At 51.8% G+C, this 67849-nt stretch overlaps 5 protein-coding genes across 5 annotated transcripts in view; 3 read left to right on the plus strand and 2 right to left on the minus strand.

Annotated features, from left to right (window-relative positions):
- The first annotated feature begins 20295 nt into the window (after window positions 1-20295).
- LGALS1 (galectin 1) lies at window positions 20296-23873 on the plus strand. Its single transcript, XM_008931554.2, has 4 exons — window positions 20296-20398; window positions 21997-22076; window positions 23074-23245; window positions 23665-23873. Exons 1-4 carry the CDS (start codon window positions 20390-20392, stop codon window positions 23806-23808), a joined length of 405 nt encoding a protein of 134 aa, XP_008929802.2. The 5' UTR covers window positions 20296-20389; the 3' UTR covers window positions 23809-23873.
- A 2337-nt stretch (window positions 23874-26210) lies between these two features.
- Window positions 26211-27605, minus strand: LOC103764718 (urotensin-2 receptor-like). Its single transcript, XM_018080270.1, is given in 2 exon segments — window positions 26211-27346; window positions 27349-27605. Coding segments are annotated over 2 exon segments (1215 nt in total). The 5' UTR covers window positions 27430-27605; the 3' UTR covers window positions 26211-26212.
- Window positions 27606-29911: 2306 nt separating this feature from the next.
- LOC103764629 (arf-GAP with dual PH domain-containing protein 1) lies at window positions 29912-39162 on the minus strand. Its single transcript, XM_008931552.3, has 11 exons — window positions 38881-39162; window positions 37782-37912; window positions 36786-36877; window positions 36615-36697; window positions 35791-35903; window positions 34079-34225; window positions 32333-32416; window positions 31928-31990; window positions 31345-31416; window positions 30625-30856; window positions 29912-30536 (listed from the first exon to the last, which is right to left on the minus strand). The coding sequence occupies exons 1-11, from the start codon at window positions 38969-38971 to the stop codon at window positions 30508-30510; spliced, it is 1137 nt and encodes a 378-aa protein (XP_008929800.3). The 5' UTR covers window positions 38972-39162; the 3' UTR covers window positions 29912-30507.
- Window positions 39163-40177: 1015 nt separating this feature from the next.
- NOL12 (nucleolar protein 12) lies at window positions 40178-43602 on the plus strand. Its single transcript, XM_018080886.2, has 6 exons — window positions 40178-40301; window positions 40396-40501; window positions 40587-40635; window positions 41041-41183; window positions 42120-42226; window positions 42848-43602. The coding sequence occupies exons 1-6, from the start codon at window positions 40225-40227 to the stop codon at window positions 43017-43019; spliced, it is 654 nt and encodes a 217-aa protein (XP_017936375.1). The 5' UTR covers window positions 40178-40224; the 3' UTR covers window positions 43020-43602.
- A 4990-nt stretch (window positions 43603-48592) lies between these two features.
- TRIOBP (TRIO and F-actin binding protein) overlaps window positions 48593-67849 on the plus strand; it is a 21950-nt gene continuing 2693 nt past the window's right edge. The window contains exons 1-17 of the mRNA XM_018080100.2: window positions 48593-48706; window positions 50027-50160; window positions 50556-50667; window positions 51192-51310; window positions 51709-52149; window positions 52931-53063; window positions 54680-54772; window positions 60108-60164; window positions 60514-60582; window positions 61028-61117; window positions 61951-62060; window positions 62508-63072; window positions 63669-63779; window positions 65753-65900; window positions 66405-66516; window positions 66991-67150; window positions 67496-67609. Coding sequence (XP_017935589.2) covers window positions 48593-48706; window positions 50027-50160; window positions 50556-50667; window positions 51192-51310; window positions 51709-52149; window positions 52931-53063; window positions 54680-54772; window positions 60108-60164; window positions 60514-60582; window positions 61028-61117; window positions 61951-62060; window positions 62508-63072; window positions 63669-63779; window positions 65753-65900; window positions 66405-66516; window positions 66991-67150; window positions 67496-67609 — 2682 coding nt within the window. The remainder of the gene's footprint in view (window positions 48707-50026; window positions 50161-50555; window positions 50668-51191; window positions 51311-51708; window positions 52150-52930; window positions 53064-54679; window positions 54773-60107; window positions 60165-60513; window positions 60583-61027; window positions 61118-61950; window positions 62061-62507; window positions 63073-63668; window positions 63780-65752; window positions 65901-66404; window positions 66517-66990; window positions 67151-67495; window positions 67610-67849) is intronic.

Here is a 67849-nt window from a genome sequence, read left to right on the forward strand (position 1 = left end):
GTGACTTCTTGTGCTGTGCCTGAAGGCTGCCCACTGCTAGCCAGGGGGATCCCAGGTGGATGATCTGTGTGGTCCTGCCCAACAGTGTCTGGCTCTGCTAGGGTAGACGTGAGGTGCCATCTCTGTCACTTGCATATAGCTTGCAGGGGGATGAGAGCTGCCCAGGGAAGGTTTTGCTGTGACCTCTCCCAACTACACTCAGCTTTAAGTGAGACCCTAGCCCTGGAGTGACCTTCACCAGACTATAACTTGCCATGCCCTGCATCCTCTCCCTGGGTTTGGCTGTGGTCCCAGCCTGGAGGGGCAAAACAGATTGGGTAAGAAGAGCTGGAAATCACTCAAATGTATTTTGCCTCCCTTCCTCATAAGGGAGCCAAATCCTCCCCTTTGTCAGACCCCTTTAACTGCTGTTAATGGTAACCAAGCACCACATCTCTCACTGGAGAGATCAGCTGTTCAGCTCAATAACCCTTCTCAGTGTAAGTTAGTGTGGTGTCAGCTCACGTGATAGAACTGGTTGCAACTTATTGTCTCTAGGATAATTCCAGGTGCTGAGTACCTTTTTTGCTTTTTTTCCTGCCTCCAAAATAACTTAGGAAACAGCCTTCCAAAATAAAAGAAAATCCAAAGAGCTTTCTGAAGACTGCCTGTCTTAATCAGTCCCCTTTGTATATGCCCAACTCTCTCTTTTGTCCCGTGTCCAATTAGACTGCCAGAGAACTGGAACTCCGTTAATGAGCACTTGACCAACATTCACATCATCAAGCAGAGCGAGATCGAGACCTAATGTGTCTGCTAACTTGGGCTGCCAATCTAGAGATACTCATTTATTTTTCAGAGCTCTCATTATTGTATCAGGCTGAAATTTGAAGTGCTGTTGTGACGTGGGACCACAGCTGGGAATGCTCAGCACACTGGTAAACTGAGGGAATTCAGTAGCTAGTCAGAGTTTGGGCCCTCTCCAAAGAAACTTTGGAGTTCATCCTTTGGATCCCAAAAGCCGAGACTGCAGTGTAGGGTTTTTTTCTCCTGTGACTGAAAACAGAGCTCACCAGAGGTGATGGCTGATCCTTATCTCTTGTGACCACATAGCTTCTTTTCATCTGGTGCAGCTCTCCATGAGGACTTTGCTATGAAGCAGAGGTGGACTTGGAGCAGAAGGGAAATAGGTTTACCTGTCCTTCCCTTGCTTCTTCACATAGGTGAGGGCACCAGGCAGGGGTGACCTCTGTCCTGTAAATGTCCACAGGGTTGTTCCTGCTTTGGATGGGAACGGAGCAGCTCTGTAGGGGTCCATCAGGTCTGCTAGGCTTTTTATTGCTCCTGCATGTAATGAACGTGAGTGTGAGCAGATCTTATTAGAAAACTAGACTGGAAGGGCCCCTGAGGTACGATGAGTTCTCCATCCAAACCTGTCAGACATCCATTCAACCACTGTCAATAAGGGGTCTGTGATCTTCATCGGAGGTCAGGCCTTGGTTCTCTCTGGGTTAGGCCTGGTGGGTCTGCAGAGAACATCTGCTGTTGAAACTGGAAAAAGTGATGGCTCCTGCCTGGGTAGCCTGATTGCTTCTTGTCTAATGCAGTCTTTTTTCTTGGGTCGTGTGTTTAAGGAAGCAGTGTAGTTGCCAGGGAGCACAGGGCTATGAAGAGTAGAGCTGTGGCAGCACGTGGGAGGGTGGAGCAGATGGGAAGGCCAGCTTGGTGTAGTGTAGGGAAGGGTATTTATTTTCTCATCTTCAGAAAACTGCATAGTCCTTTCCTGCCGTGCAACAGGGACAACACCCAGGCAGGTGGCAGTCATTCCATTACCCCAGGAATCTCCTATCCTTCATCCATAAGTGCAGTTACTGTGGCAACCGCTGGCTGGATGATGTAAGCAGCAACCTGCTGAGCATCGCCTGCTCTGGGAAAGGCTTCAGTCTCTTAGTCATCTTCATGCCCCTTCCCTGGACTCTCTCTCCAGTATGTCCATGACTCTCTTGTACTGGGGAGCCCAGAATTGGACCCAGCACTCCAGGTGTGGCCTCACCAGTGCTGAGTAGAGGGGAAGGATCACCTCCCTTCATCTGCTGGGAACATTCCTCCTAATGCAGTCCAGGATACTGCTAATGTTCTTTGCTGCAAGGGCACATTGCTGGTTCGTGTTCAACCTGGTGTCCAACAGGACCCCAGGTCCTTTTCTGTCATGCTGCTTTCCAGCCAGGTGGTCCCCAGTATTTACTGGTGCCTGGAGTTATTCCTTCCTGGGTGCAGGACTTTGTACTTCTCCTCACTGAACTTCATGAGGTTCCTGCCAGACCATTTCTCCAGCCTGTCAAGGTCCCTCTAGATGGGAGCACAATCCTCTGGTGTATCAGCTGCTCCTCCCAGTTTTGTGTCACTAGCAAACTTGCTGAGGGTACACTCTGCCTCATCATCCAATTCATTAATGAAGATGCTAAATAGACTCAGACCCAGTATTGACCCCTGGGAGACACCCCTAATTACTGGCCTCCAGCTAGACTTTATGCCACTGGTCAGCATCCTCTGGGCCCAGCTGTTCACACAGTTTTCAGTCCACTTCACTGTTTCATCACCCAGCCCATACTTCCATTTTCTTCTCTGGGAGGATTATACAGGAGACAATACCAAAGGCCTTACTGAAGTCAGCGTAGATGTCCACTGCTCTCCTCTCATCAACCAAGCCAGCCATTTCATCACAGGAGGTTATCAAGTTGGTCAAACGACTGGCACTTCAGGAAGTCAACAAATGGGCCCAAAGATATTAATTGATGAGTAGGTGCCTTTAATATGAGGAAATAGTGATCATCCTGATGGGGAAGCTGGAAGTAATAGAACTGGGAGGTGTTGGGACTGGCAGGACAGAGAAGGATTTTTTTGCATGGGAAAGTGCCTCCAGAGCCAAGAAAGGATCATGATCCTAGGAACTCACTCGATACTTGCCCAACCTGATGTGAGAGTCCCCGTTTGCCAAGGCAGGCAGCCCTGGCGCCACCCTGTCCCGCAGCAGCTGGAGCAGGGAGGAGGAGGAGAAGACGAGGAACACCAGCCTGTTACTACCTGCCCAGGGGAAGCAGCCAGCATTTGCTCTTCCTCCAGCAGCAGCGTGGGTAGAAGTCCCTCCTCTGCAGCACAGTTTCCCACTCCTTACTCCCGTCCACCCCATAACATGGGCTTTGCCATCCCTCTATCCTTTTCTGTTTTTTATCTTCCTTACTGCTGCCTCATTTGCTCTATGAACTCTGACCCCAGCAAACTCACCAGGCAGCCCAGGAGAGTTACATGGCTATGCACATCTAGGAACTGCTGCTGTGTGGTTGGACTCTGCCTGGGAATTGTGTGTGGATAATGTATTGAAAGTGCCCCTGGCAGACAGCTGTTTTGGTGCTCCTTATAATCCCTGGGAGATACTGAACAGCTGAACTTGCTGAGAGCAATTTAATAATTGGTGGAGTTCTTAATGGTTTTTGAGTAATACTGGGTTTTGTAGCCTCAGTATACCATCACTGGGCTGATGCAAAGCACTGTCAGCTCTGTAAGCCTCCAGCATGGAGACAAGGGCGATGTGATGCCAGGAACATTCCCAGATCACAGAGCAGCTGCCTGTGATGATCCAGGTTGTTCTGCCCCGTGATTTAGCCTGCTAGATGTGCAGCTCCAGCAACTAGCAGTTTCCAGTCTGTATAGGATATTGCTGAGCACTGAGATGCTCTCTTCACGCGTTAGGGTTGAAAGAAACCTGTCTTTTAAATGGACATGGTTGTCTATCAGGTCACCCAAAGCCCTTTGCCAGCCCTTCTGTTCGCCAGCCCTTGCTGAACCTCTAGCCTGGTTCCCACAGAGGCTGCACAGAAAGTGGTACCTGGATAAAATTCAGAGCATGAATTGCTTCCACCTGTTTCAAGCAACCTGAAACAACTCAGATACAGTTTTCTGTTTCCTCCAGGTGTACTTTGCTGTTGTACTACAGCTGCCTGTAATTTATTCCTGTGGCGTGGCAGCCAGAGGAAATTGAGACTGTGGGCTCCCACCTGCCAGGACAGCTTGATTGTGGCCCTGGCAAGGTGCCCTTTCTTCATGAAACAGAGGTGTTCCTGACTTGCTGTCCTTCTCTGGCCTAATGCTTGGAGACTGCTGATTGAGCTAACTTTGGGCAGAGCCTAGGAGTGTAGGAGTGGCACAGAGCGGTGGCAGTCCCTATTTGTGCACTTGCCAAGTTTGGGGGTGGAGGTGTGAAGGCTGGCAGTATGGTGCTGTTCAGCACTTCAATATGACTAGAGGACCATGTGCCTGCCACAGCCTTGGTAACCTGGAGATTGACATGTCTTGTGAGACACGGTGGCCATACTCCTTCAGTGGAGAGTGTAGGCTGTGCTTATGTTGAACTTCACGATGCTCACTGCCTTGCAATCCACCACAGTTTCATTAGTTACCTTCCCACAACAATTTCAGGGGTGAAACAGCCTATGTCATTGAGCAATCCACAATGTATTTTGACTCCTGTTTGGCCACAAGCAGCTCTGAATGCCCTTGAGCCAATGTTGCTGGAAATCTACCTGTTGGTGCACGTTTTTGAACAGCTTTCTTGTTATGTGTTTGAGCAGCATGATATTAAGGATTCTTACGAGAACTCTCTACAGGCATAGTCTTCCTCTTGGTCACTTGTCACTTGCTGATGACCCAGCAGCAGCAGAACAGTCATTCCTAGTGGAGCATACCTGATCTTCAGGTCAACCCAGGGATGGATATGGCTGGTCATTTCAAGTAGCACATGGTCCTGGCAGGCACATCTTTTAAGTGGCAGGATCTGAGGCAGACCCCATGGTACTGCCTGCTGATGCAATACAAACGTCTGCCATTACTCCTTTGTGTGTGTTGTAAGCTCTCCAGAACAACATCTCCAGCAGTGGGATACAAACAGCAGCAGGAAAATCTGTCTGATCCCTATAGTGACTTAGGAAGAGATACAACTACCTGGAAAAGGATTATGTGAGTTACCGTAGGACTTCTAGCAGCAAACCTACAGGCTCAAAACAGGGAGGCATCCTGTCTCATATGTCCTCATATTTCCTCATCTTACCCAGGCAATGTTCTGCAATGCAGAAGAGTAAGACACCTGCAAAGGATCATCCTTATCTGCTCCTTGTCTCTTGAACTTGGATGCTCTGCCAGGTCCAATAAGAAAATTAGACAACTCCAGTAAGGCATCTGTCTAGGGATCTCATTCTCCCATCCCCTGGACTATTGTTCTTTAGGCTGAAAATAAATCTAGAAGTAGGAGGCTCCTGTATTGTGTTCCCATTATGCTGGCTGTAGTGAACTGACACCAGATTTTTCTTTCATTTCATAATATTCATGTCAAATATTCTCTTTCCTTTTTTCCTTTCTATTACAACCACCAGGCTCCACTGCCTGTCTGTTCCTTGTATAACAGAGTGTGAATTGTGCATCCCTGCTACCATCCAACCCACAAGGACCAGTTGTTACCCTGTCCTTTAACACACAGGTGGGTGATACCAAGAGAGAGAAAAATACAACTGGATAGAAAGAGGTGCAGGTGAAATTGCTTTCCAGCAAGACCTCTCTTTCGCTGTTGCCTGAGCCTCCTGTCTGTCTGTGTGTCTTAGTAGGAGGGAAGGAGTGGGAGGTTCCACATCAGAGTTTCTCCATAGATCTGTAAACCCAATGCAAGCTGGTGCTGCAAACCCCACAGTTATTTTCACATCAGTCTGATGCTCAGCAACAGGAATGTTTTCACGACAAGAGAGGAGGCTGTGCCAGGCAGGGGCAAACAGCTGAAGGTTGGAGAGTGGAATGGGATGGTGTGGAGTGTCATCCTGGCTGATGTGAGCTCACTCACAGAAATATGAGGTGATAAATGGCAACTGGTTGGGGAAAGAGTGTGAAATCCTGTCCCTTTGCACATTTGAAACCTACATTCCTCCAAGCTGTTAAACAAGCCCCCTTCCCGAGAGTCGAACAGCTGGATTTACAAGCACAATTTTGGCTGTATTTTGAGTGTCAGCTTCTTTTGCTAGATGTTGTTGACACTGCAAGGCCCCTAACTACTGCTGGCCCCCTCAGTGCATCCAGCAACCCTGCAGCTGCAGCTCTCTGCTTCAGAGCTGTTTCTCATCACTGCTCATCCTCACTTTGCCCCACAGCCCCAGCTGGCAGTGGCTTGGTCACGCAAGCGTCTCTGCTCAGGAGGGCCTGGTTGCTGGCAAGCACAAGGCTGTGTACTGGAAAGCAAATGGCACACAATGTGTCCAACAGCCCTGCAGTCTGCATCCAAGTCACGGCTCTCCTTTGTGCATGCTTAATCAGCTCCTTCTGGGACGGGCATCTTCTGTCATGCTTCCAGCTCCCCTTAGCGGGACCATGCCCTCCACCTACGCTCTATAGTTTCCATGCTATAGATGTATGTTTTCCAGTCTGCACATCATTCTCTCTTCAATAGTTGTCTTACACAGTTCTTCATCATCTGATGAACGCCAGATACCCTGCTTTGCTGCTTTACTTGCTGCTTCATCAGCTGCACCACTACAAGAATCTCATTTTCTGTTTTCCAGAACATAGCATGTTCTTTTTGCCTTTCCAAGTCAAAGTGAAGGAGAACCTAATCTGTCAGGCACTGCTGTAAAGCCCTTAGCAGCAGCTTCAGGTGGCTAAATCTCTATGAATCAGATGCAAAGTCTGGAGCAGCAGGATGGGGAAAACAGCCACCCACAGTGTGCTACCTGCAATCCCCTCTGAGGGGTGCAGCAATCCCCAATCCATGTGCAATGCCCATTTTCAGAGTCACATGGAAGGCAGTTTTTGATCTCCAGGCTGGGTGAGCAGCCAGATTGCACAGAACGGCCAGGTAGTGCCTCTTGTCTTCTGCACCGACGCAGGGCTGACCAGGCAGGGGCAAGAAGAGCACCTGGGACAGGATACTGGGAACCTGCATGAATGCAATCTTGGCATTGCAATGGCAACTTTCACCTTCATCCCAGCTCATTCACCAGTGCCTGGTTGGTTTGCCCTCAAGGGATGATGTTTCAACAAGAGGAGGCCACAGATGCTCAGCCAGAGCAGGGCAGCTGCCATGCCAGTGAGGTTGCCTCCACGGTGTGCCCAGCCATTCCAGCCCTGGGAAAGCCAGAGCTGCGGTTAGAAGTCCCACAGGCACAGCTTGCAGTGAAGCTGGGCTTGGCATTCTGGTGCAACATGGAGAGGGAGCTCACTGCTCTTCTTTACACAGAGCTGGAACACACCAGCTGGGCAAAGGCTTGCTGAAGGGCTGGGGCCTGTCAGCGCTTGTCCTGGTTGCAGACAGAGTAGGACAGGGACTGGGTGGTGTTGAGATGCTACCAGCAGTGGGAGCCAGGGGAGCCACCTGCAGAGGTGTGAGTGAGAGGCAGGTTTTCCCTCAGGCACCCAGTTTTTCTGTGATAAAACTCAACGTGCTAGCACTCTGCAAAACGTCCAGTCAAAATTGCTTTGGGGGCTGATGGGGAGGACCCAGAGCTGGGGAGAGTGCTATGGCTACTGAAAAGGAGTGGTATTGCCATGCCCTTAGCATCCTCCTCCATTGTTGGTGGAGGCAGGAACAGTGGAATATGGTAATCCCCCAGGGAGGAGTTGCCTTGAGAGGTCCCAGGTTCCCTCTTCTCATCTCAAGGCACTGTTCACCCACTGTCCTCTCTCCCCCTGACCAGGCCTTGTCTGACTCTGCCTCTTGTGCTACACACCTAAGCCTGTGCTCCCATCAGCTCTAATGGTGCTACTGAGACCTGGTCTATGATACTACAGTGTTGGGCGAACCTCCTTAGTGGGTCATGGTGTTTCCAGAATTGTGCACACACAACCCAGAAGCCTGAACAATGCTGCATTAAAAAACAAAGTAAGAAACAAAAGCAGTGCATTTCAAGTTTCAGCCTCTTGGAGGGACCAAAGAGTATCCTGTCTTTAGAAATACCACAGAAAGTTAAAAAAAAAAAAAAAAGCTCGTCTGTGAAACTAATACATGTCCTGCTTTCTGCCTTCCCCTGGGATTCATCCCTCTCTGCCCACTGCAGGTACCTGCACCCTGGCACAGTTCTGCATGGCTGGGCTGAGCCACCCTTCCTTGGGCACTCAACAGAGAAAGGCCCTACAAACATACAGGGGTGTCATTCTGCCTTTGGCAGACCTGTGCCAGGCCAAAAAAAAAAAAAAAGGAAGCAAATTTTTCTGAGCCATGTGTGAGTCTCCCCTGAAAAAGGGAGAGCACATGCCCAGCAAATTAGGACATCCCATCAGCAGCAGCTCTCACCCCTTGCCCAGAGGGTGCTCCTGGCGCACTGTTTGCCAAGAGCCTACTTTTCTGGGAACATGTCCTGTTTTCCCATGGAGAGAATCACTCTGAGCCAATGGTCACCCTCCTGCCTGAAAGAGGGATGGTCAGCTCCCAACATGGCCAGGCATCCTCACCCACTTCTGTTCGGGAATAGCAGCGCAGAGCCCAGCATCTCAGTTTCACTCTGAGGGGTTAAACCAACGGTCCCCCAACTGAGCTAAGATGCAGCCATGTGCTGGGCACAGCCTAACCTTTCTCCAGTTGGAAAGCGAGTTTTACAAAGGGGAAATGGCAACTCGATGGGGAGCTGGTCAGCATCCAGGGCCAGTCCTTGAGTGTTCCCAGGCAGCTGCAGCACACCAGCTTCGGTCAGTCATGCTCTTCACTTAGGTTGCATGCTTTCAAGAGGTTGAGCCCTGCAGTTTTGAGGCTGGCTTGACCCAAATCGCAGCAACCCTGTGATCCCAAAGGGTGGGTGTGTATGTGGAGGGGTTAGTTTTCCTCCAGCAGGGCTGCTCCAGCTGGCCCAGTGCCCTGGGCTTTACCACAGAGCTGTACAGACAGAGTTTGGGAGTACCCTTGCTCAACTAGGGACTTATCATTAGATAAGGAGGCCCTTATCATTAGGAGGAAGCCCTGTCTCTGGGGACTAGATTTCATCCCCATCTTTCTCTGACCTTTTTTTCCTGGGCTACTTGACACTTCCCTTTGTCCCCCATTCCTGTGTCTCAAAACATGGGGTGTGATGGCTTCTCAGAATTAGTTATTGTTCTTTGGAGAGATAAAGTCTTCCTGCAAGCCATCTCCTTCACAATATAAGGCTTCACAAACCTTATAGGCATGGCAGCCCACCCTCTAACCCTTATTCCAAATCCCTTTATGTGCCCAAGAGGCCAGAGGAGCTTTGGGATCAGATGGTCAGAGACATCTGCTAGCCACTCCTCCAGCCTCCCATGGCCCCATGCAGCTGCATCTAGCCTAACCAAGCAGTTGCAGGAATCTGGCCTGTCTCTCCCACCAGCCAAGAGTTTGACAACCCAAAGCCACCCTTTCCCAAAGCCCCAACCCAAAGCCCCATTGCCTGGAGTGAACCAGTCCCAGCACAGATCCTGACCTTGCGCAGACGACATTACATGCAGGGCCCAGGAACAGCAGGTTTGTTGTTCCCAAAGGACAGAGTTGCCCCAAATCAAGAATGGCTACTATTGGTTCCTATCCTCTTGTCCTCTTGCACTTTTGGAAGAGGACAGGCTATTGGAAGCTCACAGGACTTCCCTCACTGGTCTTGGGAACACGAAGAGGTGTTTTTCAGGAAGTGTCAGCCTGATGGACATTGCACAATGCAAGAAGAGATGAAAGCTGGTGTTCAGTGAGACTGGATCCCTCTAGCACAGTTCTCTGGCCTTCCAGGGGGCTGCCATTGGACACAAACTGCAGATATCTGGAAGTGAACATCAGTCCTGGGCTCTCTGCTCTTTTCTTTCTCATTCAGGTCCAGGGCTGTGCTTGGAGGGTCTGAGCAGCAAGGACAGATGCTGGGTCCTGCCTTGGAGGGTCCTTACCTGGTGGTCAACCCACTGCCTTGCCCTGGGGGGTCCCTGCAGGTAGGCAGTAAACCCGAGGCAGAGGTACCGGGAACAGGTAGCCCAGAACATGTGGCTGGGCAGCCTGGCACCAGGGTGAGAGGCTCAGCCCCAATGCCAATCAAGAGATAGTGTTGGCACTGGTGTGACAGGCTCCCAGCACAGCCAGGGAGCAGGAGGAAAAGGGAGTGCAGCAGCAGCAGAAGTCCTGCATGAGCCCCCATCTCCTCCCCAAGCCACCAGCTACATCACCGGGATGCTGCATGGCTCTGTATCAAGGCTCAGCAGTGGGTGTTTTGGCCAGAGAGATTTCTGGAAGGTGCAAGGTGGTGTCTGTGGTGTCTCTGCCGTGCGTGGGGTCTGTGCAGGACTGGTGGAAGGAAAAAAGTAGATAGTGATGAAGCAATGGTGAACTTGAAGGAAGGCCAACTGAGACACCTGAGAAAAAAAGCAAGTAATAAAATCCTGGAGAAAAACAGCTCTCCGCGCCCAGCCGAGCCCACTCCTGGAGCTGCCAAAAAGGCATCCTTGGCTCAGAGGTAAGAAGTCATAAAATGCAGGGAGATACTTCCCAGGGAGGGAAGGTTTTACCTGTCAGGCAAGTTCATGAGTACCCTCACCCACCAGCTGGGAGTGTTGAGCTTGGCGGGCAATCATCCCACCACAGCCTTCAGCACAGCAGGAGGAGGAGGAGGAGAGGGGGAAACACAGCCCTGTTTCCTCTGTGGCGCCCAAGCCAAGAGACTAGCTGGACCATTCTGAGAGGGGACTAACCCCCAGGGAATGTGGGTTGGGCTCCTGGGCCAAGTGGGGTAACCTCCTACGATCAGTGAGGAGCCAGCTCAGGAAGACTGAGTGCCTTCGCAGGTTTTGGCAGGCTGCTTGTGTGTTTGACCATCCTCCTTGGACCCAAACCTTCATGGCTGGAGAAGTGATTCTGTCCACTCATAGAACTGTCCCCCAGCAGCCTGACCTCATCAGACCTGACAGGTCCTTCTCCCAGCTACAGCTCTGTCTCCTGTGCTGCTCATCTCTGCTTGTGGGCACAGGTCCTCATGGACTTGCTCAGCAGGTAAAACATTCCCTGTCCACAAAGCTGAGCTAGTGCCCCCAGGGCAGCTGAATAAAACACCATGTGGGGCAAGGCTGTGTTCTGCTCTCTGCTGTTTTTCCTTCCCTTTCCCCCAAATAAACAGACCACCACAAAGAGAAACAAATGCCTTTGTTTTCCAGGCGGGAAAGACTGTCAGAATGGCATGTCTCCCTGGATCTTGTTAGGGGTTAGATAAGTCCCTGAGAGCTACAGGGAGCTCTGTCACACAGCACAAGTCCTTGCTGACAGTGCTATTGTTAAGAAGGGGTGCATTTTGGGAGGGCTGGGACTTTTGCCCCCTGCTTGTTTCTCTCCAAGAAAGTCACAGCTGATGCCTGCTTGCCCAGGGAGACTTCCCTCCCTGACAGTTCTTATCCTGAACAAACAGCAGCTTGGGATTAGCCAAGGAGTGTGGAGGGAGGCCCCAGTTTCTGGACCTCTCCATGTGCCCCTGGGCTGGCAGGCACTTTGTGGGATGCCAAAACTCTAAAGAAGTGGCCTCTCTCGAGGCACGAGCACCAAGCTCATGCCACTCCAACCCAACATCTGCACCCCACTGTGGCCCTTGGATTGCTCCTGCAATCCAAGCTCTCAGGTAGCAGAGCCAGTGAAACAAGACCAGGATACTCACCCTGCCTGCTATGGGGGACGCCTCACCCAGAGCTTGGCTTATGGCTGGGTCCTGCAAAGGTCCTGTCCCTTTCAAGGCAAGTTTACACAACAGCAGACCCTGTAGAGACACATCTTTCCCTTTAAGGTTACATTCTTATCATGGACTTGACCTGGGGACTACTCTCATCTCCCCATCTTCCCTTTGAATGGGAGGAGGTGCATTATACTACAACTTGAACCTGCCTGACTAAATATAGTCAGTGTAGAGACCAGGAGAACCTCCCTGGTTTTCCCTGTTTGCTTTGATGGGAATGCAAATGATGAATCCCAGCTGTTGCCTGCTTCTGGAACAAATGCCTGAGGGCCTTGAGGCCAGTACCTCTTAGATGTCCATGATTTTTGAAGATAACCTATCCTGCACAAGGAAACTTTCAAACAGTGCAATGGCCCTTGGCCTCACAGTGTATCTGGTGAAGCTGCTGTGGGCTGAACAGACAACATGGACATGCCCCACAGATTAACTGCCTAAGGGATATAGAGGGTACCTCCAAAAATACCTGTCTGGCCGACTGTCCCTTAGCTTCTGTGCTGGGTGAGAAGAGCAGGCTTCATTCTCATGTGAGCAGCTCTTGCCACTGAATCATTGGCACACAGATGCTGCAAGTGAATGCCCATCCCTCTTCCCCCAGTTTCCAGCTGTGAAGAGGAAAAGCAGAAACTGATATGTGATCCTGCTCCCTACCAAAACATCTCTCAGCCAGTAGCCCATAGGCTAAATATGCTTCATAAAATCCTCAAAGGTGTCCCACAGAACAGGCTCTCCACCCATGCACATGGCCAGGCAGTCAGCTGGCATGTCAAGATCAACCCTTTCTCCAGCAGATGTCAGGAGTTTGTCAGTGTTCAGCCTCAATGTCCATCACAACAAGAGCAAGACTACAATCCTGTAGAACAATGCCATGTTGTTTATTTTGGTGTTAAATGCATCAACATGCTTCCTTCCCTTCTCTCAAGTCACACAGTTCTACTGGGACATGAGCTGGTCCTTGGCTTTCTTCCAGAAAAATGACACGGACCTCTGTTTGGGAAAGGGTGAGGAGCCTGAGCGATTTCTGCCCAGGAGTAGATGACAGAAGAGAGGGAGTGTCTGTGCTGCCAGTGCTGGGGGAGTGTGAGCTTGTGTTCCTGACAAATGACCTACATTACCACCCCACCAGCTGCTGTTGTGAACCTGCCCCAGCTCTGGATCTGTAGGAGGGAACCAAGGAGATCCCAAGTGTGGATCCTATCTTTTGCATGAGGTGTGAACAGTCGACACGTGGACTGGGCTAAGCACCAAAGGCTGACTCTTCCCAAGTGCTGCAGGCTGGCAAAGCCCAGTTTTGGTGTCAGTGGGGTGCTTCAGCACCTGTTTTCTGCCTAAGAAGCAGAGGAAGCCGGAGGATCTAGAGGTGAGGAAGAGCAGGCCCTGGGGTGTGGGTGATGGGTGGACGTGCTTGCTGACAGGGGTAGAGATGGCTCTGCAAAGGGCTTCCTTGGAGAGATCCACTTGCAAAAACTCCCAAAAGAGTGACACAGCCTCACCACAGCAGTGATGTGTGTGTGTCCACCAGCTCCAGAGGGTGCCTGGGCCCCCTTGCAAGGGGGTGGGAACAAACAGCATTACTGGGGATGACACATCCCAGTGCTTTCCACAGCCTCCAAACTATGATAGCATCAGAGAGTAGCGCCCTGCTCTATCCCCAAATAGCATGAGCCTCAGGCAAAGGAGGGTGCCAAGCCCTGCCAAAACACCCTCCCATTTCATCAGCCGATCCTGGCAGATAACAGAGAGCTTACTAGGGTAATTGTTCCAGCTGGCTGTAGGACGGCAGGCAACAGCTGCCTAACAGAGATCATTACCACCTAACTGTATGGAGCACAAGTGAGCGATGACACATGTTACTGAAACCCCCAGGGGAGTTCTGGGGGACTGGGGGTTCCCAGTCAAGCAGTGGAGGAGAGTCCCAGGCTGCACTGACTCTGGGGCGCTGTCCCTGTCAGGAGGATGCATCCCTGTTAGGGAATGATGAGCTGTGCTACCCATAAGAACCCCATGGAGGGCAGCTGCATGTCTGCCCAAGGCAATTCTCTTTTCTCCAGCCCTTCCTGCCTAGCAGGGCCCCATTCCCCCTTGGAAAGGCTAAGTTGGTCTTTTGCCTGCCTTGGCTTCCACTCAGCTGTGCTGGTGCCATGTGGTCCCAAGTGCTTTGGATGCTCTCCAAGCACGAGATATGCCCCTAATGCTGGCTCGTGGGCTGGCTGCAGACGAATGTATTTGCCAAAGCAGATGCAATGGCCCACGCAGGGTACGGCTCAGCAAGAAAAGCCTGACATGCTCCAAGCTCCCTGCCAGTCTCACCTCCTGAGCATCTCTGGTGCTGTTTCTGCCACGTGTGGAGACTAATATCACAGCCCACACCCTAGGGTACCACTTCCCATGCACAAAAAAACCAAACCAAACCAAACCAAAAAACCAACAAAAAAACCCCGCAAACCCACACGTGTGTTTTCAGGCTTCTTGTCATTCCTGCCAGAAAAGCCTGTTCATGGCAACCCCTTTCTTCGGGATTATCATTCCACACACTGGTTTTTACACACATTACTTGCTGAAAAATGTCATGCAGCTGAGTTTCGGTCTCAAGGGTGTGCAGGAGAACGTGCCTGTGTTTCATGAACATACTTCTGAGCACTGTTTGTTGGAAGAGCTGAAACCAGCATCTGGGTTGCTGTAACATGTTCAAACACAGCATCCACTTACAGTTTGCATATTAAGTACAGCAAATAAACTTCTGCCCAGTGGATCTCAAAAGTCTCTTTAACAGACAAAAATCCGAGACAGGGAATATGCCTCAGCAGGTTGTTTCTAGGCCTGAAATAGACTCAATAAATGGCACTGCAAGGACACCAATTTGGGTATTACAGCAGTGCAGAGCCGGTGGCCACAGTCAGTCAATAGCCTGCAGCTCTCCTGCTCCAGCACACCTGTGACGAAATATCTGACCCTCACGCATGGAGCTGCATTTGCTTGCTCTTGAACTTCCAGCACTAATGAGTAGCACAGGAATCATCCTTAGCGTCAGATTTTAGCACAATATTACCTTTCTATCCTGCAGCGGTGGTGCTGGGCTTATGTTGCAGGCCCTCTGGAAGTCATTAGCCAATGTCCAGACAAGCGGTGGCAATGTTTTCCCCTCTATAGTCAGCATTTGCTGAGCTTGCAGCTCTGCTTTCGAAACATGTAATTTCTTACAGGTTAGTTTGAGGCCTTCACTACAGTGCCTGCACAGCCTGCACAACACATGCTGCCCCCCAACTCATTTGCACTTCTACCTTTTCCATTCTTTCTCTTTCTTCCACTTGATTTATTTAAAGAAAATTAGAAATTCATGCCACCAGTCAGAAGTTGATTTTCCATTTTTTTTAAAATAAGAAAAATATTATCAGCTTCAAAGTGAGTGGAAGAGTTGTATGGCATCCATAATTGTACTCTGCCTACAGAAGAACTTAAGATTTGCTCCATTCACCTTCCAGTTCTCCCCAGTTTGCTGTTCCCCTCTGGCTCAGCAGTGACTGCCTGCCATGCTGCAGGGCTTTGCTTAATCTGCATTTGCAGCTCTTGGAAATACTCTACGTGCAGCAAGTCCCTGGTCTGGTCACTGAGAGCGACCTCTCTGTGTCAAAACCAAGAACGTGCTTCCTAAAGCATCAGGACACCTCTCTTTGACTTGCCTTTGCTGTGCAGCCCTGGGCCAAGTCCCCTTAAACTGACAAACAGATGGCCTCAAGCCTTCCCAACCAGTCACAGCCTGGCTGGGATTAGAGATCTGCTAACCGCCCTGCTCCAACCTCACAGTCAGGATCCTTCACATCCAAGTTAACTGAAGGCTTTTGTGCTGTGTTGTCAGTATTTCTAGCGCTATCAGGCAAGGAGTCCTCCTTCTTGTCACCCCAGCAGAGAGAGGAGCTAACACACATCAGTAGGTGGCTTCTCACTGTTCTCACATGCCAGAAGGGCACTTGAGCAGCTTGGGCCAACCATCTCCATGGGCTGACACAGGTTGATCCATGTTGCCCACGCTGCCCAGCGCCCAGCTCCCTCCCTGCCTTCCTGGCCAGAGTGCTGGGTCCATTGCGCAGCCACAGGGACACCACCCAATTGGCAGATAAGAAGCACTCCATTCCCCAAGTCCTGCAAAGCCCCGCTGGCTGTGTCCAGGGAGGGTTTACACCACAGAGATGAGATGAAGCCCAATGCGAGCAGCCATGGGTGTGGGGGAGGAGTTGGAGAGTATGGATTTGGGGAACTCCTAGGATGCACACATCCCAGCGTCATTAGGGTGGGGAGTCATTCCTGCTTCCCCAAGCTGTAACTTCAGGCTCATCCAGATAAATCACTTTGTTCAGGTACCCTTTGATAACATTTACAGGATTATCTTCACCACTTGGGAACATATTTCCATACTGATTTAATGAAAGCAGAGATTCTGGAGTCAGCAGAAGTTGGAGCCTCACAGACGGCTCCTAATCCAGGAAATTGGATGTGGTTGGAAATGTTTCAGCAGTCAAAGCTTGGGAGATCCTGCTCGTTCCTGATGTGAGGCTCCATGTCTGCAAGATAATAAATCTGTATTTAGAACACCTAATCCTGAGTTTAAAATACCACAGGCCACATAAAACTAAGTGACTGAACAGGTACAAAGGTTCTCTCTCAGTGGAAAGATGTTGAAAATCACTGAAAGAGTAATTGCAGCCAAAACAGGCTTTTGCCAGCTGAAGAGCACTCTATACAAGTGGATTTCGGTCACGTAGTCCACAGGCTTTTCAGCCAGGCCCTTTCCCATTCCTCCAAGGTCATCACTTGGGATGCCCTATCTATCACTGCATGCCTCACAAGCAGACTTGGGGGCAGATCTTCCCTCTTTTGCTTCAGACACTTGCCTGACTGGGCTACTTCTTTGGCAGCTGCCAAACCACTTTGGTTAGAGCCACTCAACTGCTCAGCTCAGTGTTTCAACTCAACCTCAGAACTTGCAGTAGCTGGACTCCAGCCCTCAGCACGCAGGACCAGTCTGGGTATGCTGAGGCATACCAATGCCTATCAGCTAGACCAGAAGGCATGCCCAAAATCAAAGCTACTCACAATGATGAAACTCACTTTTGGCAATCATATTTCTCCCTTCAGCCTAAGCTACATTACAGCTTGGAGGTTGGGAGGTGTGAGGATGTCCATGAGGAAAGTTGTGAGCTTGAGAAAACATGCCATCTCAGCATGGAGAGATCAGCAAGGGCTCTTTGGGTATCAGGGAGAGTATAGGAAGAAGGCTGACGCCCTGGGAGAAGAGCTACAATGAACATCATGAGCATCCCTAGCTACAGATAGGGATGGTTGGTCCCTTCTATGGGAATGATGGGTCACAGCCACCACTGGGGGATGAGTTCAGGCCCCAAAGTCATCAGAAGTTCTTTGAGGACCATCTGGGATTGCTCACTGTACAAGGGCAATTTGCACTTTCCAAGGACGAGTGAGCAGATAGGATATTGTGCAAGGAAAGGCTAGGGAGAGGGCAGCAAGTTGCTCCCAGGAGCCAGGCTGTCTCTGAAGCACAGGCCACAATGGAGGCATGCAGGGTGAGGACCTGGGTGGGATGCCTACCTCTAGCATACCACATGCTTGGTAGGGTGATTTCTGGCCTTGCACATGTGTGCTGGCTGTGAATTTGGGCTGTCCCTGTCATGGCAGCTGGCTCTCCTACACCTCCTTTTCCTGATCCAGTCCTGTCCAGGGCACAACACCGGTTTGGAGAAAGCAGATGCAGATGCAGATGCAAACACCACCTGCCTCACCCTCATGACCAGAGGTGAGGCACTGCTGAAACACTACCTCAGAGTCATTACTCATCTCTCCACACTTATGGCTCCCCCTGGCCAAGAGTTTGGCATGGACAAGGGCACAGTTTGCAGCAACAACATCACATCCAGTCACTCCTTTGGTCTCAGCAAAGATCTTCGATTCTGAAGTTACAATGCAGATTCCTGACTCTCCCCCTAATACAAAGTTAGGATTCACAATGTGATGCAGGAGAGCTCTCCTGGGAGGAAGGGTGAGGAGAAGAGCCCTGTCCCACTGTTGAGTTCCAAGATAGCAGGATAAGGCCATTACAGCAAGATCCTTTGTGATCTGTCCTCATTTGCTCATCTCAACCCTTTGCAGAGTGAATGGGCTGCTAACCCTCTGGCACATCCCCCAGCTGGCTGATCTGCTGCACACTGATAAGGAACAAAGTAGCAGGAGGTGAGGATTGCCAGCTCTAGCCAGCCTGGCTTGCCCTTCTTAACCCACAGCGACTCTTCTTATACCACATTGCTCCTGAAAATAACAGACAAGCACCTCTGTGTCTTCAGTGTGGTGAAGCAGCTGCCAGTACACCTGGGGACATCATCTCTGCTTGGTGTGCCACGAGGGTGAGCTGGGACTTTCTGTCCCCTGAATTCAGCCATACCTTGTGAGGACACTGATGTTAGAGATTTTGATTTTGTCACCTCATCATGGTGTCTCCAACCCAGAGGTAAGAAGGCAGACATGGTATTGTCCTGATGGAGATGGCCTGTGGCCTACAGGCAATGGGACATCCCATGGCCCCCTTGCCTGTGGTATTATCCTGTTGTGCTTATGCCATTTAATTCAAGGTTCCTTGAAATCCAGTAGAGACACCTGGACTTCTATCAGACAAACACAGGCTGCCCGAGGCAGACTTAAGACTGAAGGCTGAATTTTCTTGATGTGAATAGCCCTTCAAGCCCTTGTCTGGAATGGCATTCTCTCCTTTGTTACCATCTGTTGTTCTTTAGATGGTCTCTAATCTTCCCAGCAACATTTGGAGGAAGGTCCCTGGACAGGTATGACTCAAGGACCTGGTGGCTGCTAAGATTCTGTTGGAGTGCCCAGCTGCCAGAAATGCTGCAGAAAACACAGAACCTACCCCACACCTTTTAAATGGCCCTCTCAGTCTCCATCTCTACGTGAGCAAATATTTACATACTTCCCTTCCCTGTCCAACATTTTTTGCAAGGGAACAGTCCCTTCTAGTCCAGCCCCTAGACTATGACTTCAGCCGCAGCTCATGTACTTGAGGAGATGTCTGGGGTTTGGTCTCAAAAAATCTTGGATTTGAAAGGAACTGATTTAATTACACACACATCCTGAGCAGAGGGAAGCTGACTCCATTCACTTTTTCTCCTGCTAGTATGGAGAACTTCTTCTCCTGCACCACATGACCCCTCTATCAGGCTCAAAGGCTGAACCCTGAGGCAGGTTACCAGAGGGAGAAAGAGGGACGAGGCATGTTAGAGCAGAGAAGACCACTTTGGCCTTTACTCCAGCCCCTTTGTGTCATGGGGTGATCAGCAACCTGGCCAAAGTCTGAATCCTGCACCTGCCCTCCCCAGTTCCAGCAGGCAGGAAGGTCTCCCTGCTGCTACCTCTGCTGGCACTGATGGCAACAACTGGAAATAACCAGGAGTGCCAGCTTCTGAGGTCATACTTAGTCAGGTAAGAGGGCTGGGGACTATCACATCTTCAGCAGAGGGGGAACTGATGAGCCCCATGGAAAAGGAAGGAGAAAGTGTTTCAGTGAGTTTCAGTTCTGGGCCTCTTAAGGAAGTCACAGAGCGTCTTGTGATTTAGAGAAAAATATGCAAGACAAGGAGAGCTCTAAGCCACAGGCTTGGCACACTGCCTGAATTTTTCCCTCCTCTTTCAGTGTAATTACAGTTGAGCCATGTAGTAATTGGGTAACTTTTTCCAAAGGAATCCTTTCAGCCAGAATGAATCATACTTGCCACAAAGAGAACATGGAGGCAGATAAAAGACATATAGATCCTATGGCTTATTGTGACAGAAGCATTTTGCCCTCATCCCCTTCTTCCTCAGCCCCCCAGCTGCATTCAGGGTAGGTGCAAGAGTCAGGCAGCAAGTTTTCTTGGATAATTCCTCCCCAGCCTTCCAAGGCAGCTTCCTCCTGGTTTGCTGTGCCCTACAGCCAAGATGAACTGCATAGTTTTGAGGGTGTCTATGGATTCTGTAGAAAAAGGACTGTTTTCCCTCCTTTTGGTTCCTGTACCTACAAATGCTGGTGGTAAGGGCTGAATCAGCAGCTGGACGGCCTCTGGGGACAGAAAGGCTTGATACTGCAGCTGGGTGACCCTGGATCCAGAGTCAGTTCTCTGCTCTTGGGGTTTCACCTGGACCACAAAGAGTTTCTGAGGCACTGTGTGTGCTCAGTGACATTTCTTCTGTTCCAGACAGCCTGAGCTGAAGAGCCCAGCCCTCCCCCCAGACCCTTCCTGCCAAGTCTCAATACATCTGACCCTTTTCCATGTGGGATAAAAGTCTTGGATAGTAAAACATTCATTGTAAAACTATTTTCCATTGGATTCATGGCCACACACAGCTGGATCTCCTCCTGGAGTGGCCCGCAGCCCGCCTGGAAGAATTGCGCTAAGTATTTTGGAGAGGAGACTGAGCGAGGGTGGGAGGAGGCAGCTCTGCCTGGTAGACCCTCCCTCCCCCCTAAAAGCAAGCCCTTCCACGCTTCCCATTGGTGCCTGAGGTGGAGAAGGGCTGGGGCAACTCAGTTCTCCATCTATTTAAAGGCAAGGGTGGGGCTCTGAGAGCTACTTGCCTGGGATTGTTGCACATCCGTGGAAAGGAGCGTTATCCTGCAGAGCAGCACCATGTCTTGCGTGAGTAGAGAAAGGGATGGGGCAGCTTTGCTGGAGGTGGTGCTTCATTAGTGGGACTGTGGAGAATGTGTTGGCTTGCTGTGAGGGTGCTTGTGCTATCCTACTCCACCTGCACATCAGCCCCTGTGCCAGAGGGTCTGATAGAGCTGGGTGCCTGCTGCTGGGGGTAAAAGATCCCTGCTGCATCCCCTATAGAGGGGTGGCTGCTATTTCGTGTTCTGAGAGGAGTGGTTCTTTGCCCCTGCCGGATCCTTTTAGGGAAGTACTTGGGGGGGGTCCTTGTTGGGTTGGGTCCTAAGCTGGGGTAACCTGTTTTGCAGCAGCTTGGCTCTGGGAAAGCAGCTGCAGTAATCTTTATTGCTGCAGCAGCTTGGCTCTGGGAAAGCAGCTGCAGTAATCTTTATTGCTGTCTGAGCATCTTCTCTGGGCAGCCGTGCTGCTTGCTTCCTGTCTGAAGTTTTCATTAGTCACCGTATTGTTATTTCTCTCTTTCTTGGAAGGAATGTGCTTTACAGAAGTGTTCTTCTGTGAACGTCAAGGACTGCATTCAAATATCTTAAGAACAGGTGTCAAGAGAATGGGGTCAGGCTCTTTTCAGAGGTGCCCAGCGACAGGGGAAGGTGCAACAGGGGATGGGGCAACAGGCACAAAATTAAATATCAGTTATATCTGAATATTAGAAAAAACTTCATCACTGTGAGGATGACAGAGCACTGGGACAGGGTGCCCAGAGAGGTTGTGAAGTCTCCTTCTCTGGAGATATTCAAAACCCACCTGGACATAACCCTGTACAACCTGCTCTAGGTGAACCTGCTTTAGCAGGTTGGTCCCTTCCAACCCCAAACGTTCTGTGACTGCTGGAGAAAAAGAGTGATTACAGTTCTTTGATTAATTTATCTTTCCTGAGGCTGAAGGTGATTAAGCAGGTATTGTCCCAAGTGCAAACTTATTCATTAAAGTGGAATGGGAAAAGATTTTCAGTTTTCTTGGGGTCTTGCCTTTGCTGCGATAGCAAATGAATACAAATAGGTTTGCCAGGAAATTTTAGTCCTAGAAAGAAGATGGGGAAAGATGTGTATGTGGAGCAAGAGAATATTCTTGCAAATGCTAAGCTACAAAAAGCCCCCCAAATCTCCAAGCCCTTGGGAGCTGGGAAACAAGGTATCTGAGTCCTTTGACCTGGGCAAGGCTTGAAGTTCAAAAACATGCTAGGGGAAGGGACTGGAGGCTCCATCCCTGCCATCCATGCCAGCCAGACTTGTACAGGATGATGCGAGACCCACAAGGCACACGGGTGTGTTTGGAATGGGGTGGGTGTGATGGGAGAGTGCAGGTACTTACACTTCATGTCTGTGAAATACAGATATGCTGATGAGAGCAGCAGGAGAAAGGTTGGGAAATTGGTCACATGTCCCATGTGATTGAGGTAACTTCTCTGGGATGTCCCTGGTGCAGTGCCCCAGGAGGAAGGGAGTTTCCCTGTCTCTCCATGGGTCCAAAGCAATGCATCCTCTTGCAAGGCAGCAGGGAGAGCTGCCAAGTCAGAACAAGTGAGCCAGCAGGTACTGAGCTAATGTCTCTGCCTCAATGTTCCCCAGGGACCAGTGTGCACCAACTTGGGTCTCAAGCCTGGCCAGCGCCTCACTGTCAAAGGGAAAATCTCACCAAATGCCAAGAGGTAAGCTGTGCTGTGCTGCCCAGGGATGGCCAGGGCACCACACTGAGTTGTCTTCTGCTGGGGGGGGACAAAAGGAGTCTGTCCCTTGGGTAGGAAAGGAGAAGGGGTTAACACCATCAGTGCTTCCCAGTGAGTCATCACCTAATGCACATTGCACACACAGTACTGCCAAGGGGCTAAGCCAAAACAGATGTGAAGCTCCAGCTGCACGCACTGGCAGTGACCACATCCTCTCTAGTGCAGGGTAAAGGAAACAGAAGCTGTGCCTATACTGAGATTTGGGTTGAGATCATCCACTCAGCCACATCCTTTGCCCTGCACGAAGATGGCCCAGGAGCAGGGGCACCGTAATGGTGGAGTTGCATCTCATGTGCTGGTGGGGAAGGAAGGAGGAAAGGTGGTGAGCAGACAGGTTGGCTTAAGTGGAAATATACTCCTAAATGTGCAGGAATTGGGGTGCCTGGGGCCCCCACCAAAGCCTCTGCAGCAGTCTCAAGCCCTTGTGCAGGTCTGTGGCTGATGGAGCCCCTTGGCAGGAAGCAGCCACTGTACCAGCACTAGCGGTGTTCCAGAAAACAGGTCCCAGCACTTCCCAGTGCCTTTGAAGTTTGATACTGTCAGAGTGAAGCCTCCCAGGCTTTCTCTTGCCAAATAATATGCCTCTTCTCATCTGGGTAAGAGGCCTAGAGGCAAGGTGGATGCTAGGCTAGGAAGTTTCTTCTCACTGCCGCTGTGGATACTTCGGGATAGCTGACCATGTAGTAATTATTTCAGCTGCCTGCAGGATGGGGAGAAGACAGTGGCTGTCAGGCACCAGCTAACTGTTTGGGGCTGAAAGGAAATCTGTGGAAAGCAACTGACACCTTGAGAACTGCTTTGGGTGCAGGATAACTCTCCACTCAGAGCTCTGTGTGCTGAACGTTCAATACTATGGTAGCATGTTTCTCATTACCTTTTTTTTTAAGCAGTGTTGATGTCTGGGTTTTTTTCTCTGCAGCTTTGTGATGAATCTGGGGAAGGATGCTACTCACGTCGGACTTCACTTCAACCCCCGTTTTGATGCTCATGGTGATGTGAACACCATTGTGTGCAACTCCAAGAAGGTGGAAGAGTGGGGTGCAGAGCACAGGGAGACTGTCTTCCCTTTCCAGAAAGGGGGCACAGCAGAGGTGAGGCATGCATATATATATATATATATATATATATATATGTACGCACATATATACTCTCTGTACATGCTCTGGTGAAAGAAGGGTGTTTGACACAGGACACTCAACTGCAGGGGCTGTCTCAGGGCTGTCTGTACAGGAGGTGGCTGGCTTCTCCTGCTTGGCCAGTGCCACCACTTAGGGCTCTGAGCGTGATGGAGGGTGGGGATCAAATGTGCAAGCTCCATCTGGCTAAAAGGGATATTACTATCGAATGGAGCAGGGAATAGGCATCTCTTGGGAGACCAGAACAACACTCCTACTGTTGAAGAACAGGTTATGCTGCTGAGCGTGTTCACCCTGCAGAGTGGAGGGTGGTACAGGGAAAAGGCTTGAGGGTGTCTTGGCAGAAACTTTTGACTTTTCTGTTTGTCTTGTAGATCACTTTTGGTGTCAACCAAAACGATGTGACAGTCCACCTGCCAGGCCACCAGTTCACGTTCCCTAACCGGCTTGGTCTCGCTGTCTTTGACTACTTTGATACACAAGGGGACTTCACGCTCCAATCCCTCAGCTGGGAATAACTTCCTCTGATGCCTCCATGTCAAAGATGCAGAAAAAACAATTAATAAACAGGAGTTTTGGTCTAGCCAGTCTCAAAATCTAATTTGTTCCTGCAAGTCATCATGGGTTGGGCATCTTGCTGGAGGAGTGGGTGGATGAAGGTAGCCAACTTTAGGTACTATAAATGGATGCAATTGTGTCATCCTTGGCCATGGATGGAGAAGAGGGTGAGGATTAAAGACGGAAGATGGAAGTTAAAAAGTCCAAGGAGATCCTCAGGATGAAACGCTGGGGCTAGTTGTGACTGGGAGGGAGAGTGAAAGGGTCTCTTAAACAAAGTCACCCACTCTTGAGGTCTGGACTGACACCTTACCCTGCCTGAGTAAAACTGGTTGATTAAATCTATCTCTCCCTAAATTAAGCATCCCTGGCTGGCTTCAGACAGCATTCAGTTGCTGTGCTACGTAAACCTGGTGGGGCATGGAGTGAGAGGAAAGTCCTCAGTTGCACTAGCTTTGGCTGTACCCCTCTGAAGAGGCGGGTCCTACTCATGACAGAGCTCTCCTATGTCATCTTGGGACCTCTTGCTACTGCGTGGAGACAGCAGTAGAAAAGGCTGCCTTGCTGGGTGTGGCAGGGTATGTAGAGGGCTTCTCATCCAAATCCTTTCTTCCAATAGCTGCAGAAGCACAAATAGTGTTGTTTTGTGGCACTTGAGGGCAGTACCCTGGAGGAGTCTGGTTTTATTCTGCCCTGAGTGCTTTGCCTGGTCCATCCAGAGCTGGGAGAAGTAGCAATGCCCAGCTGGGGCGTGGGATGCTAAGGATGTGTACCCTATGCTTTTGTTACCCCTTCCCTCACATTAGCCCAAATGAGCCTGAGCACTTCTCAGTCTAAACTGAGGCTAGACTCTGAGGAGTCTGAGATGATGAGGCATGTTTGATGTTACTGCATAGCTGCCTTGGGGGCTCTCCCAGTCTGATGCTACCTTGGCAGCAATGATTACTGCTGTTGGGCATGCTGTGCCTGCTGGGCATAGGAAAGGTGGGATCTGCTGTTTCCACAGTGCACAGCTGTTACCAGGTAAGTCTGGGATAAAAAGGCCCAATTTTTGTGTCCTCACATTCAGGCTTGGCCATGAGCAACACAAAGCACTAACAATTTGATGTCCTACAGGATTCCCTGCAGGCCTGGCTCTGCAAATCCCATTAAAGAGTTGCAGAGCAGATGGAGAACAGCAGCAGCAGCATCTCCTGTTCCTACTTCATAATTTACAAGGCTCTGCCAGGTGCTGTGTCCTAGGTACTCAAGCAGAGGGAGGCTAAGTTGTTAGGAATTGTAGGGCTGAGGAGGAAGAGAGAGATGAGAGCTGAGCTGAGAGGCAGGAACACTTGGGGTGTACAAGCAACTTGAGGCTCTGCAGCTGGATCTCACTGAAGCCCTGTGTTGCCCAAAGCCAGTCTGCTCTGGATGATCACATCACACTCTTTAGGGCTTCATCTATAACAGTACGTGTGACATTTGCCACCCTGTGCATAGGCATAGCTGGGGGACAGTATAGCTTAGGGACTCTTCCCATGGGGTGATACAGATGAGGCCATCCTTTGTGGAGAAGAGAAGAGTTTAGTTGTATGGAATTGAGCCATGCTAGGCTAGATGACTCAAGGCAAGAGACCTGGCCGAGTTTACACAGTGGTCTTGACACAGTCTGGCAGACTGGGGTACATTTAGTAGACCACAGCAGGGCTGTGGTGCTGGTGAGGTCACCAAGAGCTGTGACAATGGATACAGAGTGGAGCTCTCTCCTTGCAGCTTTCTCTTCTGGGCTGATCTTGAAAGCTAAGCAAATGTGCTGACCTCCCTGAGCTGTACTTCGTGGAGATCTCACAATGCCTCTTAACTGCACTTGGCAGTCTTTCTTTAGAAAAACTCTTCAAAGATTTTTTCGTGAAGGGTGGATGAAGAAAGCTGAGTGGTAGCTTTACCACAGGAGTATGAACCTTAGTCAGGTCTCCTGCCAGCGTGGCTGCTTCTTGAAGTGACTCACTGCTCCTGTGAAATCTATGACTCACTGTTGTCCTGACTTTGTTATGGCTTGGCCCGTTGCTAGCGAGGAGGTGAGGGGTGGCGAGGGTTCCCCAGCTGTATAATTTAGATGTATCAAAGCTGACTGCTCCCTTCCACCCACTCCCCAGCCTTGCGCAAGGTGGAGGTTGGCATGAAGGACTTGAGGATGGAGTCAGGAACCCCAAGACAAGCATTCTCCCCCTCCCCACAGATGAGCAGGATGAGCATCCATGTAAAGGGGAAGGCACTGCAACAACAATAGAAGACACTGCATCCTACCATGGAAGGTGATGCACTTTTATTTCTTGACCTGACCCCAGACAAAGGCCAGGAGATGTGCCCGACCTGGGTCACTGCTCACCCCTCGCTTTCCCTCAGAGACCCTGACAACTCCTTGAAAGTCAGGGGGAGGCTGTGGCTTCCTGCAGCCTGCCGGGAGGGTGCTGCAGGCTGTGCCATGCCCATCCCACTGTGGCCAGGGCGCCGGTGGTAGCTGCTGGCAAGCAGGGTGTAGAGGAAGGGGTTGACACAGCTGTTGCCATATGCCAGGCAGGTGACACCAAAGTTGAGGTAGGCCTGGGCAGTGGGGCCGATGCCCAGCCCATCCTTCTGGTACAGCCCAGCCAGCTGCCAGGCCCAGAAGGGGAGGAAGCAGGCCCAGTAGGCCACCACAATGGCAGAGATCCTGGAGAAGAGCCGCCGGGAGGGGGCCCGGCCGGCCACTGGCAGCCCCAGGCCCCAGGCTGAGGCCTGGTATGCCCAGCCCAGGCGGGTGTAGACGATGCCCAGCACCACACCGGGTGCCAGGATGCTGGTGGTAAACAGCACTGTCAGGTAGAGCCGGAAAGCTGCTGGTGTCCAGGTGGGGCTGCAGATGCGCTTGTGGGGCCTGTCCCCCTCCTGCAGCTGGGTCATCACCATCATGGGGGCCGTAAGCAGGAGCGAGAGGAGCCAGAGGACGGCACTGGCCAGTTTGCGGTAAGCATTGCTGACCCGCCTGGCCTGCAGCGGCCTCGCCACCGCCCAGTACCTCTCCAGGCTCATAGCGGTCAGAAGGAAGATGCTGGCATGCATGGTGAGGAGGTCCAGGCTGAGCAAAAGCCTGCAGCCCACATCCCCAAAGAACCAGTCATGGGCAAAATAGGTGCAAACCACGAAGGGGATGGTGGACAGGTACAGGAGGTCAGCCAGGGCAAGGTTGATCACATAGACCCCCAGGGAGCCTGCTGAGTAGCCCACCACCCTGCCAGAGGCCACCGCCACTGTGTAGATGTTCCCCACCATCCCAGTGAGGCACATGACCAGCAGCACTGCACCCAGTGGCCCCGTGACCAGGCTGTCCCCTCCCAGGACACTACTGTCATCACCCCCACCGCTGCTTTCCTCCAAGAAACTACCACCCTTGGGATCCTCTCCAGGCCTTGCGCTGATGAAGGAAGGGTTGTAAGACATCTTTGAGTAGGGTGAGCAAGAACAAATCAAACTCTCAGAGACCTGTTCCTTCTCCACTCACTGTATGGGACACGTCTAGCCTTAACAGCAAAGCAGTCAAGGGAAGAATGACGAGAGTTCATCAGACATAGACAGGTTATCCAGAGAAGTCTATTCCTCACCTCCAGCTGCCCAGTCCATTTTGCTGATCTTGTCCATCACAAGCTGTGTCCGGTCGTTTCCCTTAACCATCAAAGGGCCAAGAAGGGGACACTGCCCTCCCCTTCAAGAACAATAGGTGCAAGATAACTTCTGCCAGCCAGAAGGAAACGTCTCTTCTCTTTACCAGCTCCTCATTTGTTGCTGGGCCCGGGGAAACCAGCAGACTTGGTGAATAAGCGGATTTCTGCTCCCAAGTCTGTGTCGCCTCAGCTTAGACAGACTCTGGAGAGGTGAGCTCTGCCCCCTGAACCAACTCCTGAGAGCTGCCTTGACCACTGCATGCAGGAATGTGTCTGACTCACAGCTTCACACACCAGTGCGAATGCAGTCCCAATTTATACTGCGCTTTTAGCCACTAGCTGAGGAGCCCTGCTGGCTCCCTCCTCTTTCTGGCAGACATGATTTCTTCCCCTATATCTTCCTGCACTTTTCTCCTGCTCCCTCTTCCTCTTGTTATTATTTCCCTTTCTTTGTCCCATTTCCCCTTGCACACTTGTCCTCATTTGAGAGAGGAGACAACTGAAAGACGAGACTCTGTAATATGGTAAGGAAAGGGAGAAAGCACATGATGCTGTAGCTTTAGAAGGGAAACAAGGGCCAGCCCTGGAAGTGCAATAGGCAGGGAGCAGCCACACTGCTCTCCTTGGCCCTTAGCCAAGCCAGGCAGAGAGAGTCTGTCCCCCATTCCCTCTCAGGGACATCAGGGCCCTTTGAGCTGTAGACAATCGATGTCGTCCCCAGTTTGCAAGCAGGTCCATCAGATGGTAGGACATCTCACATTTTCTGTCCTGGGCCCTGTTCCACCCTTGCTCTCCAGCCAGCAGGAAGCTCCTAAAGACTCAAAGGGCTTGATATTTTAAACCTAGTCTTTCCTCCCTCTCCACAAAGACTTCCTCCTCCTCTCCTCCTCCTTCTCTAAGCTTTCCTCTCCTTCCCTCCAATCCCCTCACAGCAGGGGGCAGAAGCCCATTAGGTAGGCACAATCACCTTCTAGCAGGACGTCATCCTGTGACACCGATGCCAATGTTACCCTGCTCTTTCCTTGCCCACATCTGAGCCTTCTCATCTCAAGGAAGACACAGTGGGACAGAATTGGTAAAGCAGAGACAGATGCATCATACTAAATATGCTCTGCTGTTAGTTCATAGGGGTTTTCAGGCCACTCTAGCCACACTCTTTCGCATCATTAGTGTATTAGCTTTGTTGTGGCTGAGTCAAATGACTCTGCTCATCTCCATCAGCAATAACTCAGCAGCAAACAGGAGAAGGAAGCATCCCATCGGTACTCCCCTCACTGTGCAATGGCCTTTGTTTTTTAGGAAAGTCATGTTCCAAACTGGGAGAGATCAGCAAACTGCAGTGAACATACACTGTTAGGTGGATATTTCCATTGTGCCATGGCAGCAGCATGAGTGATGCTGCTCCTCATCCAGGAAGTTGATACTCCCAGCAGATTGTGGTAGTCTCAGCACAGAGAGGGGTCCCCAGAGAATCAGCAGGGGACCATGACTTTGCCCATTTGCCTCTGATGGGAATAATCACAGTCCACATGCCCCAGGAAATACAATGAATAGCTATGGCTCTTTGCTCTGACTGATTGTGCTTTTTTTTCCAAGAAATGACCTCATATCTTAGCAGTTAGCAGGTCAGCTAGTTTTGGAAGTTAAACTAAATTAAAATGGGATTTTTTTTCATTTATTTCTTTAAGAGCTAATTAAAATACTGGTAGTCTCATTAATTCTAGTTAGCTCCCCTTAATACACAAGATACCTTCCCTCACACTGCTTGTGAAAAACTAAACACATCAGACACTACAGTCACCAGCAGAACTCAGCTGATCCTTCCATTATGTGAAACACAGCTCTCCTAGGGGAAGCTTTAAGAGATGAGCTTTAAGACAAGACCCATGGATTGATGTAGTGTTTTGGGCTGTTACTAGAAGAATGCGAAAATACAATTTCCCTGTTATACTACTGCATAAAATAATATGTATGTGTGATATACAAGATAAATGTATGTAATGTGTAGGTCCTAATGAAAGTGCCAGGCCTTTGACATACAGAGAACGAGGGAGCAGAAATCCATGCATTACTATATTCAGACACCAACCCCCAGGCTCTAGTAGAGTCAGACTCTGAACTCTATAAATGCTATAAGTTGCTTTCCGCAGGACCCAACTTCTCTCCATTGGTTTGAGTAGAGACTCAAGCTTGACAGCTGAACTTCAGTGGCATGAATATCCCTCACAGTATCTTCCCTAGGGCAGTATTCTGCCTCCCATCACTTTTCGTTATGTGTGCGCACACACACACACATTATCCACACACTCAAATGTATATTCACACATTATTTTTAGATGATCTCTTAATCTCCTCTGTAGCAATCAGAGGACGGTCTGCACACAAATGCAGTCTGAAGAAACTTTCAAGCCCATACAGAGCAGAAGGAAACAGGCCTCACATTTGGCTGGTAGGTTACATTTTTTAAGTGACCTTTCTCAACTACAGCTCTAACTGATCGGATATCTAGATGTTTCACATCTCTGTCACCAGCAGAGATTACATTTCTTTTAAAGGAACAGGTTCTCTTAGTCCAGCAGCCCCTGCAACCTGCTGGGGTGCCTGGCTCCAGCCAGGCAGCTGTTTTCTTGAGTAAGGTAGGTGGCTGTCTGCAGTTTCATGCAGGAGTGATGATAGGTCCCATGTCCAACATAGTAAGTGCCAAAGTTTTCAAGGTCTGATTGATAGGCAAGACCTGCCAGCATCCAGTCAGATCACAGCAATTTAACAGGGACAGGTTGTACTGAAGATTCAGACTCAAAGTCTTGCACTTGAAAGGAAGCAGCTTAATTGGGCCCTCAAAACAAGTGGACATTCTGTGGGGGCAAAAGTGCTTCAAGGGTGCTTCAATAGCACAGTGTTTCTCTGATGTCAATCTGCTCTCCTCTCCTGACAGCCACAGGACCGGGTAGAGTGGAGTCATAGTTCCTGAATGGTTTCCTAGGATTTAAACTTGAAGTAGGCTTCAACTGTAGTAAAGCAAAAAAGGTGGTGAACTAGGGCAATACTCTGAACTGGAGTGGCAGGAGGGGAAGGAAACAGCATCCAGGCACTTACTTGCATATTCCTGTGGTGTCATGGCCTGGTTGATGACGCTAGTGAAGGCTTTGATCCACTCCAGCTGGTCAGTCTCTGTCTCGCAGGTGAAGAGGTATTCCCGGTCAGGGGTGACAATGGTGATGCCATAGTGCCAAGAGAAGTTGCCCTGTGTCCCTGAAGGCAATCCCTTCTGGACACTATATCCATTCTCTTTGCTGCCCACAAATACCTCACCCTTAGCAAATGCATCCTGCACATCAGGAGGGAAAGACAGTGATTTATGGAAATCCAGAAGAATCAAGGAATAATTACAATGCACCTAAGAACAGGAGAGAGTGTGTGAGGACCAGGGATGTAGCAACAAAAAGTTTTGGAGGTGGTCAGGGAATTCAGAAGAGCAGGGAGTCTATGCTCAAAGACTGTAGAGAAAAGGAATATCTAAGGGCATAGGTCTTGAGAGGTCTGAGAGAGAAACTGGTGCTCCTCTCCCTCCATGTCACCCTTCCATCACCACCTTTACACTGCTGCCCTCCCTGTTACCATTGTTTGCAGGCAGCAAAACAAACACAGAAAGCATGTGACCTGAGTGGGATGGAAAGGGGAAGACTTAGAGCCCATCCAGAGCAGCTGGGGAACCTGCAAGCCACCCTAACTGAAGAGCAAAGATTCTGGTTGCACTTTGACCCTGCCCTCAGCACGGTTGCCTGCAGCTGCCCAGCAGTCAGATCTCCCCCTCACCAAAGGATCCTTGAAGTACATGAGTCTGCGGTGATCCAGTGTGAACCAGCGCTTCTTAAAGGCCTCTCTCTGCTGTGAAGGGAAGAGGGGACATATGTAAGGGGACAGTGCCCTCTGCTGTGAGCAGTACGAATGGATACCCAAAATTCATCCCAACCACTTAAAGCAAGCCCCTGCCTTAAATGCAACCTCCTCCTCGCCCTTTCTCAGCTGAGAGTGGGGGTCAGTATCGGGTTTTTCAGTCCCAGCTGCTGTCCCCAACTCTTGGACTGTGGTGAAGGGCTCCAAAGTTGAGACAGGAGAAATCTAGACGCTAAATACCTGTAAGGTCAGGCACACACAGACACATGCAGAGAGATCTGTCGCTCTGGGAGAAAGCAGGGACTCTGGCTTCATCTACTTTCACATGTGTCCTTCCCCTTCCTTTAATTCTCCCCTCCCTTGGTGCACACACACTGTTCCCACGGGTGTCTAAAGAGTCAGGGGGGAATGGGGAAACAGCAGGAGAAAAACACTGAGGTTGGGAAAGCCAGTGGCTCTCTGGCAGGTCCCTGTTAAGATTTTTTCTAACATAGCAGCTCACCTTGGGACCAGTCTTCTCCATGTATCCCTCCTTCAAGAAATTTCTCGTCAGACGATTTTTAATCTGACAAAAAGGCAAGAGTAACATTCACCTAGCTGTGCTTCTTTGCTATTCGTTTCCCCTCTGCCCTTCCAATTCAGTCACCTTCCCTCAAATTCAGCCATCTTCTAAATTCATATTTCCTGAACTGCATAGCCAGGAGTCACTTCTGCTTCCAAAATGCCCAGAAACAGCAGAAAGCAGCTGTTTTCTGACCGCCACAGGCCCTTTTAAACATACATTCTCATCCCTCTATCTAGACACTGCAATTTCCACTTCTGTACCTGGGGTTATAATAGTAACTAATGAACTCCTTTATCACATAAGCAATGGGAGACTTAGCACTGCGTTCTAGTGCTGTCTTACCTCATTATCACTGGCAATGGGAAATGCTACCTTCAGATAATGGAACTGCACAGAGCGAATGGCATTGAACCAGTCCACTACCTCCTGAAAATGGAAAAGGACAGAATAGAAAGCTTAGCCGGAGCAACAGTGAGCCATCTAAATTCACCTAGCCCTATGTTAACTACAAACTCTTAGCCCTGCACAGGACCATCCTCAAGAGTCACACCATGTGACCGAGAGTATCATCCAAACACTTCTTGAACTCTCTCAGCCTTGGTGCTGTGACCACTTCCCTGGGGAGCCTGTTCCAGCACCCAAACACCCTCTGGGTGAAGAACCTCTTTTTAATATCCAACCTAAGCCTCCCCTGGCACAACTTCAGGCCAGTCCCTCAGGTTCTGTCACTGGTCACCACAGAGAAGAGATCAGTGTTTACCCCCCTTCTCCCCCTCATGAGGAAGTTGTAGACTGCAATGAGGTCTCCCCTCAGTCTCCTCTTCTCTGGGCTGAAGAGACCAAGTGCCCTCAGCTGCTCCTCACACGGCTTCCCCTCAAGGCCCTTCACCATCTTCGTTGCCCTCCTTTGGACACTCTCTAACAGCTTAATATCTTTCTTATACTGTGGTGCCCAAAACTGCACACAATATTCAAGATGAGGCTGCCCTAGTGCAGAGCAGAGCAGGACAATCCCCTCCCTCAACCAGCTGGCGATGCTGTGCTTGATGCCCCCCAGGACACAGTTGGTCGTCCCGGCTACCAGGGCACTTCTGACTCATATTCAACCTGCCATCAAACAGGACCCCCAGGTCCCTTTCCATGGCACTGCTTTCCAGCATCTCATTCCCCAGTCTGTATGAACATCCAGGGTTGCCCCATTCCAGGTGCAGAATTCAGCACTTCTCCTTGTTGAATTTCATATGGTTGGTGATTGCCCAGCCCTCTAATTTGTCAAGGTCTCTCTGCAGGGCCTCCCTGCCTTTGAGGGGGTCAACAGCTCCTCCCAGTTTTGTGTCATCGGCAAACTTGCTTAGTATCCCTTCCAATCCTACATCCAAGTCATTTATGAAGATGTTGAAGAGCACAAGGCCTAAGATGGAGCCCTGTGGAACCCCATTCGTGACAGGTCGCCAGTCTGATGTTACCCCATTCACTATCACCCGCTATGCTTGACCCGTGAGCCAATTGCTCACCCACCACACGATGTGTTTATCCAGCTGTGTGCTGGACACTTTGTCCAGAAGGATACAGTGAGAGACAGTATCAAAAGCTTCACTGAAATAAAAAAAAAATTATATCAAATGTCTTCCCTTGATCAACTAGGTGGGTTATCTTGTTACAGAAGGAAATCAGGTTTGATAAGTAGGACTTTCCTCTCATGAAACTATGCTAGCTGTGACCAATGACTGTATTGTCTTTCAGGTGTTTCTCAATACCTCCCCAGGTATTGAAATACAACTTTCCCAGGCACTGGAGTGAGACTGACAGGCCTGTAGCACGGCTGACCCGTTCCCCACATGCACAGGCAGCACATCTCCACATGGTCTACAGCAGCTCCTCCCACACAAACCAACTCAGCCAGTGCTCTTGCCCTGCTCCCTGCAGCAAAACTCTCCCACAGATACACAAACACAGAGCCAGAACCCCCGCCCTGTTACCAACTCACACTCACACACCCCATCCTACCCATGTTTCACACTATTTAATATCAGCAGCTTCTCAAAGCACCTCATTGGCTTTGCAGTGTTTGATGCTAAAACCAGATACCTTTCCACTTTCATGGTAGACAAATATATTACGGGTCTTGTTGTCTTTGAGATAGGTGATCTGCAGGCCATTGGGGTTCCCAATCTTCTCTGGCTGGAACGTAGCATTGATGACATCTATTTTAACATTAAGTTTGGGTTCTTTGGCCTGAAAACAGAATGGCATTGATCACGCATGAGCAATCTAGAAGAAAGAGACCTGAGCTATTGACTAAGTGGGGCAAGGCAGGGTCAGAGGATCTTAAAAAGTAATAACTGACCCTTCCCAACAAAATGTATCACACACCCCCTTCACTGTGTGGTGTGCTCAAGGCCAAACAGTGGCTGAACCCACCCAATTTAGATTTGAGCTGTGCCTACTCTGGAAGTGCCAGTGAAACACTGAGAGTGTTTTTGACTTTACAGCTGAGCCAGTCTAAAGGCTAACTGATCTCAAAAGGAAAGAGCCCACTCTTTGAATCATAGAATCCTAAAAGCATTTGGGTTGGAAGAGACCTTTAAAGGCCACCTAGTCCAACCCTCTCTGCAATGAGCAGGGAACTCTTCAACTAAATCAGGTTGCTCAGAGCCTCAATCCAGCCTGACTTTGAACTTTTTCAAATAGAGTGTCCACCACCTCTCTGAGCAATTTGTTTCAGTGTTTCACCACCTTCATTGTAAAAGAATTCTTCCTTATATCTAGTTTAAATCTATCCTCTTTTAGTTAAAAACCATTATCTCCCTTGTCCTATCACAACAGGCCTGCTAAAAAGTCTGTCCCCATCTTTCTCATAAATCCCCTTTAATACTTGAAAGGCCACATGAAGGTCTCCTCAGAACCTTCTCTTCTGTAGGCTGAATCCCAACATTCTCAGCCTGTCTTCACAGAAGAAGTGTTCCAGCCCTCTGATCATTTTTGTGGCCCCCTTCTGGACCTGCTCCAACAGGTCCATGACCTTCCTTTGCTGAGGGCCCCAGAGCTGGATGCAGTGCTCCAGGTGGGGTCTCACAAAGGTGGAGTAGAGGGGAAGAATCACCTCCCTCAACCTGCCTGTCACACTTCTTTTGGCACAGCCCAGCTTACGTTTGGCTTCTGGGCTGCAAACGCATGTTGACAGCTCATGACCACATTTTCATCTATTATCCCCCTCATCCCTCTCCACAGGGTTGTTCTCAATCCCTTCATCCTCCAGCTGGTATTGATACCAGGGATTGCCCAACTCAGGTGCAGGACCTTGCACCTGGCCTTGTTAAACCATATTGGCCCACTTCTTAAGTTTGTCCAGGTCCCCTCTGGACATCTCCTGCTCCTCCCTACCCTGAGCCATCCCCTCCTTTGTGACAGCATATTAGCACTTGCCCCACTCATTTCAGGGAGATGAATGAGCAGAAAAGTAGCCCTTCTCAAAACAAGCCAGAGAACAGGTTTTTACCAACTTGGCTCACAATGGGTTGGTTCCAGGGATGGTGCAGGATTACACATCCAGGGAAACGGATAGGGTGAAAGATCAGTCCTTTTCTCAGCGGTGAGGGAAGCACAGAGGGAGAACATGAGGAAATGTCCCCCTGACAGTGGAAAGGGCACCCCTCTCCTCTGTGACATTTCTGTTATCATCCCTGGGCTGGGCTAAGTAAGGCAACCTCAGAAACATGCGTAGGAAATCAGAACATCTCTGTGACCCTGCTGCTCTGGGTGGAGTACTCAATGAGGTGGGAGTTGACCACCATACTCACATCCTGCTTGGTGAAATACTTCAGACATCCCTCTCTCTCAGACAAGAGGAACTTGCGGGGTAGGAACTGCCCATTGTCTCGACCTCGCTTCCAGAGGATGCCTTCCTTCACCCCTAGGAGCAGAAAAGCCGCTTTTAATAGCACCCCCCATGAGCACTGTAGGCACCAGAGAGCTGCACACAGCCAGGGGTACGAGCCACCCCTCTGGGATAAAACATATGATGGACTACTGCTGAGAACAAACACTTGAGAGGTGTCACCTCTGACTTACAACTGAAGATGGTGGTGTTCCTGGGTTTGCAGCCCAAATAAACGCTCACCAAAAGACATTCCCAGATTTTTCCCACCTCTTAGTGTTTCTCTCACTGCTGCCTCTGACAGCATGAGAGCTGTCTCCTGTGAACACCAGAGTCCTGCCCATGCAGACTCTGGTGTGGGACCAGAACTCTTCCCACTTGACTTTGCAGGCCTTTGGGCTGCAGCACCCTTTGCCACAGCACTGGCAGTGACATTTCAAAGCCAACAGCCATGGTTAGAGAGGGTGGCATGCAATAGGACAGAAATTCCTTACTGCAGAGGTCTGTCTCCATCAGGACATCAAATGCCCTTGAAAAATTCCAGCTGGTAATACCAGGATTGGACACAACCTGTGCCAGTGCCAGCCTATGCTTCCCACAATTTAATCCCCCCAAGACAACGCCAGTAAGTACCAGTTTGGTTCTCAGGAGTACTTGTGGGATTTGCAACACTGACACTTCATGATGGTGGGAAGTTTCCAGCAAAGGCAACAGTCAGGACATTTTGATGCTGTGCTCTGCTCTTACCATCAGAATATGGCAGCTGTTTTCCCAGCTCGGTGAATTCTTTGCGTTCATATTTGGCCCGTATCCACTGTTCTCTCAGCACTCTAAGGAGAGAGGTGACAGGTAACTCAGAAACAAACTAGAAGAACTGACAGAGAATTGCCCTTCCCCCTTCTGTATGCAGCAACTTACTGGCAGTCATTGTAGGTTGGCTGGTAATAGTAAATAGGGATGTGAGCTTCGTATGTGGCTTTAGTCACAGCATTCCCCTGCTTGGCCAGAAACTGTAGGGTTAGACAGAGAGTTAGTGCCTTGCCTTTGATGCAGACTCATGTGGACCTTTTTCTTTTCTAACCCACTACAGGGCTAGAGGCATATCTAGCTCTAATGGAGCATTCTCTTTCCTCTCCGTTGCAACATCCCAGCAGTCTGGCTACAGAGAGGTGGGTCTCAAAGGTCTCATCTACTCTCAGACGTTACACTGATTGCACCTGAATCAACAGCATGCCATAAATGTCACTTCCATGGGGCTGGATGCACACACATTTAGTGGGTTTGCTGCCATGCCCCACATCTCCTGGAGAGTTCAACAGCAGCTCTGCAACGCCATCTGGGAGGCCATTCCAAACCTCTTCGGTCCTCTTCCAAAGAGCAACAAGATACAGATTATTTTCTTTGGATCTCTAGAAAATATTTTCAGTCCCCTGGAGATTAGCGAATTGAGGGGACTGTAACGGGGAGAAGTCAAGTTTCTATAAATGCCATTTTTCTCAAAAAATCATATTATATCTGGAAACTCTCCTCAGAGAATGGAATTGCCCAAGATTTTTCCCTTGGACTGTTGAAATCAAAAGGAGACATTGAGATTGGATGGTGTTGGCAAGTGGAAAATAAGTAACCTGGAGCAACAAAGACCCTTAGCCTTAGCAAGATACATTGCAGGAGCTCTGCCTTTGCCATAAAGTAACAGGGCACAGGGAGGTACATAAGGCAACTGCATCCTCCCTCTCCCAGTGAGTTATGGGGAGCTATCCCTGATTGAGTATCAGAAGCATGAGTAGAAAAGGAACAGGTTAAATCAGTTTACATCTCCAACCCTGTGAGGCCAAAGGGCTAATTTTTCCAGGACACTTGGCGTATAGCCTAGACCCAACCCACCTGATGTACCAATGGGGATAAAGATCTCACCTGCACCTGAGCATCATCCCAGTGGTCCATCTTCAGGGATTTGACTTTGCTGATGCTAGGGATGTTGCGATGAATTCCTGAACAGCTGAGGCATATAAAGACACCCAAAGTAGAGGATGCCCAGTCAGGATCTGACAGTATAAAAAAGGGTATGACTAGAAGTGATGAATTTTCCTGGCAGATATGCCCCACCTGAGAATGTAGTCCTGAGAAACAGAGAGCTGGGTGACGACAGTTTCATCTGAGCTGATTAATTAACACTCAAGATACAGATGCCAGTCAGGAAAAAACACAGCTAGTAGTCCCTCATTCTCTCTGTTTCAACCACTTTGTCTGAATCTTTATTAATGTATACCTTGAAAAACTTCAAAGTGCTCCCTTTGCATAAAGGGTCACCCAAGATGAAAATAAAACCACCTCTGGGAAAAGACTCTAGGAGTTGTTTAGTGTATCATAGCAAACCCTCAACAGTATCTTGTTCAGGAAGTGGAAAACAACCTTGAATCTAAAATTTTCCTGGAAGAATTTAATAAGATAAAATGGTAAAAATTAGTCCAATCCTAATTTGGCTTGAGTGCTCCGTTTGGGGGGTTTTAGCAGCATTTGTAGGACCTCAAACTGGGTACCCTTTTGAGAGGGCTAGCCCTTCAGTAAATGTAATCTCCTAGGCAAGTGTGGCAGGTTGTCAGTTCAGAGCTGAGTCATGGAGGAGACAATGCCCTCCTGAATCATGCCTTCTTTCTGGAGAAGTTAGGATTTCACTGGGAGCTTTCCTGTCAGGTCCTGACTGGGCATGACCTTGATTTGTATTTGAGAGCTAACATGACTACAACCCACAGTGCTGCAGCTATGCAGCCCCTGCTTATCTAGCACTCCCACATCCCTGTCCTTCTTCCCACCAGTGCCGTTGCAGCATCTCCTTCCTGCTCCCTTGCCAACACACCTCCAGGGAGAGGAAACGAATATCCAGAGCAATGTCTTCCCTTCCTCTCCACCCCAGGCTCCTGTGCAGTCCAGATAGCCAGCATCAAATAGCTGCTAGAGACCAGCCCCAGCTCCTTGCTTCCAACTCTTCCTCCAGCATCCTTCGACCACTCACCTGGCTTCCCGCAGTCTGCGCACAAAGAGTTTTCTGCTCTTTTCCACACCTCCTTCAGGGCCCTCATGCTCCGCTCGTTTCCTCCGGCCATCCTCTCCTAATAGTATCCCCGCAGGCAGGGCAGGACAGGGCCAGGAAGGCAGCTGCCTGTGCCTTATGCACCTGCAGGCCAACGCAGTGGGTTGCCCAAGGGAGAAGGAGCCACCAGAGAGACAAGCTCTGGCAGACGGAGGGAGAAGGGGAAGGCAAGAAAAGCCTCAAGGTTAATGGAAAGGGTATGGAGGCCTGCCGGTGCACCTGAGCCGGCTGAGCACAGGCAGGGGCAAAGAGGCTGGAGGCTGAAGTGCACCCAGACTGTGAGTGAGGAGGAGGAGGAGACCTGCCCCATGGGCGTGGAGGGAAGTGCAGCAATTAACCACAGAACTGGTTTTTCCGCATTTCTGCTGGCGAAAGGACAGGCCAGGAAAAGAGCACAAGCAGCAAGTGAGCTGATAAAGGAGAGCTGGCTCTGGACAAGTGGCCTCCAGGCTGTGACAGGACTTGTGTCAGGGCTTGTCACACTCTGTGGACTGGTGGGAGTTGGCTTTGGCTGCCCCTACAGCACTTCAGGAACTTCTACCAAAGTCAGCTGGCCAACACAGAGGCATTACACCCATTTTTAAGGCAAGAATAGGGGGGCAATAAAGGTTCAAGAGTTCAGCCAAAGTCACTCTTAGCCATCAGCCAAAAACATAGCAGTCTTGATGCCCCCACATATTCGTGCCAGTACCTTTCACCACCACTACAAAAACCACAGCAGTCCAGCCAGGTCCTGCATCTTGGATACTCGGTGTCAGAGCCGTCCCTTGCAATTGCTTTCCCTGGCTAAGAGGAGCAGCACAGGCATCACTAACACCAAGCAATGACAGTAGCTCAGAGCTTTATTGAAGCATGTTCAAATGAAGAATTGCAAATTTAAACTATTTAGAGAAGAGACCCTTATTAAAGAGATATAGATTTAAATCACTCAGGAGCGGCAGAACAAATCTCAGGGTGTGAGATCGGGTGCTGCACTGGCACGTCCGCACCGGGAAGTGCCATAAAATCTTTTGCTAAGAGGGAAGTGAAGAGGAGTGGAGCTGGAGGTCCCCATGCTTGACGCAACCCCCTGTCCACTCTACGCTGGATGCTAAGGCCGGGAACAGGAGCTTGGGACGCCCATGACCCTGGCTACTCTGCCCTGCTCGAGCCGGAGGGGGCGGGCGGCACAAAACGTCGGGCGGGGCAGGGGCCCCCTCGGGCCCCGCGGCGCGGAAGGGGCGGCGCGACGCGCGGAGCAGCAGGCAGCAGCAGCGTGGTACCGCCATGGGCCGCAAGAAGAAGAAGGGCCCGGGCGGCCGTGAGGGGCGGCTGGTGCTGACTTTCGACGAGGAGAGGCGGAGGTGAGGCCGGGCGGGACAAGGGCGAGGAGGGGGGAAGGACGGCATCCCCCGGTCGCTAAAAGCCGCGGGGGGGGCTCTGTGTTGCCGGCGGCAGGGAGTACCTGACCGGCTTCCACAAGCGGAAGGTGGAGCGGAGGAAAGCGGCGCTGGAGGAGATCAAACGGAAGCTAAAAGAGGAGCAGAGAAAGATGAAAGAGGAGGTGAGAGAACGGTCTTGTGTCCCCCCGCCTCTCCCCGCCGTGGTGGGGCGGCAGAGGCGCCGCAGTGACCTGTTCCATCTTTCAGCGGCACCAGGAGTACCTGAAGATGCTGAGCGAGAGGGAGGAGGCGCTCGGTACGTGCTGGGCAGAAAGAGGGATGCCTGTGGTCCTGGGGTGATAAGGGCTGAGGCAGGGATGCTCGCACATTGTCCCGAAACAGCAGCTGCTCGCTCCTCCCATGTCCCCCTGAGAAGCTGGGCAGCGATCTGAGCGGTGACCCCACAGCCCTCTGGCCCTGGGGGACAGGAGGTCAAGTGGGTTGTACAGAAGGGAAGGAGGCGGGAGGGCATCTCCAAGGTGTTCACCCAGGTCCCCACAGCAAGGAGAATGAGCTTGCCCTCCATGCCTATAGTGCTGGTGTTCAAGCCCTGCCTGCGATGGCTGGGTGTCACCCCTCCCCAGCACAGTGCAGCAGGAACAGCAGTGTAAATCGTGACAAGTTTGGCACTTTGCAGTGCAGGATTTCTTTGTCTTCCCAGATGAGGCTGATGAACTGGAGCACTTGGTGACATCTCGGACAGAGTCTGTGAACATTGACCACCCAAACCACATCGTAACAGTGACCACCATCAGTGACCTCGACCTCTCAGGGGCACGCCAGCTGGGACTGACCACCCCTGTGGTAAAGCCTCTTGCTACCTCTCTGATTGTATCAGCTGTAAACATTCTTAGGGCTGGCTAGTGCTCCCTGAATATGCCTAAAGACTTGCAGCTGGCTGGGAACAGGGATGAAAAGGGAAACTCATAACTTTCGTATTTTTCCACAGCTTATGTTGGGCCTCTAAAGAGGAGGAAATGTCCTGTGTGAATAGTTCACTCCAAACTCCCTGGAATCCTTTGCTTGTTCCACCTGACCTTGATTAAGTGAAAGGTGGCACAGGACTGGATGGCAACATTGTAGTACTTTAAAAGCCGATACAACACAACAAGCAGCAAGATTTCAGACTTTGCTGTGTGGACTGTCCTCAAGCTCTTTCCCGTGTCCTGTCCAGAAAAATTACTATTACTGTTAGGAGGGATTTCTCTCTCTATGGTCCTGTGCTTGGACCACATATAAGGAAACCATTTAGTTCTGGTTGTGGTTGCTTTTATTCTCAAAATACATTGTAACTGAGATCTTATATTTGTTTTATAGAGACTCTCAGGTACTGGTTGGCTTGATCTCTTTTAATCTTCGTGACTTGTGGCTGGATTTGAGCTCTTTGGGGAAGTGTCTGTGTTAACCTTTTACATTTGTAAGGTCATCTTCTAATCTGAAAATCCACTTAAAGAGGTCTTGATAGTAATTTAAGAAAAAAGCTGAGACCTTTGGTTCATAATTCAGACTTCATTTGCATGGCCATTAAGATCATGCTGAAGTTTTAGGATCTTAGGGTGGATTACTATAGGTCACTGGTCATCCCTTTCCAAGGGACTGTGATAAGAAACCTTGAGACTTGCATAGCAAGGGATGTGGAGAATTAAAAAGTCTTCATCTGTGACTAGATGGTTCACAAAATAGGATGAAACTGAAAAGTCAATGGAAATGCCAGAACCACAAAACCGTTTTCTTTTTAAGGGAAAAAGTGATGGATCAGAAGAAGAGAAAGAGAAAGGGGAAGAGGTAGCGAACAAGCCTGTAAGAGCAATGCCCAAGAAGTCCAGAAACCCCTTCCTGTCTGACAAGTATGTATAGATTCATTCAGGCTTTTGCTGCTGTTAGTCTCTGGAAGCTGATCCAGAGGACTGGATTTGCTTTCCGGATTCGCGGCGTGGCTGCAGGAGAGGATGCGGTGCTGCCCGGTCGCTGCGGGCAGGAGCCAGCAGGGGCCGCTGGCGGAGCACGGGCTGCCCGGACGCTCCGGGCCCATCCCGCGGGCTCCGGTGACAGCGGCTGGAGGAGGAGGGTGGGCTTCGTGCTCTCCTCTTTACCTAGTCCTTCGTCTCGGCACATACTACAGGATGCAGAACTTCCCTCTAGGGTTGAAGGTCAAAAGATCTTAAAGCTGAAAGCTTTGGCATTCTCCACATTTTTCAGTATCCAGGTTTTATTACTACTCTGAGGGTGTGGAAAATTACTTAACTCTGTAGTGTCTGGGCAGCCCACTGATCCCAAAATTAATTTTGGTTGTTACTGCACACGGAGGCTTGCAGGTTTCCTGCACAGCTTGGAGTTCCTCTCGGGCATGCCACGGCTGGCGTCCTTTCCTGCAGAGTCACACAAGGGCTCTTCTGCTATTGTTGTGGTGTCGCCTTGTTTCTGCAGCCTTTAGTCCCCAAACATTTTTCTCTTTCTGCCCTGCACAGAATCTCTGCTCTTACTGCCACGCTGCACATGCACAGCCGGAAAAAGACGAAAGGAAAGAGATCCCAACGTGGGCAAGGTCCACGGAAGAAAATCCAGAAGTCCGGCACGGGGCGAACCACCAAGACTCAGCGACGGAGACTGACGGGCAAAATGGGCCGTGACCAAGACTAACGGAGAAACTAATGTTCAAACCACCAGCTGGGACAGTGCTCCACGTCTGGCCTGCTGCTCTTTGGGGCCCTGTTGTTGTGGGCAAGCAGCTTGTTTACTTGGTGCTCTGACCAGCAGTGAGCCCAGTTCAGCCTTTCTTTAGCCTCTGGAGCACTGGCCAGGATGACTAGACACTCTTCCTATTTATTTCTGCATTGATCTCCAGCTAAGTGTCTGAGTGCCACAGAGTCTCTTGAAAACTTCTTCTGAGGGTCACATTTGCTATTTGGTGTAACCCTTGTGTCCTTGGGCCTCCCCTTTCAGAGCTGATATTTGGCTTTGTCAAAGAAAAGGATCTAGGGCAGAGTGCAACAGGCACATCGTCATCACGGCAATTTGAGAGACTTGGAAGAGCTTTGCTTCCGCTCCTGCATCAGTGCCCTGGCATTTCTGCTGTGCAGTAAATCCTTTTTCCATGGAGACATGGTGTCATCTTGTCTCATGCCACACCTGAATGCAGGCGTGCTTTTTGTTTTGTACCTGTGCCAGGTGAAGTTGGGTAACTTTTTGAATAAATCTGAAGTCTTTTGCTAAGAAAAAAAAACCATTCGTGACTTATCTGAAGCATAACAGGAGCTGTGCTAATGCCAGTACCAGCTGGAAAGAGAGGGAGGTAATTCCTGGTGCTTAAAGGATATTGAAATCCACTGGTGCTTGGAAAATGGAATAGCTAGGAGCTATTTCTGTGGTAAGGCAGAGCCAGCCAGAGCAGGAATGGCTCATTCCATTGTCTGCTGAATATGCCGATCTTAACTGCGATAGCTCAGAGGAGTATGAAATGCCCTAATGCCCTTGCTGTATGTGGGTGGCCCTCTCCAGGGTGGGAGTGGCAGAGGCTGCCCTTGCCCTTTACCTCAGGGCTGCTGCAGTTGTTAGCAGCTAATTGCCTTTCTTCTTAGGACTTAAGTGTGTGTTTTTTACTGTGGTTGCATTTGGCGGGTGGGGGAAAAAAATGTTTGCGTGGCTGAGATTGAGGAATACTGATGGCAAAACTCTGAGTGAATCCTCTGAGGAGAGTGAGCCCAGGCAGCATGCTGGCCTCTGTCCTGGAGTATCTGTAGGAAATGGCCGTTCTGCCTCTGTCAGCCTGGCCTCCTCCCATGCCATATGTGTACTGGCAAGGAAATGACAAAGAAAGAAAAGGCCTCTGTGTCCAAAACCCACACCAAAAAAATTTGGAACCCAGAAACGGACAAGTAAATAGATTCCTCATGCCAGAAATGGGAGGGAAAAGAGTAAACCAGTGCCTGAGGCTTTGTGGAGGAACATCAGAACAGTGTTGATGGCCACCAGCCACTAAAGCAAATGGCACCATCCTCCATGTATCTCTCCATAGTTTCTTGGAGAAACTATGTGTGCACACACAAATTCTTCAGTGTGTTAAGGAGGAGAGTACAACCTCAACACTGACAGCAGCAACACAATTTCTGCTAAGAGAGAGTTCTAAAGAGAGCTGCGTGGCTCACGTGCATATGGTAAGGAATGGGGTCCTTTTGTACCTCCCTTTCCCTTCTGAAGAAGGTAAATGCTGGGGAAGTGGACACTTATCCCATGTGCCAGGGGTGCCTTGTATGCTTGGATTCCAAGTCCCATCCTGGGATGAGTTCTTGGGCACTAGTGCTGCATAATCTCAGTCACATCATTAAAGTGTGTGTGGTTTCCTTGCTTCCAAAACAGTTCTTAAACACTGCCTTATAGACCACTCCAGAAAGGGTATGGGCTTTAATGCATGACCGTAATCTATCTACCTGTCTCACTTGGGGTCATTGGGTGTTTCAGAGATGCAAAACCAAAACTCAGGCAAGGCCAAAAGTCTGATGCTGGACTGGATCTCATCCAAAGTGTCCGAGAGGTGCTATGTGTGGAGCATAAAATATTTCTTGTTCTGGTTTGGGAGTTACATGCTCTAGGGTGTTCTGTGTTGTTTGGTTTGAGAGGGATGGAGTAGAGAAGGAGAGGGAAGTTCTGTCTGGAGAGGTGTACTACACCAAGGGGACTGCAGCTCAAAGCTAGAGGACAGAGTGTAACACCGTTGGTCTGGATTTTAAGGCAGCTTTCCCTTCTCTCCAGGACGTAATGCCTTTGTGGAGTGACCATGGTCAGAAGGTGCTTCCGCATCCAAGGAGTTTGCTCTGGACCTGGGAAGGTCACTGTAAAGGAAATGCACCATCTGTCTCTGAAATCTGCTGGAGTGTGGACTCTGGTATATGGGTCGGTTGCCTTCCCCAGCCTGTAGACAGCCAGCCTGGCATGATAGCTGAGACAGTGCTAGATGACCTCATGGTAATCCTGATGGGATGTTAAGAGTGACCTCAGCAGCAATTCAGTTTTTGTCATTTTGCTGCCAGGTGAGCTGGAAAAATCTCACTTTTAGTTTGCTGTTTCTCTGGCCTTAATAACATCTTTCTCAAGTGTCAGCCGAAATCTCCAACAGCCTCCTTGAAAGCTTCCAGTTCCTGCTGGAAGATGAGTTTTCAAATGATATTAAAAAAAAAAGCATATGGAAAAACTGAGAGCATAACTGTTAAATCTTGTGCTGCGTTAACCATCAGGATTGTTCACTGTGCTATTGATTTCTCCATTTGATCGATTAAAGCTTTATTTTGTAATGTAAATTACTGACTCAGCCCTAGCCCACTGTCTTTGTTAAGCACAGGGTGTGCAGTTGGGCTACCCCAGGATACATTGAATCCTGGATATGAATTCCCACATGCAAGTTAGTGAATTGTTTGCCAGATGCATCACAGTTCATACCAGACTCTGGCTTAAAATTCTTGTTTGCTGCTTCCCATTGTTTTCAAGATGGATTTGAGCATTTCTGGTTCCCCCGCCCCCCCCAGCTGCTCACAAACAAGTTCAAGCTGTTCAGGAGAAGGCCACTTCCAAATATAAGGTACCTGCAAATATTAACATGTTAGTGCAGCTGCTGCTCCATAAAGGAAAAGCAGAGACCAGCAGCTCCCTGTGAACTCCCTTTTCCACAGGCTTTTTACGCGTGGCTCTGCAGCTGGGTCACCTCGGGCACCTGCGCGTTGCTGTGCGTGTGCCCCAGGCACGCACAGAGATGCAAGGCTTTGACGTGGGCTGCCACACTGGGGTTTCCATGCATGATGGCTTTCGCTGGCTAGACTGTGATTCCGCACACGTGCACACATAAAAATATAATTGGGATTACAGAGGATCAAAACCAGACTGAGAGCCAAAAAGGTCAGACAGTTGGGGAAAAATTGGAGCGCAGCGCAAAGGAAGAATGGTTGCAGCGTGTGCATGAGATGTGTGAAAGTGCACTGTATTTATTGCTTTTGTAGCATATCAAGCTCAAGGCTGTACTCAGTACAGCCACACTGCTGCTTCCAGCACTGTTTTCCAGAAATGAACTCAAGGAAAAAAAGTTACTGGAAGAGTGACAAGAACTTTTTGGGACTAAGGGAGCTGAATAAGGGGTTGTGTGGGGAAGATAGGTTTGAAGAGTGGATTGCGAACTGCCTTCGATGAGCAAACAAAAAGTGAAATCGAATTTTTTGTATTGCTTACCAGGGTCAGGAAGAGAAGGAATTTGGAAGAGAAGGAATTTGAATTGTAGCAGGAGCAATGGAGGATGTTAAGGACCTTCCAGTAGAAATAGCAAGGGTCAGGCAGGGTTTGTGCTTGTCAGGTAAAGCCCAGCTTAGACAAACCTCTCTGGGAAGTGTTGCGGGTAGGCATGACCTGTTGGAGCTGTGCTGGGAACACGGTGGCATTTGGCTCTCTCGGTGCTCGCGGATGAGTCCGCTGCTTTGGCACCTGTTTCGTGTTCGGGCTAACTCCTGAGGTGCTGCCTCCGGGGGAGCACTGGGGCAGACCGTCGGCAGGCGGTGGGGCGGTCCCTGGGGAGCTGCAGCGAGGGGTAGGGCGGGGGGCTGACTCCGCGACCCTCGGTGCCCCGCGGGGCGCAGCCTCCCCATTCCCATTCCCATCCCGGCCGGGCCGGGTCGATCGCGCGCCGTCCGCCACCGACCACGTGCGCGCCCGCTCCCGTGGGCGCCACAGCCGCGACGCGCCGCCGGGCCACTCGGGGAGCGATATGCAAATCACTGCTCGGCGGCAGCCAATGAGAGGGGAGGGGGCGGGGCCTGGCGCCCCGCGGTTCCCACGGCGAGCTTCATTGAGGGGGGAGCGCGGCGGGCGGCGAGGTGCTGGGAGCCATAGGGAAGCTGAGGTACTGGGGGCACTGGGAGCACTGAGCATGGCTGCATGCATGCATGCATGCATGCCAGGAGCCCTGGGGATCAGAGCATTATCCTGGCAGTAGGCCCCGAGGGATGTGGGGAGCAATGATTTGCCCATCAGGGGCTCTAGCCACGGGTGGTAGTTCGTGGGCAGGGGAGGGCAGCGATGTTGGGGTGTTTCGTGTTGCATCCCTGGCAGGGGTTGCTTAGGCACCTGTCTAGCATTTTGTGTGAACGAGTCAGAAAACATCCCTCAGTGAGACGAGGGAGGCTGCAAGACCGGCACTAGTGCAACTTGCTGTATTGCAAATGAGTGCTCTGAGAAACAAAAATTATAACTTGATTTTGGTGTTGACGGTTGGCCCCAGTTAGTTTGGGGAGCAGCCTTTGGTCAGCTGCTCTGACCCGAGTGCCCATGTTTAGGGCAGCAGTGGCATGTTCACCTCAGGGATGCTGGTCTGACTTCCTGTCCTGTTGGTGCCTCCTCCGAACAAATTAGGCAGAGCCCACCCAGCATAGATCACATCCTCAAATCGAAGGACTCACTCTCAAACCCTGCAGAACAGAGAAGGTGATAGTTGGCAGGATGCTTACAAAAATCAGGACAGAAGTGCGGAGCCCAGCTGTTGTGTTAGCAATGCTTGTTGCCCTTCACAGTTTCCCAATCAGCTATCTTAAAGGTCTCAGAAATTTTAGTGGGAAAATTTTGGCACTGAGAGAGCTAAATGCCACCGTGTTCCCAGCACAGCTCCAACAGGAGGTCATGCCTACCCACAGCACTTCCCAAGGAGGTTTGTCTAATCTGGGCTTTACCTGACAAGCACAAGTTTAGAAATAGTCTCAGTGGGTTTCCAAATTTCTTAAGCTGCTTATAGCCATCTCTTTATGAGCAACATAGTTAAGAAGAAAGGTTTTCTTTTTGTGACTTTTAACAGAGCTTCAAGAAAGAAAATTTCCATCAAACACAATAGCAGTTCATGCGCATCATTCTCTCTGTTCACAAGGACTCCCAAATTGGGGAATGTCAGCAGTCATTTCAGGGTGCAATACCCCCTTCTAAAAGTGGTCCCTGCTAGAGCACACCCTTTTATTAGCTGTAATTATATGGATCATACTGATCACCTTGTACCTGGGTTCCCTTCGATTCCAGTATTGAGAGCTGAGAGCAGGAAACTTCAACCTGGAAATAACATCCCTGCTTCCACAGGAGCCTGAGGCTGGGGGACCCCAAGCTCTGGTCTTCTGCTGCTGTTCCTTCCTCCTTTTCCTCCTGGCTGCCCCCTACCAGGAGCCCAGCAGCCAAAAATCTTCATTTGTTATGGAACCATGTCTGATTCAGTGGATGACGTGCCCTGCATGAACTTTGAAGCCAACATATTTGCAAAGAGCCTGTGTCAGCACTGTTTCCGAACTGCAGGGGCTCACCAGCATGCTATTGAGGTGAGCTACTCCATCCCACCTGGAGACTATGCATACTTCATTAAGGGCCCCTTTGTTCTCTATTGGGACTCCACCTATCTTTGTAGAGATGGAAATCCCTAAGAAAAAGGCTCAGCCAGGATTTCTAAATGTCCTGGGGGGAAAGCTGCATGGGGAGAGAGTCTTTCTAGGCACAGCAATCCCCTTAACTGTGCCTAGACTAAAGCTGGGAACCACCTTAGCGGGGAAGGGATGGACACTGGGTGCAAGGGAAAGATCCTGGAAGGGAAAGCAGGGTTGTCACATGTGCAAAGCTATAAGGAGGGAAGTGGGGACTGGCAGAGCAAGGATGCACCCTGGATTAATCTCTGCTTGATGCCTGCTGGCATTTGCAGTTTTCCTCACCTTAAATATGGTCCTGGTCGATTTCCCTGTGGCCTCTGCTGTTGGCTTAGGGCCAGGGCTGAGTCCTGGCCCTGGGGCAGCTGCAGTGAGCTGTTCCAGGCAGGGAAGGCATGAGAGGGTTGAATCTCATGGGACCTTGGACTCTAGATACCTTGATCCAACATGGTCCTTTGAGATGGGGCTGGACGCACAAGCTACTTGGCTGTCTCCGACTGGGCAACAGCTGGTTTCATGTTCACAAAGGGTTTCGTGTTGTTCGCCGTCCTCCAGGAGCGACTGGCCAGGGATGATGAAATAGTAATGAGCCTCCCTCTCTCTTTCTCACCCTCTCCCTCTCTTGTCCTGGCCCTGGGCCCTCTAAGGTTACCTCAGCCCTCCACCCGCTATCTGCTCAGAGCTGTCACCTCTGAGTGAATCCCAGTGCAGGCGAGACGCTGGAGGGAAGGCAGTGCAGACAGCTGACTCCCTGGAGCCTCCCCCACTGCTGCTCATAAGCCCTGCAAATAACGGGGCCGGGGAGGATGCTGAGACGCCTGCAAGCCCTGACAGAGGCAGAGGCTGGGACTACAGCCTTTTCTGCAAAAATTTTCCTTCCTCTTGGTTCCACTGACTCTTCCTGAGCTACCCTGGTGGCAAGGGAGAGCAGCTGCCAGCAGCATCAGCGTCAACATGGGGGGACAGTTTCCCTGAGCCCTCATCCACACATGCAGTCTCTGGGATGTCTGCAGCATTCAGCATCAAATAGGAGCTTGCTGGGCCTCTCTGGCCTCTTGGAATAGGAGAAAAATCTCAACGGTGGGCTGGATGAGATATCAAGAGCCCTGGAGGCCAGGCTGCTCTCAGAGGAGGTAGAAGAAGCAGGCGTTTCCGAAGGGCACCATTCATCCTCATCCTTGACACGCTGACAGCACCACTGCATCCCCTTCTTCCTCACAGGAGCATGCTGTGGAGGTCACAGGGCGTGATGCCTGCAGCAACCCAGATCCAGGAGAGCCCTGGGACGCCCTCCATATTTTAGCCCCACAGTGCGAGGTGTACGTGTGCGTGGGCCCAGTGGAGGGCACAGAGCGGTGAGTACCAGCTGGGAGCCGTGCTGCTCCAACCAGCCCCTTTGATGGGAAGAATGGAGGAGGGGGAGTGGGAAGCCAAGCAGGGGGAAACTGGACACCTTCTCCCTGATGCTCTGCACACTGGTGCCTGGGAAAAAGGACTGAGAAATCCTCACATCATATCCTCTAACCGTTCCTCTTGACTGTCCCAGGAGAGGGCAGGGGGCCCCCTGAAAGAGTGTCCTCCTTCTTCACTCCCTCCAGAGCAAGGCCGGTGGTCCCAGGATGGGCTCTGCCAGCCTCTGCCCGTCCAGTAGAGAGTGAGCCAGTGTGACTTGGGCTGCCAGTGCTGCCACCTGCCCCTGAGCTCTGCGGGCTCTGCTGACCACCAGCTGTCCTCTCTCCCTGCCCCACAGCTGGCACGAGAGCAGGCGATATCCCCCACTCAGCCCCGGAGCTGAGGGTGAGCACAGAGAAACTGGCACCGACCCTAGCACCTGTGCTGATGCCAACTCCACGCTTGCCAGGGTGAGATGGGGATCTCTTGCGGTTTGGGTTATTCTGGTCTCCTCAGTCCCTTTGGCCCTTCAATGTCACTTCTGCTGGGCACGTTCAGAGGGTTTCTGCGCGCGCTGACAGGTTGAATTCACCCCTCTGGCTCTCCCGCAGAAAGAAAAAGGAGCCCATCATGTGCAGGGAGTTGGATTTGATGGTCCCGATGGGTCCCTTACAACTTGTGACATTCTATGATTCTAAGGTCCTGAGATGCAAGGGGGGATCAGCCGAGACTCTTAGTCCCCACAAAGGAGGCTCTCCTCCTAAAGAGCACATGAGATTCACTCTTGGATTCCCCATGTGGACTTTCTATGCTGTTTCTTGTCATTGTTGGTCTGGGGTCATCTTACACTCACGCAGCTGCTTTTCTGGTTCCTTTTTACTGGCAGCTTTGGGTTGAACAGGTTGTAACTTTTCATATATATGCTCGTACATCCTTCCAGCCCACAAAAGCTACTGGTCCCCCTTGCAGATATCTGCCCTATTTTGTCTCCCAGGAAGGGGAAATGACCCGGTTGTGGGACAACACTTTGGGATCAGGCAAACGGGACATGATGAGCTACATGGGCCATAAGGAGGAGGTGCGGTCGCGAGCCCCTCAGGCAGACAGACCCAGGTGGGCTCAGCCCGTTCGTTCTGGATCCTGGGTAAGAGCTGAAGCCCAGGGGTCTAGGAAAGAAATCTGCCCACTGAAAGCAGGTACTCTTGCTTGTTCCCGTGTGAGATTCTAGTTCTGGTTTGCTTTCTACCCAGGGGTCTCTGAAGTTCACAGCAGATCTCTATTGAGATTTAGCATCTCTTTATCCAGTTGTGGTCCCAGAAGGTGTTCGACACCTCCATGGGCACCATGTGAGAGTCCATCTCTGTGTGTGCTGACCACAAACCCTGGATCTCTCAGGTGTTCTCTGTTTGCATGGTTTGGCATGCCCTTGGCTTGCAGTGCTGTGTCCCAGAGCTCCCACCCTGCCTGGAGGGAGTCTGGGTTTTATCTCTCCCCTCCTGGACCATTTCTAGCTCTCCTCCGAAGACCTGCTTTGCCGTGGACGTGGTGGCATCCCGTGTCGCTCATGCCTCCCCCAGTAACGGCCTTCTCCCCGTCCCAGAGCACCGTCCTGCCAGCCAGAAACGTGAGGAAATCTGGCCGAAACACCGGAAAACTGACCCTCCCTGGGCATCTACCCTGCCGCATGCCCCAGCAGGCTCCCCATCGGCCCGCAACAACCCCTTTGGTGGCAGTGGGCACCCTGCTGGGTCTCGGGTGCGGGAGTCCCGTGGGCACCCCAGCAGTGGGGGCACAGAGGGACGGCACGGGCTGGAGAGGCAGGAGTACACAGTGCTGGCAGACCTGCCCAAGCCCAAGCGCCTCGCGCAGCGGGATGCTGTTGACCGCTACGGTTCCCGGACACTCAGCCCTGGCCGAGTGGAGGTGGAGAGGATATTTGGCTGCGAACGCAGGTGAGAAGCAACGGGACCCACAGCGGTCAGAGGGCCCCTCTCTGCTCTCATGGGGCCCCCACCTCCTAATCGCCATGCCTCATAGGGAGAGCAGGGATAGATGGCAAAGCTCAGCTTTCAGCTGTGCTTACATTTCCCTTAAAGCAAGGATTGGGTTTAGGCTCAGGGCCATCCAACCTGGGGAGCTCACCCATTGTGGCAGGCATTGGAAAGGTGGAGCAAAAGCTGCACTGATGGAAGGGACCTGCCCACCTTCCTCATCCTCACAGTCACCTTCTGGAAGCTGGAGGATGTGCTGCAAAGCAGGGCTCCTCATGGGAAGAGGGAAGGAAAGCAGTGTTCCCCAGCCCCACTGTTCCCTCAGTACCTCCCCAGGGATCCAGCATCCACTGTAGATGCTGTTCAGGAAAGGATGAGGTATACCAAGAAGTACATAGTAGCTGGTTAGGTCTTGGCTGGAGAAGCAAGAGCAGCTCCAGTGTTGGTGGCATGGGGCAGGAGGGGACATAAACAGAGACTGGGGAAGTATCCCGGACAGGTGGGTGGGATGCAAAGGACCAGATGGAGGGAAGATGAGGAATGGTGTGAAGAAAACATGCGTGAGGCAGCAGAATACAAAAGCTGAGGTGGCTGAAATGATGGGGACAGGGAGAGGTCATGGCGCACAGTGTCTGAGACAGGTGGAGGTCTGTGGGGTCAGGCTAAGGTGGAGCAGGATCTACAGGGGCTCTGCCTCCAAGCTGAGCATGGTGACAGTTGGACAAACTGTGTGTGTCCACAGGAAATCAGAGACGCTGGAGGCCTTCCAAGCTCTGGAGGAGGGCCGTGTGGACCGGCTCGATGGCAAGACACCAGTGCCACTCAGCAAAGGCCACCTAGTTCGGAGGCAGTCCAGCCCCAGCCTGCCCAGGGAGGTGAGGCTTGGCAGGACTTCATCCCAGCTCTTCAAGCTGGGTTGCTTTCTCCAGCCGCATTTTCTTCTCTTTCTGCCACATGCTTCTCTCTTTCGTTCCCCTGCTCCCCCTTCGCTCTAATCCCAGCCCTTCCTTTGTCATAGACTGGGATCCTTGGCTCTTAAATTGCAGGAGCCCTTTCACCCTTTGGGTGCAAGAGTCTTCTTTTCAGTATGACCTGGCTCCATACATAGGGATGCAATTGCTCTCTGGGCAACCATTTGACCAAACCACCTCCCAGCCCTAATCCTGTCTTGTTCTGCTAACTAGTGTGGGGGTTTTTTTAAGAGGACTCTCTGCTCTCTCTCTCCTTAATGACCTTAGAGTCAGCGAGTCTCCTGGCACTTTGAGCAGCGCAGCAGAGACCCCAAGGAGCCCCTGCGCTCCCCCAGCCCAGCTCGGCACTCTGAAAAGGCCAGCAGAAAGCGAGGGGACTCCCCGTGCCCTGCCAGCCCTGGCTGGCTGGAGAGAGGCAGTCGAAGCCCACGCTCTGCAAGCCCAGCCCACAGGTTGGAGAAGAGGGTAGGGGAGACCGTGAGCCCCCCCTGTCGCTCTGAGAAAAGCTGGAGAAGCCGAGGGGAGCCTGGCCGTCCCCCAAACCCAGAAAGGGGCCGAGCCACTTGGCAGGCAGGGAGTACACGGCAAACACTGGAGAAGAAGAGCCGAGGGGACTCCTTGCACCCCACAGGTGTTGGGAAGGTCTCAGATAACAGCAGGCTGAGCTGGGCAGGGCCACCCCCACAGTCCCTCAGTCCTGCAAGATGTATGGAGAGCACGAGGAAAAGCCAAAAGGAGATCTCCCCTCCCAGTTTGGTGCGGGGAGCAGAGAGGCAACGGGTGAAGCCAGGGGAGCCACTGCACATTTCAGGGCCCAGGAAGCCATCTGAATGTGGCTGGCAGAGCCTCCGGGAAAAGCTGACATCCTCCCAGCCTGGAAAGGGCACCAGCAGTGACTGGAAAGGCCGAGGCAAGCCCCTGCGCCCCACGAGTCCAACACGACCACTGGAGCAAGACTGGAAGGGTCGGGGGGATGTCCACCAAGCACAGGTGTGGGAGAAGGACTGGAAGCGCCAAGAGATGACCGTGTGCCATGCAGATGTGATGCGCCAGCTGGAAAGAGACTGGAAAAGCCCCACTAGAGGTCTGGATGTAGGACTACGGCCAGATGACAGCTGGAAAAGGCCTGAGAGCCCGGCACAGCATCTGGAGGAGGACTGGAAGGGTCCTGAACACACCCGAAACACAAACAACCCAGAGAAGCCATTGGAAAGTGACTGGGGGAACAAGAGTCTTCTCATTTACCATGTGAGTAGGGCAGGAGCCAGAGGTAATGGGACCGTGGCAGGCATAAAACTGGCAAGCACAGAGTGCGTGGGTCCCCTGGGTTGCATTTTGTGCATCCTGACTCCCTTGGATCCTCTGCTTCTCCAGGGGAGCTGAGCTGCCTGGCTGGCACTGGGAAGAGGGAGGATGCTTTCTCTCCTGGGCCATGCCAGGAGGCAGCAGATGCTCAGATCTGGGAAGCTGAGTTGAGGACTAGACCCTGATGGCTTCAGCTCCTGCTCTTTTCCCTGCAGCCCCAGCTGGGTGGAAGCACCTTCCCACTGCAAAGCAGCACCAGCTCCTCAGGAAGCCCGCAGCCACATTTGAATGCCAGTAAGAAGCACAAGGTAGGGGCCAGCCCCTGGGAATGGTGAGGAAGGGCAGCTGCCCTTTCTTGGGGAACACTGTGGGCAGGACCTAGGTCTCCAGCACTTGATCTGAGCAGGCTTAGCATGTTGCTGTCTTCCCATGACTTCCTGGAGACCATGGCCACTAACACTCCCCTTCACTGCATCCTCTGCCCATTTCTTGGGGAAGACAGGGGAAGGGGGAAGGCATTGAGTCACAGAGACTGTTTATAAAGCCAGAGAAGGGTGAGTAACAGGCTTAGGACTAAAATCTCAGTGTAGCTGCTTTCCTTCACTTTATTATTGCCTGGTGCTATGATGGCACCAAGGGTTTTACAGGGATGAAGTGGGCTTTAGTGGCATGAAAGAAGATATGGTGAATTGTGTTGGTGTTCCTGGGATACCAGAAATGGCATGAGCAGCTTTGGAGGGCTGCAGAAAGTGTCCCGGGAGCCCATGTAGCTGGCAGCTGCACCTGAGTTCCTGCCTCTGTCCCCCTCTGTGTGCATAGTCATCTCGGCCAGGTTGTCCTCTGCTTTGTGCTTTATACAAGGACAAACTGCAGCGAGGAAAGAGGCTGCCAAAGGCCTCTGAAACCGGTGACATCCCTTCCCTCCCTTCACTGCCCCAGGCCAGAGAGGAGCCCAAAGCCCTGAACTTCCTACATACAACTAGGCCAGATCACCCTGCTTGTGCCAGGTTTCTTCAGCACTAAGCTCTGGGCCAGGCACCTTCTCTTTGCCTTGCAGCAAACAGCATAGCCTCGGTGTGATTGCAGAGTAGAACCTGGCATTTTGTGATACACAGCCCCTGCCCCTTTTCCTTTGGGACCCTCTCTAGCAATTCCCCTTCCCGAGGCCAACTGCCTTTCCAGGACCACCAGCAGCCCCCACATGACCTGCTACCACCTCTGCCAAGAGTCTAGAGGAGTTCATTTGAGGGGTCAGGGCATAAAACCGAGCAGCTTCAGGAGCCAAGGCAAGAACCCCACTGCGTGCACTGCTAAAAATCCCTGCCTGCGAAAAATTCCAGCCTGAGAGCAAACCCTGCCTGGTAAGGGCTGGGCACCCGACGGTCCCTTCCCGGGGCAGCAGCGGCTCAGCCCGTCTCTCGTCAGGGCGTCACCTTTGCCCGTGCCTAGGGTGGAAAGGCTGACACTGGCTCATCCCACATCGCCTCCGTCCCGTCCCGTCCCGTCCCTCACCTCACGGAGCCGCCGCCGCCTTCCTGCGGACCGGCGCCTCGCCCGCCCGGCGGCTCCCATTGGCTTGCGGGCGGCCGGGGCGGTGGGCGGCGGCTGCCATTGGCACCTGCCCGGGCCCTCCAGGAAGTTCGGGAGGAGGAAAAAAAACGTTTTTTGGGTGGTTTCCTTTTTCTTTTTTTTTTTTTTTTTTCCCATTCCTTTCCTTTTCCTTTTTTTTTTTTTTTTTGTTAAGAAAAAAAAAAAAAGGAAAGAGGCGAGCGGGGAGGCGCGGGGCGGGCGGCGGAGCGGGCATGGTGGGGCCGTGGGAGCCGCCCGGCCGCTGAAGCCGCCCCGCCCGCCTGGCTGCCAGCGCCCGGGCCCTCCGCCGCGACCCCGGCCCGGCCCGCGGCCGCGGCGCCCCCAGCCATGAAAGTGATCGCGGACCGGCCCGCCGTGGCCTCGGGGCGGCGGGCGGGGATCGCGGGGGCTTCTCCCCCGAGGCTCGGGCACAGCCGGGACTGGTGACTGGGAGGGGAGGTGGGCCCAGCTGTCAGCCGCCAGCTCGGGGGTCTCCGCTCGGTGTACTCTCTGGAGCCGCTCTTTCCCCGGGGACTCTGGTCCCCGGGACCAAGGGCTGTGGCGGTGCCTCCTTGGCTCCCTTTCCCATCCCCGGGGCTCCCTCGTGCCGCGTCGGGTTTCCCGGCGGGCACCACCCCACCCAGATGAGCGGGAGCGTGGACCGGGCTGAGGCGGGCCAGCTCAGCGCACCGATGACCGCAGTCGGACGAGAAATTCGATCCCTTCGGGAGTGGGGAACTCCTGCTCCTGTGGGAAACAGATGGCGGTTGGGGCAGCGGAACATCCCGCCCCTGGGGCGAACCTTCCTAGGCACAGGCGGCTGCCGGCCGCGGGAGGAAGGATGTTGAGCAAAGTGGGGTAATGGAAGTGACAGGCTGGGCTGTGCCCGCCGGCGTTTCGCACGGGGGCGGTGGGAAAGGGAGAGCCTGTCGCCCGCTGGCTCTCGCTGCACGTGTAGGTTCGGGAGCTGCATGTGTGCCCCAGCCTGGAAGCGATTTTGCTTTCACCAAACTGAGCTGGAGTGATTTTGCTTTGTGTTTTGGCCTGGGGCCCGCGCCTTGTGGAGCGGGTTCCCTTTTTGGAGAAGAGGAGACTCTGTGCTTTCCGGGAGGCTTGAAAGCCCCTTGCACCATTTCCTGGAGATGACAGAAAGCAGTGCTCCAGGACCTGGGGTCCTGAGGAGCCTTTGTGAGCAGGAAGAGTAGGAGGCACGGTGATGGCAGAGGCTGGTGATGGAAGGAGACATCTGATCATCCCATTTGCCCGCTCCGGCACTGAGCCTTCTCAGCCTGCCACAGCCTCTTCTCCACTTCTCCATCTCGGCGCCTTAGTACCACCCAGGAGCCATTCCTTCGCTCCCACCCTGTCCCTTTTCCTTCTTTGGTGTTTACATTCTTCAGATACTTAGAGGCTGTTATCACCTCCCCTGTAGCCCTTCTTCAACCAGAGCAGGCAACTGCTGCTCCTTAACCTGCTGTTGCAAGCCAGTCTTTCCAGATCTCACCTATGTCCCCAGCTGCTTGAAACCCCCTCCAGTGCCTCCGACTGGTCAGCTACAGGGCTGAACATAAAACCTCTGACGGGTACGGATGCAACTGGGCAAAATTGCTGCTGCCACCTCCCAAGCCAAAGCCTCACCATCTGCAGCCCCGAGCTGCGCTGCAGGGCCGTGCATTTTGCTGGGGGTGCATCCTGCCACATCACTGCGTCTCCGGCACCCGGATCTCTCCCAGCAGCTTGGCTTTCCTGGATGTTTCCTCCTCCCACTGTTGGGCCATTTCCTCTGAGGGGTTCTATTTGAACCCCGCTCTCTTCTCTGCCGGTGTCCTGCGCTTTTTATGCTGGATGAGGAAACTGGATTTGGCTGTGGGGAAAGGAAGAAAAATGGCTGTAGGCACTTTGAGCATCAACTGATGCCTCAACTTATTTTACTGGCCCCACTATGACAAGAATAGTCCAAAGATGATTCTGTAGAGCTCTGGCTCTGTGTCTGGGGCTGGCAGGGAGAGCAGAAGCCCTGTGCAATTCATCTGCCTGGGAGAAGCCGTCCCAGGGGAATTTTCTGGCCTCAGCACTGTGTTAGGGGCAGTGGTTCTGGCAGGACTTTGTGGAAGTTTTTCCAGTGGCATACATCCCATTAATATTAATTATTTTGGCACCTAATGCTTTGGGATTGTAAATCCTCAATGAGACCCAGCTGATCCATACGACAGCCCCAGCCAGGAGTCCTTTCGCTCCCTCTCTCCCTATATTGTTTTTCCGCCTCTGTGGAGCCTGCCCATCTCTCTTCTGTTGAGTGCACGTGTCCCAGGAGAGAGGAGGTTGCACTTTGATGTTTTACCTCCTTTTCTTCCTTCCCACTGCTCTGAGTTTGGAGTTGAAGTCACCGGATTGGAAGGAATAACGGGAAAAAGGGTGGAGCTACTGCCATGGGGAAAGAATTAATTTTCAGGGTGCTTTCTCAGGGCAGCAGTGAAGCCACCAGGATGTCTGTGTTGATGGGGATGCATGCATCCCCCTCATCTCCTAGCTGCCAGCAGTGCCTGTCACCTCAGCGGGAGGTGAGGTTTGGGAGCCCCCTATGTCCTTTGCTCTGGTTTCCCTCCCTTTCAGGGAGCTTGGGACTGCCGGATGCTTCTGGCCAGGCCTGAAGCTGTAGCAGCCACTGACCCTCCCCTTGGCATGTCTCCCTGCTCCTGCTCAAACCAATAGCTGGAGCGCCAGGGTGGGCCGGCACATTCTCGGCTCTTGCTGCCCCATAACCTTGGGTGTAACCCAAGAGCAGCAGCTCAGGGAGATGAAAGCAGGGCAAGCCTCATCCTGTCTGGATGACCAGGGAGCTGGGCTTGTAGGGCAGCTGTGGCCAGCCACTGGGCTTGTTTAGGGAGTATGAAGTGGCCACCCCTTCTCACTATCTCAGTCTCAGCTGATGGTTGTGACACATGGGGACTGCTGGTGGCTTCCCTGGGACTGGCAAGTCTAGTGCTGTCACTTCTCCTACACTGTGCCTGCCTGATTCAGCTGCAGAAGAAGGGGCAGGTTGGCAAACTCCGGCTTCTCGAGGAGAAGACATGTTGGACTGAATTCTTTGGTGGTGCAACTTCCTTGGAGCCAACAGAACTGGGAGGAGGGACTCGCTCAAGCCTGTTTGGCTGAGGGCAAAGCCAGGGACAGAGGTTCCCCTGAGTCAGCTCCCTGGTGCTCCACCTTGGAAAGGAGATAAACTGGTTGGGATGCTGCACCAGTGGCATGGGGTTGGGAGGAGGCAGGGAGTATGGGGAAACTCTGGCATGGGATAATGGGGGTGAAATTCTCTTCATCCTCATCTTCAGTAGCTGTGGCTGGGCAGGAGGCAGCCTCTGTAGTTGGAGGGAGCAGGAGCTGAATAAGGGAAGGGCCCCCAGAATCTCAGAGAGGGTTGAGCCTTGGAAGGGGTTCAGTCTCAGACAGGACGAAGGATCAAGCACTGGTTGTGGCTCTGACTTCATCTCTTCCCTGGGGCACATCGTTTAAAGGCAACGTGTTTTCACAGCTGTTGAATTGCCTCCTATACGTTTTTGGTGAGGGCTGTTTTGTAGAGAGCTACTCGTCTTTAATAACTGATCAGTAGTGAAGTTACTGGAGGGACATTGCTCTGGGGAACAAACAGACAGGGTTTAGACAAGGTGTGTCTGGTTCTTTGTGACTTTGCCTCCATCTCTGAGGCAAACCCCATCAGTGGTGGTGGAGCACTCCCTCCTGCCCACTCTCCTTGTCTCTGCCTCCCCGTGTCTGAATAAATACCTGTGAGGCACCTTGTGGAAACCTTCCTGCTGCATATTTTCCTTTTTTTTTTAAAACCCCTTTCCTTATCTCCTCCTCCCTCTTACAGGAATGACTGCCTGCTGCTGAGAGCTATGCCCAGTTCTCCTTTGCTATCAGGTCATATACCCCCATGAGTTTCCTAAAAACTATGCCAGGATATTCCCATTGTTGTTCTGTCACTGGGGACTCGCCTTCTACCCCCTGTCATAAAAAGTGTTTTTGTGGGTCGCTCTAAGAGGGTAACTCTCTGTTTTGTCCTTTTCTCTCCAGCCGGATCTCCTCAATTTCAAGAAGGGATGGATGTCCATCCTGGATGAGCCAGGAGAGGTAAGCCTGAGACATGAGTCTGCTTCTTCCCCTACCCCTCGCTGCTAGAGATCCCTTGTGAGCCAGCTGATTTCCTTCCCCCATGCTTGCTGAGGTCTCTCCTGTTGGGAAAGGCAGTGGGAAACCTTTGGTGAAAGTGCCTCACTCCATGTGTGGATACAGAGTTTCACAGAGTGTCTCTCTCCCATCTGAGGAGCACAAGGGGGATCTGGGAGGGAGGAGGGAGAGGAGAAGGCTGAGAGGTCATAGCGTGGAGAGTCCCTCCCTGTTCCTACACTTTTCCTGGTAACTGCCTATCCATTTCCCTCCTGTCTTTTCCCTTCCCTCTCCCTGCCTGATCCACCTACAGTGGAAGAAACATTGGTTCGTGCTGACCGACTCGAGCTTGAGGTATTACCGGGACTCGAACGCAGAGGAGGTAAGCATGGCCAGTCTTTCTCCAGCCCTTTCTGCCTTCCTGTCCAGGGGGTAGAAGAGCACAGCCCTGGCGTGACCAGTGTGCTCCAGGGAGAAGTGGCAGTATCATGTCCTCCTGAAGGACACTGGAAGTGGCAAGCTGCTCTTTGCCAAGGGGTGATGTGGGGTGGTGAAGTCTGGGGGGACTGCTGGTGGTGGGAGGTGAGCAGAAGGGCTGATTCTGTGGCTGGGCATTTCTGATGCTCTCCACCCTGCTGGCTGCCCTCGGATTAGAAGAGGTGTGCTGTAAAACTGAGCCTGGCTTCTGGAGAGCTGAGCCTGGCTCCAAGAGAACTCTGGGGTAAAGACGGAGGTGGCCCGCGCTTTGTTTAGGGTGCTGACAAGTGATGGAGGCTTTTTCAAAGCTGAGTGAGCACTGATGTCCTCGCGGGTGGCTGTGCTTGCAGGCTGATGACCTTGACGGAGAAATTGACCTCCGCTCCTGCACGGATGTGACAGAGTTTGCAGTGCAACGCAACTATGGCTTCCAGATACACGTGAGTGTTTGGCACTGCCTGGGCACGGAGCAGTAGCACCAAGGGATGCTGGGTGGGAATGTGTGCTCCCTCCCCATGCCAAGATGCTGAGAGGCAATTCGAGCAAATCCTTTGCCAGGATGGTGGCCCAGCAAGGCTGGTTTGGTGACACATGGGTGGCAGTGCTCAGGGACACAAGTGCTGCCCGCCTGCAAAGGAAGGAGAAGAAAGAGGCTTTGCAGGGCTGGCAGAAGGCTGTGCTGGAGGCAGTCCACGAGCTAAGCTAAATGCCAGGAGTGTTTAACTGACCTGTTGGCCAAGACAACTTCTCAATAGCCGCAAGGAGGGAGTGGCGAGCACTAGAGACCTTTGTGTAGCCTGGCTCACTGTGCTCTGAGTGGCAGCCTGTACCCTGGGTTCAGCCCCAGTACAGTCCTGTCCTTGGCTACTTGCTGTAGCAGCAGGAGGCAGCTGCTAAGGCAGCATAAAAAATGGTGGGTGCTCAGGACTGTGCACTTCATGGTCTGGGTTTCCCTGTGGCCTGCTGCTGTACCCCAGTGCTGGCATCCAGCACCTGAACAGCTGGATTGCACCAGCTGGCTCAATGTGCCAGCAAAGTTTCTTTTGCCTTTGCTTGGAGATGGTCTCATAGAGGATGTGTAACGAGCTTCCCCTCAAGCAGTGTGTCTCCTCTCCCACCCCTCCACGTGGCCACAAGAGCCTGAGACAGCAGATGGCCTTTCTAACACTGTTCACTACCCGTGGAAGTGGGTCCTGTAGGTCTCAAGGAGTGAGTGGGAGCTGCTGCATCTCCACTGGGCACTGACGGGCCCTCTGTCCCCTCCCTGTTGCAGACAAAGGATGCCGTCTTCACCCTGTCAGCGATGACCTCGGGCATCCGGCGCAACTGGATCGAGGCCCTGAGGAAGAATGTGCGCCCAGTCAGTGCTCCAGATGTCACCAAGTAAGAGCTGCCCTGTGCTGCTTCTCCTCTTCCCACTTGCTGCCCTTCTACCCTGGCAGACAGGGACCAGGAAGACCCCTCTGGAAATCTCATCACTCCCAGATCAGCCCTGCTCTCTGCTTCTCCTGAAAATGGCTTGGTTACACCAGCTGGTGACAGGGATTGACAGCCCGATGGCTTCCTGTCTCGCACCTGCTTTTTGCCTCACCACATCAGTTTAGCCTGGTTTCTCCACCAGCATAGCTGCAACCAGGGTCAATCTTCCCCACCCTGTGGAGGAACCTATTTCCCTGAGGGATGGGGTGCTACAGGCCCAGCTCCATGCTCAGGGTGGGGTTTCATGAGGCTGGGCTGAGAGAGGGCTGAGCCTTGGGCAGCTGGCAGTGCCTCTGCTGGTATCCTTTCCCAACGGTGCCTCTGCTTCACCAGTTGCTGCTCTGGTTTCAGGCTCTCTGACTGCGATAAGGAGAACTCCTTCCGTAACTGTGTTCCCCAGAAAGGCTCACTCCGGATGGAGGAGCAGCAGCGGCCAGGCTCGGGCTCGGGCTCCGAGGGGAACTCGAAGGGCAGTCACTGGAAGGCAGATGGGCAGCGCCATGCCTTTGATTATGTGGAGCTGTCTCCCTTGCCACAGGACCCCGGGAATCAGGGGTCCTCACAGAGGACAAAAGGGAGCTTGAGGATCTCCGACCGAACTCCCAAGTATGAGGAGCTGGAGCGGGATCTGGCCATCCGTTCGGAGGAGAGGCGGAAATGGTTTGAGACCCCTGATGGCAGGGTCACAAACAGCGATGGCCCAGCAGGGGACTCTTCCCGCAAGGTCGGGGAGCAGGACCTCCCCCCTCCACCACTTTCAGAGGAACAGCGGATTCATCTGAACGAGGAGATAGAGAAGAAGTGGCTGGAGCTGGAACGCCTGCCTTTGAAGGACTTGCAGCGAGTGCCCTTGACAGCACTGCTGAACCAGAGCAAGGGGGGCCATGGAGACACCAACGAGGCACTGAAAAAGGAGGTAAGCATCCCTCCTCTCTGAAACTGGGATTCTGGTGGCCCCTTGGTGTGGTCCCTGGCAGCAGGAGGCTTTGCAGAAGAACAAGGCAGAGGTTCAGGAAGATGTTCATTCTTTCTGGCTCCATTTGCCACCTGTCAAGTGCATGGAAGCTTTTGCAACATGGTGAGGCCAGAGGCCTGCTGTCACACACCTGGAGAGGTTCCCCAGACCACGTTTTGGTTCAGGATAATTTATTTGTTGTCACTGTTTGCATGGAATGTTTTTCCTCAGAACACATGCACAGCCTTTCTTTGGCTGTTCCCAAGCCTACAAGCACTTCACCTGACGGTCTTTGAAAGGAACCATGCAGTGGTGGTTTCCTCCACCATGAATCCACCTCTGGAAGCTGGGATGTCTCCTCCCTTTCTTACTAGCACTCACCAGGCTGGGGCTGGCTTTGCCAGTTTGGGCCCTTGGCAGGCTACCAGGGAAGCAGACGTCCCCACTGGCCATGCATGGCCCTCCCCATCCTTAAGCCCAGGGTTTGGATGCAGCGTATTGGTCAGACCATGGCACTTTTCTACTCTTGGCTGACCATCTCTCTCCTCCCTCCACAGATCCAGTCACTGCGGGCACAGCTGGAGTCCTGCCGGGCCAGAAATGAGAGTCTTCGAGAGGCAGCAACATCCCAGGGAGACAGCCATGTGCCCCGAGGGTACATCTCACAGGTGAGCAGGATGCAGGACACAGGACCCTGGGATCACTCCCAGTACCAAACTGGGAATTGTTGGGACTCAGCTTATTGCTGAGCAGGTATTGCTAATCATTGGGTTGTCATGGTGACCCTAACTGGGCCCATTTGTAATCAATGTTAATTACATAAAGGCTGGTGGATGTTGTCTGGCCTTAAAGGGACCGGAATTATAAACAAAGAGAAGAAGAGTTAAGGGAGAGGTGGAGGATCTGTCCCCCACTTTGCACATGCATACAATGCTGGCCTGGCCTAGGCTGGGGGGTGAGCTCGTGAGCAGGTCAGCAGCTTTCTGCAGAGCCTCTGGTGCATTCTCCTGTGGTTTGCTGCTGTGGTTCTTGCTAATAGGGGCTCATGAGTGCCTTTAAAAAGCAGTCAGTCAGTCCCTGGGGAGCTCTAATCCCTGTCAGGACCACTCAAGTCCTGAAGGTCACTTTGACAACACAGGCCATTTGTTGAGGACGGCACGTGGGAGAGCTGCTAAGCAGAATTTGCTCATGCTTCAGCCTCTCTCTTTGCTTTGTTTATTTATTTTTCCCTCTCACAGACTCATCCAAAGTAAGCAGGGTCACATCCCATAGGGATTTCCTGTGGGGAGGCTGCTGTTCTACCATGCAGCGGGGTTTTCAGGATGTGCCCTGTGTGTTGAAAGATGCCGGGATGAGGAGGCTGGCAGGGCAGGAAACGAGCTGGCTAAGTCTGTTGCAGTGGGTTGGCTGTACCTAGCCCAGATAAAGAAACCCACAAGCCCTGTGGCACACAGCCTGGACACTTACCAGTCTCTCTGTCATCTTGATTTAATATTTGCATCTCACAGGCCTCTTTATAGTCAAAAAAAGCAAAAGCAGTGGGGAGGAACTTCCTTATCTTCCTAATAACTTTTCTCAAAAGGCCAGCATTTCACATTTGAGGCCAAACTTGACCTTTCCCCAAAGGACTTGTTCTCTCTGCCAAGGGTTGCAGCCAGTCCGTGGACAGATCACCAAATTGATTCCTTACCTTTTCCTCTCCTTTGGTTGATCTGTGAGCTTCTCTCATCTCAGTAGAGAAGAGTAGCCAGCAAGGACTTGCATTCATACACTTGTCTTGCAGTGTCCTTTGTATCAGCCTTTGCCTTAGTCCTGGGTGAAGGAATGGGATGGCAAGGGGCTGTGGGAGGATGTGATGACTTCCTAGCTCTCTGCTGTTGTCTTTGAGCCCCAGGCTTTTTAAAGAAAAGGCATGGTTTGGTGATGAACAAATACTTCTTGAGAGGCTTGGGGTGGTGGTGGAGGGGGAGCAGAGATGTAGTGCCAAGGTGGGAACCGCTTTGCTTTGCTCTATCTTGAGTTAACCACGGCACTCAGCGTAGAAAGAACTATCCCCCTGGTCTCAGAGCTATCAGAAAGGAGGGCGATTTGTGTGAGGAGGATCCCTAACCATTAGGCTGTGGGGAGGGCTCTTTCACAGCCTCTGTCAGGCCTCAGGGCAGTGCAGAGTGTCACTTTTCAGGAGAAGAGGCTCAGTTTTCATTGATTCCGGGAGATGCTGCTTCATTTAAAAGGCAGATACTGAGATGCAGTTCCCTCTGTTGATCTTCGGCCAGGCAGTGCAGCCTGGTGGAGGGTCAGGACTGTGGCGTTGCACGTTATTCCCAACTCTTGGCCCAAGAGGGATGTTCCTGTCTTGCTGCTTTAGTTTTAAGAGCCAGAGGAATGTTTCTTCCTCTGTAAAGTGTCAAGGGGTTGCAAGATGTGTGTCCCTCTCAAATGGTTGTGTTCAGAGATTAAAGTGCTACTTCACTTTCAGAAGGAAAAGACCCTCCTGGGAAGTAGCCTTACTTCTCTCAAAGTGTCCCTGGACTTGGGTGAGGTTTGCAAAGGCAAACATCAGCTGAGCCAGGTGCTTGTCCTGGCCCAAGCCCTTTTGTCTTCCTTCCTGGTCTCAGCCCTCCTCTCCTCCACACAACAGGAGGCCTGTGAGCGTAGCCTGGCTGAGATGGAGTCATCCCACAAGCAAGTGATGGAGGAGCTCCAGAGGCACCACCAGCGGGAGCTGGAGCGACTGCGGCAGGAGAAGGAGCGGCTTCTGGCAGAGGAGGCAGCGGCGACAGCAGCAGGTAGGAGCACACACCAAGCTGTGCCCCTGCTCAGCTGGGTCCCTCCCACCTCTCCCAAATGTCTCTTGCCAGAAGCCAGTCACTCCAGTCATCTGGAGCTACTCTGTTGATCTTACTGGTGTGAGACCGATGCTTCTTGGAGCATGAGCTTTGGTGCTCCTTGGACCTGTGGTGCTGGTGGAGATGGCATGGTAAAGATACTGCAGGAAATGGTGTCTTGCCTCTGTGGATGGGTGGAAGGGGACCAGCGCTTTCTTGTAGGTGGGTAGGGCTGACAGAGGTGGTAAGAAGTTCCCACATTGTGTTAGTCTCCTTGGCAGCATGGTGATCCTGGGGTTTGGAGAAGGTGGGGGCTGTCCTGAGGGCAGAAGAGGAGGAGGGGGAATCTGCAAAGATAGATCTGGGAACTTGCAGTGGCAAGAGCTTAGCCAGTTCCCTGTTGTGGTTTCCCCGACTAAAGCTGACACAGCCTGATCCCCCATCTCCCATTGTCCCCCTCTGCAGCCATCGAAGCACTGAAGAAAGCCCACAGGGAGGAAATGAATAAGGAGCTAGGCAGGACACGAAGCTTCCAGCAATGCAGCTCTCTCCCAGAAGCCCTCCAGAAGCAGCACCAGTAAGAAAGCACCTCTCTTGCTCCCCTTTCCCAGTGATGCTGCCTTGTGCCAGTGTCACTGTACCCTCTCTGCAGCTCTAGCCCCCAGCTGTTCTTCCTGCCACCTCCCCAGTTCTCTCCTCGGGGGTGATGGGTACCCAGTGGTGAATCCCAGGGCTGCTGGAGCTGTAGAGCAAGGAGGTTTGTCTCCTACTTGGTGCTTTTCCCTGTAGCACTTCCCTCTTCCCTACAGCTTTTTCCCTCTATTTTCTTTATGGAAAGCTCCTAGATATCTCCTGCATGTCTTGAAGCTCCTAGAAGCACCACACTCAAGTGTGGGAGTGTGGAAACTGAAGCCTTGGTCCACAAAGAACATTGTCGTGTGCTAATGACTGATGTGGGCAGAGGCTGGCCATGGCAGGGGGGAGGGTGATGCCAGTGGCCAGGAGCTGGAAAGGGTTTTGGGGCAGTGATGAGCTGGTGCCTCTTTGGCAGGTTGGACGTGGATTCCCTGAAGCGGGAGCTGCAGGTGCTTTCTGAGCAGTATTCCCAGAAGTGCCTGGAAATTGGGGAACTCACCCAGAAGGCAGAGGAGCGGGAGCAGATACTGCAGCGCTGTCAGCAGGAGGGGAAGGACCTCCTCCGGAAAAATCAGGCAAGAGAAGGGCTTTCCCTGCTAGCAGACACTGTGAAGCATGTTTTTCCCTCACACAGCACAGCCCCTCTGTTAGAACTCCCCTATTTTTTCATATTTCTTCCCTTCTGAGATCTTATCGTCAGAAGAAGATTAAGAATGAGAGATTGTAGTTGGGCTTGTCATAACTGTGGTGTTAAATATGGCAAATGTATTCTGCAGATTGTAGATGCTGCTTTCAGCTGTGGACAGGGAGTTACAAAATGGTGTCTAAGCTGGAGTAGGGCTGGAATGAAGATGGAAGGGTCAGGACAGTAGAGAGGCCTGTGCCATGGCTACTCTGACGTCTTTTGGCTTTGGCTGCAGGAGCTGCAGACCCGCCTCTCGGATGAGATCGGGAAGCTGCGGAGCTTTATTTCGTCACGGAGCTCTGGGGACCGCTCTTCGCACAACAATGAGCGGAGTTCCTGCGAGCTGGAGGTATGGGGGTCCCCCTGGCTGCCCCACTGCCTCCATCCCTACCCGCTCTGGGGAATCTTCTCCTCTCAACGGTTTTGGCTTAGAGCAGGTGGGGAGTGGGGTGCCGGATGGAGCAACGGGGATGGTGCAGGAAGCAGGAATGCAAGCTTCCCCTCTGCCGCTCTCTCAGGCTGTTTGCACCGTTTCCTGCCCCAGCCCTTCTGGTCCTTCCTTCCTTTCCCACCATCGCGCTTGCGCCAG

Source organism: Manacus vitellinus, unplaced genomic scaffold (assembly GCF_001715985.3).
Source record: "Manacus vitellinus isolate BGI_N305 unplaced genomic scaffold, ASM171598v3 scaffold_5_pilon, whole genome shotgun sequence".
NCBI classification, from domain to species: Eukaryota; Metazoa; Chordata; class Aves; order Passeriformes; family Pipridae; genus Manacus; species Manacus vitellinus.

What these genes read in the sequence shown, in the direction of transcription:
- LGALS1 (XM_008931554.2), top strand. An exon ending in ATCTCACCAAATGCCAAGAG is followed by an intron (nt 22,077 to 23,073) that starts GTAAGCTGTGCT and finishes TTTTCTCTGCAG; the next exon opens with CTTTGTGATGAATCTGGGGA. An exon ending in AGAAAGGGGGCACAGCAGAG is followed by an intron (nt 23,246 to 23,664) that starts GTGAGGCATGCA and finishes TTTGTCTTGTAG; the next exon opens with ATCACTTTTGGTGTCAACCA.
- LOC103764629 (XM_008931552.3), bottom strand. Translation starts at nt 38,971, where the DNA reads ATGGCCGGAGGAAACGAGCGGAGCATGAGGGCCCTGAAGGAGGTGTGG. An exon ending in ACAGCTGCCATATTCTGATG is followed by an intron (nt 35,904 to 36,614) that starts GTAAGAGCAGAG and finishes TTCTGCTCCTAG; the next exon opens with GGGTGAAGGAAGGCATCCTC. An exon ending in TGTACTTCAAGGATCCTTTG is followed by an intron (nt 30,857 to 31,344) that starts GTGAGGGGGAGA and finishes CCTGATGTGCAG; the next exon opens with GATGCATTTGCTAAGGGTGA.
- NOL12 (XM_018080886.2), top strand. Translation starts at nt 40,225, where the DNA reads ATGGGCCGCAAGAAGAAGAAGGGCCCGGGCGGCCGTGAGGGGCGGCTG. An exon ending in TTCGACGAGGAGAGGCGGAG is followed by an intron (nt 40,302 to 40,395) that starts GTGAGGCCGGGC and finishes TGCCGGCGGCAG; the next exon opens with GGAGTACCTGACCGGCTTCC. An exon ending in AACCCCTTCCTGTCTGACAA is followed by an intron (nt 42,227 to 42,847) that starts GTATGTATAGAT and finishes TGCCCTGCACAG; the next exon opens with AATCTCTGCTCTTACTGCCA.